Source organism: Rattus norvegicus, chromosome 3 (genome assembly GCF_021556685.1).
Source record: "Rattus norvegicus strain SHRSP/BbbUtx chromosome 3, alternate assembly SHRSP_T2T, whole genome shotgun sequence".
NCBI classification, from domain to species: Eukaryota; Metazoa; Chordata; class Mammalia; order Rodentia; family Muridae; genus Rattus; species Rattus norvegicus.
In genome coordinates this window covers 139,295,883-139,367,253 of record NC_141536.1, presented here as the reverse complement: position 1 = coordinate 139,367,253, position 71,371 = coordinate 139,295,883, and the positions used below count along the sequence as shown (strand labels likewise).

The following is a 71,371-nucleotide window of genomic DNA, read 5'->3' as shown; positions in this document are numbered from 1 at the left end:
GAAAAGTGGGCTTGTAGGTTTGAGAAGGGAGTAGGCCCGTTTATAGGAGGAAAGTGAATGGATGCCATGGGAAGTAGTGCAGTGGCTTTGTGACTGTGGACAAGGGATAATGACAGGAAATGATCTGGACCTGGACCCTGGCAGGGCAGCCCTCACTGGTACTGTTGTGCCTCCCTGCCAGGCTGTCAGCCTGGGCACACCACTCTAGGACCCTGCCATTTCTCACTGCTCCTGATGGACTCTGGCCAGAGGTTTAGTGGTTTTACTAAAAAGGAAAAGGTCCCAGGGTGTTAGGCTCAGCGCTGGGTCACACTGGTCTTGGCTACAGCCCAACTCCTGCTCTAGTGTTGTAGGTAATAGGTTATGTGGCCCAGCTTCCCAGAGCTGTCCTGAGGTGCCAGCTATTGGTCCTAGTGCCTCACCTGTACCAGGGCTTTGCTGACATGGGACTCCTTGAACAAAAATATGTCATTTGTGCAGTTGTTGAACTTTTCCACACTGTGCCTGGCGGCCTTAAGCACTCCTGGGTTATTGGTCTTTATTGTTTTGGGGAATCCCGGCTCCACACCGGAGTTCAAATCTTTGGAACAAAAATCTGAAAGAAATGAAGCAGACAAAAACATTGAGGTCGGGAATACTGAGTCAAAGGGTCTTGCCTCATCTCCTGGTGGTACCCAGTTCTCTAAGTCCTAACCCCTCCTCTACTATCGCCTGTGTGCCTGTCACTTGTTTACTTCACTCCCTGACTACTGTGCACCCCCATGATGCCTGAAGTTAACAGACGCCAAGGCTGAACAATAGTATAGTTGCTGTCCCCTAGTCCCTGTCTACATGACCTTTTTCAGAACTCAGAGTTATTCTCAACATGGGCTGCCAGGCAGCAAAACTCCAGACAGGAAATGTGTTAGAATTTGCTCAGACTGGTCCTTGAGGCTGGCTGTCATCCCCCTGGTGTCCCTCCTGCAGTCTCACACCTTGTCAGAGCAGCCCGAGTCTAGCCTAAGTCAGGTACACCTTAAACACGGCCCACAACTCCACCACTGCGATGTACTGGCTCCTGAGGTATCGGTATACAGCTCTTCTCTCGTGTTGAGTGAATGTTATCTGGTGAGTTTTGGGTCCAGAGTCTGGTATGCTATGGGTATGAGAGCGTGGTCAGCTGGCTTCCACCCAGACCTGGTTTCCTGTACCAAGGAATCCATATTTGTAAAAAATGAAGGGCATATATCTTACAGCCAGATATACTGTGGAATCCCAGCGTCTCTTCTTGGGATTCCCTGCTCCCAGAGGCATTGGTGTGACTGATCCCGAAGACCCACCTCACTAGAGATCTTGATCCAGTCAGTCCCTTGCTTAGCTTATTCATAGGATCGGTCTTCAGTGTCCCCCAGACCAGACTGGTGAGGTAAGGAGGGCAGGGCTTGGTCAGGTGTATGTGTTTAATCACTCGGCTTCAGGGTCCGGACTTTATCGTTAGGGAAATAGAAGAATCAGCGAACCAGTTGGCGCCCTACAGCAGAAAGTGGCTTGTAGTTCTTAATGTCTTGAATTTGCGTTTCTCTTTATTTTTAACTTCTTTTTCAATGGTCAGAGGCTGAGTCTCATATGAAAATAAAGGGCCGATGAGATGACTTGGGGTAAAGGTGCCTGCTGCTGAGCCTGATCTCAGCTAAATTTGATCCTAGTGAGAGGAGAGAACCAACTCTCAAGTTGTTCTTGAACTTCCACAGTTGTCCACATGTGGCCGCACATATAAATAAGTGTAATAAAAATTAAAATGCAATGAAAATAAAAAGCTCAAGGCTGGGAGGCATAGCAGGGCTTTAAATTGGTAAATGGATGTTTTTTAGACTTTGTTGGGATATGGGTATTCGGTAGCTGTCTAGACTGGACACTAAGGTGCAGGTGCTGGCTGGTGTGGCTGTGGTGTTGTTTCAACTATAGATACCAAGTTATCTTTGGGGACAAGATGCTCCCTCTATCCCAGTGACTGAGTAGATGGTGGTCGAGGCCCAGTGGAAGTAGATTGAGAAATATTTTTTTACCTTGAGCTGGGGGTTAGGAATTAATACTATAGGTAGATGACATCTCAGAACTGGAAGACAGGGAGGTTTGGGTTCCACCAGAAGACTTTTCTGTGAGAGCTTGGGGAAGGTTTTAGGGAAAGAGTCAGTTTTTTTTTAAAAACATGATCTTTAAACAGGCTTTCTGTCCATGTGGCCACTAGAATCGTGATACCCAAGGTGTGGTGGTCAGGCCTGTTGGACACTGTTCGGTAAGGGAACTTGTCACACCAGATGTGAGAGATAGGGGTATCTCAGGTGAAAGGGAGGTCCTTCCTGGATATCAGTGATCTCTCAGAGAACCTCAAATGATAAACAATAGAGAAGGCTGTTCTCATGCTTATTTGAACCTGATTGGGGAGAGCCAGGGCAGCACGGCAAGCATCACCTGTAGTCTATTATCTGCTGCCTGCTACAGGACTTTTGTGTGCCAAGGGGAGAGTGGTATAGTAGAGGAGCCATGATCATTGGGACACAGGACTTTGAGGCGTGCTATCTTCTCTTAAAGGGAGGCCAGCAGTGTGTGACCAAGCAGGGTCTCTCCTCGCAAAGGGCTTCCAAGCTAGAGAGCAAGATCCAGTTAGAGCTTATAGTTGTTTCTAGGCTTTCTAGGCATGGGCCCCTAAAGCCTTTTATCCTAGGTAGCATACTGTTAGTGTTCTTGTCCAGTAGGACTTTGGGACCTGGTCTGGTCTGTAGATCTCTCATAGCTGAGTCCTCTACAGTCTCCTCTGGACTGTTCTAGTTTGCTCTCAAGCCCTTTATGTTCTCACAGAAGCCGAGGAAGTCTGAGGACTGGTGTGGTGGTAGGGCAAATGCCAGGCTCTACCCAGCTGCAGGGGAACCACCCATATCCTGTACCTCTTAGGGCCCCTCACCTATACCATCAAAATCCATTGAGACTATGCCTTTCCCATGAGTTGTATGGGTCATCTTATGCTTTGAGATCTGAGTTGTGAGGGCGGGGTGGGCTTCTTCGAGGCAGCATCGTCTCCTCATGTGCTGGATGCTGATACTTTTTTTCTGGGATTAACTACTCTGTCTTTACCAACTGGGACACCCAGTGTTAGAATCTCAGCTGTTCTTCTCCTTGGCTGTGCTGGCTCGGGCAAGCTACTTAACCTTTTTGAGCCTCTGTGTCCCATCTGTAATTGGAGATGATGATGACCCTGACCTCGCAGGGTAAGAATAAACAAGGCAGTTTGCATGAAGCAATAGTCAGCATCATCTAGGACTATCAGGCACTGCAGCAAGGATCTCTGAGGACAAACATGTTCATGGGAGGTCTTAGCACAGAGGCTAGGCTCATCCAGACCCAGACTCAACCTGCACCAGCTTCTAGAACTTTCTGTGGAACCCATTATAGCCAGGCCTAGTTATGCCTTTAGCCCTTGCGATGGGGAGCAGGTGGTTACATGGCTGTGGGTTTCTTGCCTAAGCAAACAAACGTCCTCTGCAAGTCCTACTGGGAAGGGGCAGGAGATGAGGCAAAGGGTGATCACCAGCAGGGAACCTTTGTGGAAGAAGTGACACATTGAGAAAGAAGGCTTCCCGTTCTCACCAACAGCAAAGAGGCAGAGACAATGGATGTGGCAATTTCCTAAATTCTGAAGATTGGGGCTACTGCTCCTGGCAGTTTAACTCCTAGGCACAGAGAGATGGCATTTGCTCAGATCAGACACATTCAGTATCCCTGTTGCCTTGCCTTGGACTCACAGAGGGTTTCAGAATTCCACAGGAAGTAGGCAAGGAGGGAAGGAGGGAGGGAGGGAGGGAGGGAGGGAGGGAGGGAGGGAGAGAGGGGGGGAGGAGAGAGAGAGAGGCAGAGAGATAGACGGACAGAGAGACAGAGAGACAGAGATACAGAGAGAGAGACAGAGACATTAAAGATCCAGGTTCCCAACTGTTTGAGAGGGGCTTGAGAGTACCCCATGTTGCAGCCAAGGCCCTTACTGGAAATATCAGGAAGGGTGGTACCCAGTGGGTAGAGATGGGGTTCATTAGCACAGCAGAGCAAAGGCCTGGCCACTGACTTGTATGCAAGGGTGGACACTGTAGGGAGTACCCCAGGCCTCTAAGCACTTTGTGAGTATCATCACCGAGCCACTTTCTCTAAGACTCTCAGGTCTGGTATCTCAAAGGGCAGGGTGAAGGAAGTTCAATAACATATGGTAGGTATGGGGCTTATAGTAACCCCAGGTTCCAGTGTGAGGGTGGTGTTCATTTGGGTCTGGGCAAAGAGGCCTGCCTGAAGGGTGGCCCAGAGAAGCTGCTGAGGGCAGGAGGAATGGAGAGGACTCCTTTCAGCTCACATGCTAGGGGGAAGGTAACATGATAGAGTCAGGGGACTGGCAGTCCTCCAGTATCCTCCGCAACAGCTGCCTTGTGGTGTTAACTATAACGTGGTGGATGTGGCCACTGTGTTAAATTCAGCCTCAGAGGAGGCAAACACAGCATCTTCAAAACACTGAGTATAAAGTCTGAACCCCCAGGACTGGTGAGACAGCCAGGACCAATGTCTTCCCCAGATCTCTCACATAGAGGGATAAGAGGGCTTTGGAGCATGAACACCCAGCTTCTGCCCCAAGTTTCTCTCTGGACAACTGGGGCAAAGGAACTGAAGGGAGGCTAGGAAGGGCCTCCTGGTAAGCACTATGGCTGCTGGGAACAGGGAATGGGGAGGCAAGGTCTGTAGCCTGACCTGTGCTTTGTGCTTTCTCCTCTCTTAACAGTTAACTACCTGTTTGCCAACCACCCCCTGAGCTGCTATGGCTCCTCCTTATCTCAGAGCAGAAGCTCCCCCCTCTCCATTGTTGTTCTTTCTCCACAGTGCCCAATTCACAGCATATACTTGGGTCTTGGATTGGAGGCTCTGTCCTACTGTGTCTCTTCCACTTACTTCTTGGCACCTGACTTGCCGTGAAGCGGGATTCCATGTCCTTGGCGTCTCTTCGGTATTCCTTTCCACTGCCGCCCAGTGACCAGACCCAGCCTGCTTTAAGGAGGAAGAATGACAAAAGCCTTATGTGTAAGCGCTGTCCTGATCTGCTGGGAGGTGGTCAGCTATCAGCTTTTTTTGTCAGTTAGAGGCAGGGCCCTCAAACTTTATCTATGTGCTGAATCTGCTTGCTGGGGCAGACATCTCCCAGCTCTCTGTAGGGAAACACGCATTCGCGGCTGCTGGTTCGCAAGTTAGCTAACCTGGCCGTATCTCAGCTTCTCAACACAGACGACCTCCACCCCTCACTGGCCACTAACACGTTGGCTTGATAATACGTGTCTTACTGGGGTCTCTGCAGTAAAGGCAGTTAGAAAAGTAAAGCTGTCAGATACAGACTAATTGAGTGAGGCCCTTGAACAGAAGAGAACAGAAGTTGCTCTCTCTATCCCTGCGGCCGCTGCTGTGCTTGATCCCTGATGTCTATTCTCCTTGGAAGTAGCTGCTGCCAGGATCCAGAGCCCCTTATGAGGGTCTTACGCAGGGTTCCAAGAGTGTCCTGGGAAAGAATGAAGACTAGCAGGCCAGGGTCCCCATACTTCAAGTACTACAAGATGGTCAGTAAGTACTCTGGGATGGGGCCAGATGACCCTTCTCTTACCTGAGGTGTATGCCCCATGGGCGTCAGATGTTAGGCAGCAGAGGGCAAGCAGCATGGCCAGCCACATGGCTGTGTGCATGAGGGTAGCATGTAGTGGGGCGAGGCTGAGCAGAGGTGCTTGTCAAGCAAAGCTCCAGGACCAGGGCAGGGTGGGATAGCTTTGATGGGGCGTGGTTTCTTGCTGAATCATTTTAACCAGAAGCGCTTCATCTTCAGGACTTGGGGCCACAAGAGCAACCACTTCCTTTAAAGAAGTTTCCAAGCTGTGATCATTTGCAGGGGGAGAAGGGGGGAGAGAAGTGAGACCAATGAGCCAAGCACCCTCCCCCTTGCCCCGGGGAAGGAGGAGGCAGTTTTCTGTCACTCACCACACACAGGAGATGCTGATGTGAAGAAACCAGGGGATTTTCAAAAGCAGTCACTTGACTGTCCTCTCTCCCCTCCTCTACATTTGTAGCCTCTCTCCCCTCCTGCATTCTAGCATTCAGAATAGCCCACTTCAAGAGACAAGAAACTGTGCTGCCCATGTATGAGGGGTTATCTTACCTGCACGAAAGCTACTCGTACTTTCCAAAGTCCCTGGGAAGGGATATTGGCATGTGGCTTCTGCAGACAGGAGCTCAGCACCACGTGGGCTGAGTTACTGATCATGGCCCACTCTGGGCTCAAAGCTATTAAAAAGAGAGGAAATTATGTGAATAGAGGTCTGATTCTGGCCGTGCTTCTTTCTGCCCAGCTCATGGTGTGGAGCGGGTACCTACACCCAGCTACCTGAATCTGAATCTAGGCTTTGCCTCACAACACCTGCTGTCATTAGACTAGGAACTCAATTACCTCTGGGGAGTTGGGAAGCACTGGAGTTTCTTTAGTATAAAGGCTCAGGGTAGGAGCAGAGCAAGCTCTAATTGGCTTCTAATCTCACAGGACTAGGCTAGGAAGGTAGTGTGAAAGGATGCCTGGGTCTTGCTTGTTCCTGAGGAGACACATGGGGCTCCCAGATATAATCAGACATACAGATATAATCAGATCCTGGGTGCTCAGGGGAAGATCTGATCCAGGTGAGTTCTGCTGGGTCCTACTAAATTTCAAATAGGGCAGATAGGGTCTGTGGGGCATGGACAAGCTATGTAATCTGAGGTCCCAGTAGGTTTTTGGGTGCTTTGAGAGTTATTGTTTGAGTAGCATGGTATTTAGTGCTGTGAGTGGCAGGTAGTATTCAGTAAGTGGTGGCTGTTACAACAACCCCCATGGTCCTTCTATATTGGGTCTTGGGATCCTTATTTTTGACTGCTAGGGTGTGGGACATGATGTCTTCAGTATATATGGGATAGACTAGTACCTGCTTCAAACATCCACTGAGGGCTGGAGAGATGGCTCGGCAGTTAAGAGCACTGACTGCTCTTCTAGAGGTCCTGAGTTCAACTCCCAGCAACCACATGGTGGCTCACAAGCATCTGTAATGGGATCTGATGCCCTCTTATGGCATATCTGAGGACAGTGACAGTGTATCCACATACATGAAATAAATCATATACCATATAAGGTCTGAAAGCTTCTGTGGAGACCTAAAAGAGAACCTCATCTTCTATAGTTCCCAAAATTGTTGAAAATAAAATGCAGAATCTCATTTTCCAGTTATCTGTGGAGAAGTAGAAGTCCATCCTTGCAGAAAGCATTTGAAGTGAGAACACTGATTCCAAAAGAATGGGATCCTGCAAGTTGGAATGGAAGGTATGGGAAGATTCCAGTGAGCAGGGATACTGAGCCCCTGAATGCTTTTAATTAATTGATAATTAATTAATTTTTACACTCCAGATTTTATTACCCTCCTGGTCCACACTCCCCCCCACCTCCCAAGGGTTCCACATCCCATACCTCCTCCCCACCCTTCCTGCACCCTCCCCCCCATCTCCACATGGATGTTCCCACCCCACCCATTCCAACGGACCTCTAAACTTCCTGGGGCCTCCCATTTCTTGAAGGTTAGGTGCATGTTCTCTAACAGAACCCAGACCCAAGTCCTCTGCTTTATGTGTGTTGGAGGCCTCATCTCAGCTGATGTATGCTGCCTGGTTGGTGATCCAGTATCTGAGAAATCTCAAGAGTCCAGGTTAATTGAGACTGCTGGTCCTCCTATAGGGTTGCCCTCCTCCTTAGCTTCCTCCAGCTCTCCCCTGATTCAACCAGAGGGGTCAGCAGCTTCTGTTTGTTGGTTGGGTGCACATATCTGCATCTGACTCAGCTGCCTGTTGGGTCTTTTGGAAAGCAGTCATAGTAGGTCCCTTTTTGTGAGTGCCCCATAGCTTCAGTAATGGTGTCAGGTCTTGGGGGCTCCCCTTGAGCTGGATCCCACTTTGGGCCTGTTGCTGGACCTTCTTTTCCTCAGGCTCTTCTGCATTTCCATCCCTGCATTTCTTTCAGACAGGAAGAATTATGGGTCAGAGCTTTGGCTGTGAGATAACAACCTCAGCCCTCACTTGATGGCCTATCTTTCTGCTGGAGATGGATTCAATAAGTTCCCTCTCCCCACTGTAGGGCCTTTCATCTCCTGAGAGTCTCTCACTTCCCAGGTCTCTGGTACATTCTAGAGGGTCCTCCCAACCTCCCTCCTCCTGAGGCCACCTGTTTCTATTCTTTCTGCTGACCCTCAGGGCTTAGGTCCTTTTCCCTCTGACCCAATACCAGATCATGATCCCCTCTCCCCCAACCCCTTCTCCTTTCCCTTCCCTGTGCCTCCCTTCCTTCCCCCTTGTGGTTGCTTTCTTCTCCCTCTCAAGTGGAACTGAGGCGTCCTCACTTGGGCCCTTCAGCTTGTTGACCTTTTTGAGTTCCGAGAACTGTATCTTGGGTATTCTGTACTTTTTTTGTGGCTAATATCCACTTGTTAGTGAAACATACTGTGCATATCCTTTTGCGTCTGAGTTACCTCACTCAGGATGACATTTTCTAGTTCCATCCATTTGCCTGCAAAACTCAGGATGTCCTCGTTCTTAATAGCTGAGTAGTATTCCATTGTGTAAATGAACCACATTTTTTGTATCAATTCTGTAGTGGGACATCTGAGTTGTTTCTAGCTTCTGGCTATCACAAATAAGGCTGCTATGAACATAGTGGAAATGTGCCCCTGTGGCATGGTGGGGCATCTTTGCGGTATATTCCCAAGAGTGGTATTTCTGGGTCTTTAGGTAGGTCTATTTCCAGTTTTCTGAGGAACCTCCAAATTGATTTTCAGAGTGATTGTACAAGTTTGCAATCCCACCAGCAGTGGAGGAGTGTTTCTCTTTCTCCACATGCTTGCCAACATGTGCTGTCATCCGAGGTTTTGATCTTAGCCCTTCTGACTGATGTAAGGTGGAAGGTTGTTTTGATTTACATTTCCCTGATCACTAGAACTTAGAACATTTCTTTAGGTGCTTCTCAGCCATTTGAGATTCCTCTATTGTGAATTCTCCATTTATTTCTATACCCCATTTTTGATTGGGTTATTTGGTTTTTTGGTGGTAAGCTTTTTGAGTTCTTTATATATTTTGATATTAGCCCTCTATTAGATGTGGGGCTAGTGAGTATTTTTTCCCAATTTGTAGGTTGCCGATTTGTCTTATTGACTATGTCCTTTGCATTATAGAAGCTTTCCAGTTTCATGGGGTCCCATTTATTAATTCCTGATCTTAGAGCGTGAGCCATTGGAGTTCTGTTTAGGAAATTTCTGCCTGTGCCAAGGGTTCAAGGCTCTTTCCCATTTTCTCTTCTATTAGATTCAGTGTATCTGGTTTTATGTTGACGTTCTTGATCCACTTGACTTGAGCTTTGTGCATGGTGACAAATATGGGTCTATTTTTATTTTTCTACATACAGACATCCAGTTAGACCAGCACCATTTATTGAAGATGCTTACTTTTTTCCATTGTATATTTTTGGCTTCTTTGTCAAAGATCAAGTGTGCGTAATTGTGTGGTTTTATTTCTGGGTCTTCAATTCTATTCCATCTATTCCATTGATCAACCTGTATGTCTCTGTACCAATACCATGTAGTTTTTATCACTATTGCTCTGTAGTAGAGCTTGAGGTCAGGGATGGTGATTCCCCCAGTCTAGTTTTATTGTTAAGAATTTTCACTATTCTGGGTTTGTTTTTGCTTTTCCAGATGAATTTGAGAATTACTCTTCCCATGTCTTTGAAGCATTGTGTTGGGATTTTGATGGGGGTTGCATTGCTTCTGTAGATTGCCTTTGGTAGGATGGCCATTTTTACTCTGTTAATTCTGCCAATCTATGAGCATGGGAGATCTCTCTATTTTCTTAGCTCTTCAATTTCTTTCTTGAGAGACTTGAAATTCTTATCATAAAGATCTTTCACTTGTTTAGTTTGAGTTATCTTAAGATATTTTATATTATCTGTGGCTATTGTGAATGGAATTGTTTCCCTAATTTCGTTCTCAGCCTGTTTATCATTTGTATAAAGGAAGGCTACTGATTTATTTGAGTTAATTTTATATCCAGCCACTTTGCTGAAGTTGTTTATCAACTGGAGAAGTTCTCTGGTAGAATTTTTGGGGTCACTTATGTATACTATCATATCATCTGCAAATAGTGATACCTTTAATTCTTCTTTGCCAATTTGTATCCCCTTGATCTCTTTTTGTTGTCTTATTGTTCTATCTAGCACTTGGAGTACTATATTGAATAGATATGGGGAGAGTGGGCATCCTTGTCTTGTCCCAGAGTTTAGTGGGATTGCTTCAAGTATCTCTCCATTGATCAACCTGTCTATCTTTGTACCAATATCATGCATTTTTTTTTGGTTCTTTTTTTTCGGAGCTGGGGACCGAACCCAGGGCCTTGCGCTTCCTAGGTAAGTGCTCTACCACTGAGCTAAATCCCCAGCCCCACAGTTTTTTTTTAATCACTATTGCTCTCTAGTACAGCTTGAGGTCAGGGATGGTGATTCCCCGAGTCTAGTTTTATTGTTAAGAATTTAATTTGATATTGGCTGTTGGTTTGCAGTAAATTGCTTTTATTATGTTTTTTTTTTATTTTTTTTATTTTTTTTTATTTTTTTATTTTTTTATTTTATTTTTTTTTTTTTTTATTAACTTGAGTATTTCTTATATACATTTCGAGTGTTATTCCCTTTCCCGGTTTCCGGACAAACATCACCCTCCCCCCTCCCCTTCCTTATGGGTGTTCCCCTCCCAACCCTCCCCCCATTGCCGCCCTCCCCCCATAGACTAGTTCACTGGGGGTTCAGTCTTAGCAGGACCCAGGGCTTCCCCTTCCACTGGTGCTCTTACTAGGATATTCATTGCTACCTATGGGGTCAGAGTCCAGGGTCAGTCCATGTATAGTCTTTAGGTAGTGGCTTAGTCCCTGGAAGCTCTGGTTGCTTGGCATTGTTGTACTTTTGGGGTCTCGAGCCCCTTCAAGCTCTTCCAGTTCTTTCTCTGATTCCTTCAATAGGGGACCTATTCTCAGTTCAGTGGTTTGCTGCTGGCATTCGCCTCTATATTTGCTGTATTCTGGCTGTGTCTCTCAGGAGCGATCTACATCCGGCTCCTGTCGGTCTGCACTTCTTTGCTTCATCCATCTTGTCTAATTGGGTGGCTGTATATGTATGGGCCACATGTGGGGCAGGCTCTGAATGGGTGTTCCTTCAGTCTCTGTTTTAATCTTTGCCTCTCCCTTCCCTGCCAAGGGTATTCTTTTTCCTCATTTAAAGAAGGAGTGAAGCATTCACATTTTGATCATCCGTCTTGAGTTTCGTTTGTTCTAGGGATCTAGGGTAATTCAAGCATTTGGGCTAATAGCCACTTATCAATGAGTGCATACCATGTATGTCTTTCTGTGATTGGGTTAGCTCACTCAGGATGATATTTTCCAGTTCCAACCATTTGCCTACGAATTTCATAAACTCGTTGTTTTTGATAGCTGAGTAATATTCCATTGTGTAGATGTACCACATTTTCTGTATCCATTCCTCTGTTGAAGGGCATCTCGGTTCTTTCCATTTTCTGGCTATTATAGATAAGGCTGCGATGAACATAGTGGAGCACGTGTCTCTTTTATATGTTGGGGCATCTTTTGGGTATATGCCCAAGAGAGGTATAGCTGGATCATCAGGCAGTTCAATGTCCAATTTTCTGAGGAACCTCCAGACTGATTTCCAGAATGGTTGTACCAGTCTGCAACCCCACCAACAATGGAGGAGTGTTCCTCTTTCTCCACATCCTCGCCAGCATCTGCTGTCCCCTGAGTTTTTGATCTTAGCCAATCGCACTGGTGTGAGGTGAAATCTCAGGGTTGTTTTGATTTGCATTTCCCTTATGACTAAAGATGTTGAACATTTCTTTAGGTGTTTCTCAGCCATTCGGCATTCCTCAGCTGTGAATTCTTTGTTTAGCTCTGAACCCCATTTTTTAATAGGGTTATTTGTTTCCCTGCGGTCTAACTTCTTGAGTTCTTTGTATATTTTGGAAATAAGGCCTCTATCTGTTGTAGGATTGGTAAAGATCTTTTCCCAATCTGTTGGTTGCCGTTTTGTCCTAACCACAGTGTCCTTTGCCTTACAGAAGCTTTGCAGTTTTATGAGATCCCATTTGTCGATTCTTGATCTTAGAGCATAAGCCATTGGTGTTTTGTTCAGGAAATTTTTTCCAGTGCCCATGTGTTCCAGATGCTTCCCTAGTTTTTCTTCTATTAGTTTGAGTGTGTCTGGTTTGATGTGGAGGTCCTTGATCCACTTGGACTTAAGCTTTGTACAGGGTGATAAGGATGGATCGATCTGCATTCTTCTACATGTTGCCCTCCAGTTGAACCAGCACCATTTGCTGAAAATACTATCTTTTTTCCATTGGATGGTTTTGGCTCCTTTGTCAAAAATCAAGTGACCATAGGTGTGTGGGTTCATTTCTGGGTCTTCAATTCTATTCCATTGGTCTATCTGTCTGTCTCTGTACCAATACCATGCAGTTTTTATCACTATTGCTCTGTAATACTGCTTGAGTTCAGGGATAGTGATTCCCCCTGAAGTCCTTTTATTGTTGAGGATAGCTTTAGCTATCCTGGGTTTTTTGTTATTCCAGATGAATTTGCAAATTGTTCTGTCTAACTCTTTGAAGAATTGGATTGGTATTTTGATGGGGATTGCATTGAATCTGTAGATTGCTTTTGGTAAAATGGCCATATTTACCATATTAATCCTGCCAATCCATGAGCATGGGAGATCTTTCCATCTTCTGAGGTCTTCTTCAATTTCTTTCCTCAGTGTCTTGAAGTTCTTATTGTACAGATCTTTTACTTGCTTGGTTAAAGTCACACCGAGGTACTTTATATTATTTGGGTCTATTATGAAGGGTGTCGTTTCCCTAATTTCTTTCTCGGCTTGTTTCTCTTTTGTATAGAGGAAGGCAACTGATTTATTTGAGTTAATTTTATACCCAGCCACTTTGCTGAAGTTGTTTATCAGCTTTAGTAGTTCTCTGGTGGAACTTTTGGGATCACTTAAATATACTATCATGTCATCTGCAAATAGTGATATTTTGACCTCTTCTTTTCCGATCTGTATCCCTTTGATCTCCTTTTGTTGTCTGATTGCTCTGGCTAGAACTTCAAGAACTATATTGAATAAGTAGGGAGAGAGTGGGCAGCCTTGTCTAGTCCCTGATTTTAGTGGGATTGCTTCAAGTATTTCTCCATTTAGTTTAATGTTAGCAACTGGTTTGCTGTATATGGCTTTTACTATGTTTAGGTATGGGCCTTGAATTCCTATTCTTTCCAGGACTTTTATCATGAAGGGGTGTTGAATTTTGTCAAATGCTTTCTCAGCATCTAATGAAATGATCATGTGGTTCTGTTTTTTCAGTTTGTTTATATAATGGATCACGTTGATGGTTTTCCGTATATTAAACCATCCCTGCATGCCTGGGATGAAGCCTACTTGATCATGGTGGATGATTGTTTTGATGTGCTCTTGAATTCGGTTTGCCAGAATTTTATTGAGTATTTTTGCGTCGATATTCATAAGGGAAATTGGTCTGAAGTTCTCTTTCTTTGTTGTGTCTTTGTGTGGTTTAGGTATAAGAGTAATTGTGGCTTCGTAGAAGGAATTCGGTAGGGCTCCATCTGTTTCAATTTTGTGGAATAGTTTGGATAATATTGGTATGAGGTCTTCTATGAAGGTTTGATAGAATTCTGCACTAAACCCGTCTGGACCTGGGCTCTTTTTGGTTGGGAGACCTTTAATGACTGCTTCTATTTCCTTAGGAGTTATGGGGTTGTTTAACTGGTTTATCTGTTCCTGATTTAACTTCGATACCTGGTATCTGTCTAGGAAATTGTCCATTTCCTGAAGATTTTCAAGTTTTGTTGAATATAGGTTTTTATAGTAAGATCTGATGATTTTTTGAATTTCCTCCGAATCTGTAGTTATGTCTCCCTTTTCATTTCTGATTTTGTTAATTTGGACACACTCTCTGTGTCCTCTCGTTAGTCTGGCTAAGGGTTTATCTATCTTGTTGATTTTCTCAAAGAACCAACTTTTGGTTCTGTTGATTCTTTCTATGGTCCTTTTTGTTTCTACTTGGTTGATTTCAGCTCTGAGTTTGATTATTTCCTGCCTTCTACTCCTCCTGGGTGTATTTGCTTCTTTTTGTTCTAGAGCTTTTAGGTGTGCTGTCAAGCTGCTGACATATGCTCTTTCCTGTTTCTTTCTGCAGGCACTCAGCGCTATGAGTTTTCCTCTTAGCACAGCTTTCATTGTGTCCCATAAGTTTGAGTATGTTGTATCTTCATTTTCATTAAATTCTAAAAAGTTTTTAATTTCTTTCTTTATTTCTTCCTTGACCAGGTTATCATTGAGTAGAGCATTGTTCAATTTCCACGTATATGTGGGCATTCTTCCCTTATTGTTATTGAAGACCAGTTTTAGGCCGTGGTGGTCCGATAGCACGCATGGGATTATTTCTATCTTTCTGTACCTGTTGAGGCCCGTTTTTTGACCAATTATATGGTCAATTTTGGAGAAAGTACCATGAGGAGCTGAGAAGAAGGTATATCCTTTTGCTGTAGGATAGAATGTTCTATAAATATCCGTTAAGTCCATTTGGCTCATGACTTCTCTTAGTCTGTCTACATCACTGTTTAATTTCTGTTTCCATGATCTGTCCATTGATGAGAGTGGGGTGTTGAAATCTCCCACTATTATTGTGTGAGGTGCAATGTGTGTTTTGAGCTTTAGTAAGGTTTCTTTTACATATGTAGGTGCCCTTGTATTTGGGGCATAGATATTTAGGATTGAGAGTTCATCTTGGTTGATTTTTCCTTTGATGAATATGAAGTGTCCTTCCTTATCTTTTTTGATGACTTTTAGTTGGAAATTGATTTTATTTGATATTAGAATGGCTACTCCAGCTTGCTTCTTCTGACCATTTGCTTGGAAAGTTGTTTTCCAGCCTTTCACTCTGAGGTAGTGTCTGTCTTTGTCTCTGAGGTGTGTTTCCTGTAGGCAGCAGAATGCAGGGTCCTCGTTGCGTATCCAGTTTGTTAATCTATGTCTTTTTATTGGGGAGTTGAGGCCATTGATATTGAGAGATATTAAGGAATAGTGCTTATTGCTTCCCGTTATATTCATATTTGATGTGAGGTTATGTTTGTGTGCTTTCATTCTCTTTGTTTTGTTGCCAAGACGATTAGTTTCTTGCTTCTTCTAGGGTATAGCTTGCCTCCTTATGTTGGGCTTTACCATTTATTATCCTTTGTAGTGCTGGATTTGTAGAAAGATATTGTGTAAATTTGGTTTTGTCATGGAATATCTTGGTTTCTCCATCAATGTTAATTGAGAGTTTTGCTGGATACAGTAATCTGGGCTGGCATTTGTGTTCTCTTAGGGTCTGTATAACATCAGTCCAGGATCTTCTGGCCTTCATAGTTTCTGGGGAGAAGTCTGGTGTGATTCTGATAGGTCTCCCTTTATATGTTACTTGATCTTTTTCCCTTACTGCTTTTAATATTCTTTCTTTATTTTGTGCGTTTGGTGTTTTGACAATTATGTGACGGGAGGTGTTTCTTTTCTGGTCCAATCTATTTGGAGTTCTGTAGGCTTCCTGTATGTCTATGGGTATCTCTTTTTTTAGGGTAGGGAAGTTTTCTTCTATGATTTTGTTGAAGATATTTACTGGTCCTTTGAGCTGGGAGTCTTCACTCTCTTCTATACCTATTATCCTTAGGTTTGATCTTCTCATTGAGTCCTGGATTTCCTGTATGTTTTGGACCAGTAGCTTTTTCCGCTTTACATTATCTTTGACAGTTGAGTCAATGATTTCTATGGAATCTTCTGCTCCTGAGATTCTCTCTTCCATCTCTTGTATTCTGTTGGTGAAGCTTGTATCTACAGCTCCTTGTCTCTTCTTTTGGTTTTCTATATCCAGGGTTGTTTCCATGTGTTCTTTCTTGATTGCTTCTATTTCCATTTTTAATTCCTTCAACTGTTTGATTGTGTTTTCCTGGAATTCTTTCAGGGATTTTTGCGATTCCTCTCTGTAGGCTTTTACTTGTTTATTAATGTTTTCCTGTGCTTCCCTAAGTGTGTTCAGGTCTTTCCTGAAGTCCTCCAGCATCATGATCAAATATGATTTTGAAACTAGATCTTGCTTTTCTGGTGTGTTTGGATATTCCATGTTTGTTTTGGTGGGAGAATTGGGCTCCGATGATGGCATGTAGTCTTGGTTTCTGTTGCTTGGGTTCCTGCGCTTGCCTCTCGCCATCAGATTATCTCTAGTGTTACTTTGTTCTGCTATTTCTGACAGTGGCTAGACTGTCCTATAAGCCTGTGTGTCAGGAGTGCTGTAGACCTGTTTTCCTCTCTTTCAGTCAGTTATGGGGACAGAGTGTTCTGCTTTCGGGCGTGTAGTTTTTCCTCTCTACAGGTCTTCAGCTGTTCCTGTGGGCCTGTGTCTTGAGTTCACCAGGCAGCTTTCTTGCAGCAGAAAATTTGGTCTTACCTGTGGTCCCGAGGCTCAGGTTTGCTCGTGGGGTGCTGTCCAGGGGCTCTCTGCAGCGGCAGCAACCAGGAAGACCTGTGCCGCCCCTTCCGGGAGCTTCAGTGCACCAGGGTTCCAGATGGTCTTTGGCTTTTTCCTCTGGCGTCCGAGATGTGTGTGCAGGGAGCAGTCTCTTCTGGTTTCCCAGGCCTGTCTGCCTCTCTGAAGGTTTAGCTCTCTCTCCCACGGGATTTGGGTGCAGAGAACTGTTTATCCGGTCTGTTTCCTTCAGGGTCCGGCGGTGTCTCCGGCAGGGGTCGCTCCTGGGCCCTCCCCCACGGGAGCCCAGAGGCCTTATACAGTTTCCTCTTGGGCCAGGGATGTGGGCAGGGGTGAGCAGTGTTGGTGGTCTCTTCCGCTCTGCAGCCTCAGGAGTGCCCACCTGACCAGGCGGTTGGGTCTCTCTCTCACCGGGTCTGGGAGCAGAGACTGCTTTTATTATGTTTAGTTATGGGCCTTGAATTCCTGATCTCTCCAATACTTTTAGCACGAAGCGGTGTTGTATTTTGTCAAATGCTTTTTCTGCATCTAAGGTTTTTTCTTTGAGTTTGTTTATATGGTGGATTACGTCAATGGAGTTTTGTATATTGAACCAATCTTCAATCTTGCATCCCTGGGATGAAGCCTTGATTGTGATGAATGATGGTTTTGATGTGTTCTTGGATTCAGTTTGTGAGAATTTTATTGAGTTTTTTTGCATTGATATAAGCGAGATTGGTTTGAAGTTCTCTCTCTCTCTCTCTCTCTCTCTCTCTCTGTCTCGGTAGGGTCCTTGTGTGGTTTAGGTATCAGAGTAATTGTGGCTTCATAGAATGAATTATGTAGTGTTCCTTCTGTTTCTACTTGATGGAATAGTTTGAGGAATATTGGTATCAGGTCTTCTTTGAAGATCTGGTAGAATTCTGAATTAAATCTATCTGGCCCTGGGCTTTTTATGGTTGCAAGGTTTTTAATGACTTCTATTTCCTTATGGGATAAGGGCCTGTTTAGAAAGTTTACCTGCTCTTGATTTAACTTTGATATGTGGTATCTGTTTAGAAAACCATCCATTTCATTTAGATTTTCCAGTTTTGTTGAGTATAGGCTTTTGTAGTAGGATCTGATGATTTTTTTGAATTTTTCTGTGTTTCTGTTGTTATATCTCCCTTTTAATTTGTTTTTTTTTTTTAATTTGGATACTACCTCTGGGCCCTTTAGTTAGTTTGGTTAGGGGTTTATCTCAAAGAACCAGCTTTTGGTTTTTCTAATTCTTTGTATTGTTCTCTTTGTTTCTGTTTGGTTGAGTTCAGCCCTGATTTGACTATTTCCTGCCTTCTACTCCTCTTGGGTGAATTTGCTTCTTTTTGTTGTAGAGCTGTCAGGTGTGCTGTTAAGTTTCTAGTGTAAGATCTCTCTAGTTTCTTTAGCAGTGCACTTAGTGCTATGAATTTTCCTCTTAGCACTGCTTTCATTGTGTCCCATAAATTTGGGTATGATATATCAACATTTTCATTAAATTTCAGGAAGTATTTAATTTTTCTTTATTTCATCCTTGACCAAATTATCATTGAGTTGAGAGTTGTTCAGTTTCCACATGTATGTAGGTTTTATGTTGCTTTTGCTATTATTGAAGCTTTAGGCTATGGTGATCTGATAGGGTGCATGGGATTATTTCAATCTTCTTGTATTGGTTGAGGGTTGTTTTGTGATCAATTATATGGTTGATTTTGGAGAAGGTACCATGAGGTGCTGGAAAGAAGGTGTATTCTTTTGTTTTCGGGTGAAATGTCTGTAGGTATCTGTTAAATCCATTTGGTTCATGACCTCTATTTCACTGTGTCTCTGTTTATTTTCTGTTTCAATGACTTGTCCATTGGTGAGAATGGGGTGTTGAAGTCTTCCACTATTATTGTGTGAGGTTCAATGTGTGTTTCTTTTATTAATGTGGGTGACCTTCCATTTGGGGCATAGATATTCAGAATTGAGACTTTCTCTTGGTGGATTTTCCCTTTGATGAATATGAAGTATCCTTCCTCATCATGCTTGATAACTTTTGGTTGAAAGTCTACTTTAATGAATATTAGGATGGCAACTCCAGCTTGTTTCTTGGGACCATTTGCTTGGTAGACCTTCTCCTATCCTTTTACTCTGAGATAGCGTCTGTCTTTGTTAATGAGGTGTGTTTCTTGTATGCAGCAAAATGCTGGATCTTGTTTGTGTATTCAGTTTGTTAGTTTCTGTCTTTTTATAGGTGAGTTGAGTCCATTAATATTGAGAGATATTAAAGACAGATAGTTGGTTCCTGTTATATTTGCTTTTGTAGCTAACTTGTTGTTTTCTCCTTTTGGCTTTGATGTGAGTTGCTTAATATCTTGTCTTTTCTTTGGTGTGGGTAACTATTTTGTATTAGAGTTTTCCTTCTAGGATCCTCTGTAGGACTGGATGGTAGATAGATACTGTTTGAATTTGGTGTCGTCCTGAATATTTTGGTTTCTTCCTCTATGTTGATTGAGAGTTTTGCTGGGTGTAGAAGTCTGGGTTGGCATTTGTGTTCTTTTAGAGTCTGCATATCCTCTGACCAGGCTCTTTTGGCTTTCATAGTCTCTGTTGAGAAGTCTTGTGTAATTCTGATAGGTCTGCCTTTGTGTGATACTTGACTCTTTTCCTTTGAGTCTTTTAATATTCTTTCTTTGTTCTGTGTGTTTAGTGTTTTGACTATTATGTGACAAGAGGATTTTCTTTCCAGGTCACATTTATTTGGTGTTCTGTAGGCTTCTTATACCATTATGACCATATCTTTCTTTAGGTTGGGGAAGTTTTCTTTTATGATTTTGTTGAAGACGTCTTCAGGTCCCTTGAGCTAGGAATCTTCATTCTCCTCTATTCCAATTATTCTTAGATTTGGTCTTTTCATTGTGTCCTGAATTTCCTGGATGTTTGAGTTAGGAGTGTTTTATGTTTTGACCGTTGTGTTAATCTCTTCTACCGTATCTTCTACATCTGAGATTCTCTCTTCTATCTCTTATATTCTCTTGGTGATACTTACATCTGCAATTCCTGACCTCTTTCCTAGGTTTTCTATTTCCTGGTTTGCCTCCATTTGTGTTTTCTTTATTGTTTTACTTCCACTTTTAGGTCTTGGACCACGTTATGCAATTCCTTCACCTGTTTGATTGTGCTTTCCTGTATTTCTTTAAGGGATTTATTTGTTTCCTTTTTAAGGGCTTCTACCTATTTACCTGTGTTTTCCTGTATTTCTTTCAGCGAGTTATTTATATCTTCCTTAGAGGACTCTATTAACTTCATAATATAGGAGTTTAGGTCAGCTTCCTGATTTTCAAATGTGTTGGTATATTCAAGGCTTGCTGTGGTGGGAGCACTGGGTTCTGATGATGCCTACCACCTGTTTTGGCTTCTGTTACTTATGGTTTTGAGTTTGCCTCTCTTTATTTGGTTATCCCTAGTGTTTTCTGGACTGAGTGATTCTGTCTAGAGTCTGCCTCTTTTGATACTGGGTTGCTATAAGACTCCTCATAGGCTTGCAGCTCTGCTACAGACCACACCATGGGAGAAGCAGGGCTCTGGTACTCAGGAAGGCACAGGTTTGGCACAATGACAGACAGACACCACACACTCACGGTAGTTTGAATATGCTGGAGTTTTACTGAAATCTGCTTTGTGGTTATATACAGTGCTTGAACAGGAATTAATTTTTTGGCCCTTTGCCAGGATACACTCAAACAATAACCAAGAAAAAGTTTAACAGTTTACATGAAGTTCAGAACAGAAAGCAAGACAGGAAATAAATTTTCCTGAGAATCAGACTGGTGCCAGATGGTAGTCATATACCTTATTTACCTCAATCTCTAAATATCATCTCTCGGATAACAACAGGACAGCTGGCTAAGGAATCTTTAGTCTTTTACTCTCTCTTAGCCAAAATTCATGTAATTGTCTTTTTAAAGATAGGATAGTTCCTTTTGATAATAGGCAAGTATGGGGATGTGATCTGGTCAAGTGGTCTATAAAATTTAAAGAATAATAAAGTATTCTCTTTCCATCAATACTAACCCATCCATTACCTTCTTCATCATATGTCCCTGTGTAGGGCAATGACTATGCAGCAAATATATAAATCCTGATCGTACCTATTCAAATCAGCTAGGCAGAAAGTCGAGAAGGAAGTGGCCAAGTGTTTCTAGGAGACCAAGTTCCGAGGAACACATATCTCTGACATGTGTCATGATTGTTTCATGTCAGACGGGCTCCACTGGAGCTGGTGCAGCACAGCCCTCACTGTAGCAGACCTCCTGTGGTGGCCTTCCAACAGGAGGGTCTTCAGAGGGGCAGAGAAACTGCTGATTTGTTGCTCTGGGTACAGTAGATCTCTGGGAGGCCTTCAGACTGTTGGGTCTTCAGAGGAGGAGCAGTCACACTGTTGTCCTGTGAGAAGCTGTTCTCTGGACAGGGTTAGGGGTCAATGTGGTTTCTGTTTCCTTGTGTGCAACCACACTCCAGGGAGCCTTTCAGTCTTTTGCGTCAGTTGCCCTGCATGCATCAGAGCCCCTGGGAGGTCTTCAGACTGTGGTGTCAATTGCCCAGTTGCCCTGTGTACAGAGGAACTCCTGGGCTGCCCTCAAGCTGTGGTGTCCTGGGTACAGTGGATCTCCTGGGACATCTCCAGTTGTGGTGTCAGATGCCCTGGGTGCAGCAGATCTCCTGGGAAGCCTCAGGATGTGGGATCAAATGTTTCGAATATAGTGGTTCTTCTGGTATGCTTCAGGATATGATGTCAAATGTCCTGAGTGCAGTGGGTCCTCTGGTATGTCTCAGGATATAGCCTCTCCCTGGGAGCAGACTTGCTAGTAGTCTGTCCCAGCAGAAAAGACTAGGCAGAAGGGGATTGGTATTTGGTGGGTGGGGGTTGGGGAGGTGGTGGGTGTCCAAGTCCACTTACCCCCAGCAGCTTCTGTGGGACATGAGGGGGGCGGTTTCTTACCAAATGCTGACTGCAGCAGATCCTCTGTATGTCTGAGGATATAGCCTCTTCTGGGGAGCAGACTAGCAGTCTGTCCCAGCAGAAAGGACCAGGCGGAAGGGCAAGCCCCTGAATTCTGATGGGGTCTCTTTGTCAGTGAAAGAGGTGGTGTCCTCAGTGGGCTAATCCTGGGTACTGAGCCTGAATTAAGGTCAGCTGTTGTGAAGTCCCTGAGGTACCTAAGAACTATGCCTGTCCTTAGGTCAGCATGGAGACATCCTCCTGGGTACTAAGGATGCATTATGGCCAGGGTGGGTCATCTCCTATTTATTAAATTTATACATGCAGAGGTTTCAGAGTGCAAGTAGCCCTGTAGGTACTGATCTTGTCCTCAGGTCAGATTGTGACACAGGGCCCACAGTGGTAAAAGTGTGAGGCACCCCATGGGACTGGGCTTTAAGTAGACCAGCCTATAATTGCTCCTTCGGATACTGGGCCCTTCCATTGGATGCAGTGTGCATACAGCCACCTAAGTTTTGACCCTAAACTGAAAAGCATGCAGCTGGCCTCACAAGTAGCAGTCTGTACTCTGGTAGGCAGTTCGCAGCTGGGCCCTGGATGCTGGGCTAACATGGAGTTCAGTGTGCTAGTGGCTCCCAGGATTAGGTACTTGAATTCAGCAAGGAGGCAGATCCCATAGATACTGGGCTAGTCTTGAGGGCATACTTGGGTAATCCTGCCCTAGGAACAATGTAGGTTCAACAGCATTGACACTGGTCCGCACTATTTCCAGCATGAGAGCAGCCCTCAAGGTGCTTGTCCTTCCATGAATTAAATATAGAAGCCTTCTGGGTACTGATCCTACATTAGGGAACATCCTGTTATCTGGCCTTCCTGGATACTGACACTTCAGTGACCATTATGATAAAACCCCTTTGGTAAAGGCCTTACCCTTGGGGGGTTGTATTCAAGCAGTTCCTTGGAGTCAGGGCCTGTTCTAGGGTCCTCTTACAAGAAGCCCCCAGGGAACTGGACCTATTCTGTGAGCACTGTTGGGGATGTTCCTGAGTACTGAAAATGTCCTCGGGATATCATTGTAGTCAGCTGCTTTCTTTGGTAATACTCCTGTACTTGGCACAGCATGAGGGATGCCACATGGGTATGGACCTAACCCTATCCAGCAACCTGAGAGTTGTCTCTGTGGTGGGTTAGGAGCCCAGACCCCTGTGCAGTACACTCAGATCTGTGGTAGGCTGGGCACCCAGGTTATTGTCCATTTCACTGTGAACCTTCTGTGAGGTGTCACTGGACTTCGCAGGTCATATTGCTTAGTGTCAGCTACTACATGTTTCCCTTTTAGTTTTGATTTCTCACAGGCTCTGAAGTGGAGAGGAGTGGTGGTGGTGGTGGTGGTGGTGGTGGTGATGGTGGTGGTGGTGGTGGTGGTGTCTTTGGGTTTGACAGAGGCATTCTGTTTCCATTGAGGGGGACTTTTTTTTTTTTCATCTTTATTAACTTGGGTATTTCTTATTTACATTTTGATTGTCATTCCCTTTCCCAGTTTCCGGGCCAACATCCCCCTAATCCCTCCCCATCCTCTTCTCTATGGGTGTTCCCCTCCCCATCCTCCCCCCATTACCACCCTCCCTCCCAACAATCACGATCACTGGGTGTTCAGCCTTGGCAAGACCAAAGGGCTTCCCCTTCCACTGGTGCCCTTACTAGGCTATTCATTGCTACCTATGAGGTCAGAGTCCAGGGTCAGTCCATGTATAGTCTTTGGGTAGTGGCTTAGTCCCTGGAAGCTCTGGTTGCTTGGCATTGTTGTTCATATGGGGTCTCGAGCCCCTTCAAGCTCTTCCAGTCCTTTCTCTGATTCATCTAGGGGGACTTTTACTCAGAAGTCGGGGTGCTGGAAGCTCATGGTCATATAAACCTTTCAGTGGTCCTAGATTCTTGTGTGAATTTGAAGAATGAAATTCCTGGGTCACAGAGGGTGAAAAGAGTTGCATTACTGGGTGCTTAGGAGAAAGAAGGCAGAGCTACTGGATGACAAGAGCAGGTTCCAGGAAGTGGTGCCATCAAGGGGTACCATCAAGCACCTGCTTGTCTGGCAGCTTTTTATAGCACCAACTGCAGGAACTGGGGCGAGGCTTGGGAGGTCGCACAGTTAGTGTTGGCTACACAAAGAGGAGAAAAGATGACAGGAAACCAGGACTTCCTTCTGGCATTTCTGGCTTCTGGTCAAGGACAGAATGCAGATAGGATCACAGACCTTCTGGGAACTGCTGCTCTTTAGTGTCCTTGCCTGGCTAGTTTTACTTCAAGTTCTTATCATTTCCCAGACCAGCCTTCTGAAGAGGTAACCCATCTGCTCTTAGCATTGTGGGTGATGGCTGACCTTACGTTTCCTGCTTGGGTGGAGTTGTTGGTTACGGCAGATGGGGTGTCTCACAGTGGGCCTTTCTGAGGGACCTTGACAGTACATGACCAAGGAGCATCAACCGAAGAGAAGCACCTGTTGTTACCTGTGCCAACCTGAGATGCTCCTTGGCTCGGTTTAGGGGTTGCCAACTGTTTGAAAGCCTATGCCCACAATTAGTGGATACATGCAAAGTGGAAGCAGGCAGTCCGAAGAGTAATTGAGTGTCCTCCTCCCTAAAAAGAGATGACTTGCAGGATAATACAATGTTTTCTATTTTCTGCTAGATACCATCCTCCAGTATAAATGGCGACCAGGCTCAAGTGCAGAAAAAAAAAATCAGGTATATTTTAAGGTTATGGGTCAAATGAGCCATAGATTTGTGTGATCAACAGAAGATGGCAGGACTTCTGATTTCTCCTTTGTCGTTCCATAATCGGGGAACCCCACGATAGTTCCCCTTTATGGAGGCCAAGGTCCACTGTCTTTCTCTCACTCTTCACATTACCATTTAAGACTGGATCTTTTACTAAGAGATCACTGGTATGGCAATGACTGGTGATTTCTGGGCGTCTTTCAGTCTCTGTCTCCACCCCTCAGTGCTAGTTAAGGCTGTGCAGCACCACATGGCTTTTTGTACAGGCGCTGGGCATCTGAACACAGAGCCTCGAGAGTCCTTGGAAGGCAATTTAGTGCCTGCTGCTGCCCTGTAGTAGTGGAGCTGGTGAAAGAAACATGCAATTTAAGCTTCGGATTTCTAAATATCAAATAAAATAAGCAAGGCATAGCAAACCATGAGATTGCCAGCCTGAATGACTGCCAGAGATAAATGAAGGTGGCAAGAAATGTTTTCCAGGGTCCTTCCATATAAGGTGAGAGGATTAGAAAAGATAGAGTTAATAGGTTGACCATATTAGTGCTTACCCACAACTTGACTGCCAGCTCTGCTATTTACAACGTGTGTGATCCAGACCAGTCAACTGCCTTCCAATGACCACTTTTTCCTCCAGGGCTTGTCAAGATTATGTGAGAAACTTCATGTGAAATCTCACTGCATCATTTGTTATAAATGGTAATCACTCTCCACAGAACCCCCAGAATACAGGTCATCCACTTCTTAGGCAATACCATGTATATCAATGTATTTTGCAAATGTTACTGAAATGGGATACACTACTTTGGCTACAGGAAACTGCAATGTGCACTTTTTTTCTAAAGTGCACATTTTTAAAAGATATATTTTTATTTTATGGTCTATGTGTGTTCCTGACTGTATATGTATTTGTATACCTGTATATGAAGGTGCTCTTAGAGGTCAGAAGAGGATGTCACTTCCCCTGGAATTGTCAGTGTGAATTGTCTAATGTGGGTGCTGGAAACTAAGCCCATGTCCTTTGCAAGAGTGTATGTACCCTTAACCACTGAGCCAACTCTCCAGCCCATACTTATTATTTGTGTATGTGTACATGTGTACACACATTCTTCTCTATGTGTGCTAATGTATACAATGAGACTAGTGGACACATATGGAAATTGGAGAACACTTTGTGAGAGTCTGTTCTTTTCTTCTACCATATGACTTCAGGAGGTCATGAGGCTTGATAACATCATTTTACCAGCTAAGTATTCTCAAAGGTCCAAAATTGTGTTGTTTGCTTCATATTGAGAAGGATTTGTGGGACTAGGTTTTATTTTAACCATGCCAGGTATAAGAAATCTTATTTTCAACTAAACCATCTGTTGTATAGAGCACATAGAAGACATCATACATAGACACATGCATGCACATATAATAAAAAGTAAACTAATTCTGGAAGAGTAGTTCACACGGAGGGTGAACAATTAGACTCCAATGCCAGCTTTCATGATGACTGGCAAGTTCCCTTTAGCACTCTCAGTTTCCTCATATATATGAGGGGGATAATGGCACTGAGTATGATACTGTGGTTTATAATTACAAAACTTGTTTGACCTCTTTCTAAAATTTTGACAATCGTAGTCCATGAAATAGATTGCTAACGTTCAGATTAACAGAAGTAAATAAGACTTATCACTTAATCAAGAAAGGAAAGAAAATGGAGAAGCATTTTGGGTGCTTAACACCAGCATGGAAATCTCCTCTTCAATCAGGCTTTAGGCACGCCCCCTTCAACATAAGCCCATTTGCTTGTTTGCCTTTCTGTCTTCTTTTCTTTTTCCCTGTTAAAGTGACCTTCTCAGTAAGTAGCCAAGGCTGGCTTCAAACTTACAGTCTTCGATCTTCTTTCAGTATCTGAGTTTACAGGCATATACCACCCTGCCTGGCTGAATTGGACTTTTGTCCTGGGCTACAGGATACTTACATTCAATTGCAGGCTGGTGTTTAGACCAGGCTGACCATAGCAGGAGACACTGCTAGGTTTCATCATCTGTGCAAAGGATTCCTTCCCCATCACACAGAAAATTGGCTGTACTAATCCCATTCTAATAAAATAGCTTAATTTATCTAGTATCAGAAATGAATTGCTATTTTAGAGTTTACAGAGAGCTGCCATTTTCTTTGAGCCTCAAAACAATTAAAAGCTGCTTAAATCCGTGTCTCCTTGGTTAAAACCCTAACTAAAATGCCTTTGTTTTTGTTCAGGCTGATATGCTTATATTCAGCATCACATGACTTAAATTTGTGGTTGCAAATGTGCACAAAGAAAGCTGACGCTGCTGGAGAGAAGAGATAAGAAGGCATGGTGCCTGTTCTTTGTAGTCAACTTGACTGTATCTAGAATTAACTAAATCCTAGGGGCTGGGGACACCTGTGAGGAATTTTTTTCTTAATCAAATCATTTGAAGTGGGAAGATCGACTTTTGATCCAGATCTTTTGAGGTAGGAAGATCCACTTTTAATCTGGGTCACACCTTCTGCTGGCAGCCTATTTAAAGGACTCGGTAGAAGGGAGCTTTCTCTCTCTTTGCCTGTTTGCTTTTGTTGGCAAGTTTATTCCTTCATGATATTAGAGCTAGCTTCTGCAGGACACTGGCATATATGGAAGAAGATCCGAGACATCCAGCATTGTAGACTGAACAACTACTAGATTCTTGGATGGTTTGTTAGTAGATAGCCACTGTTGGAATAGCAGCCTGTAAGACATTCTAATAAATCCCACATATATTTGTTTTTAAAATTCTGTACCACCAGAGAACTCAGTAATACAGAAGGTAAGAGGAAGATACTACAGTTTAGATCTCACTATTCAAATAAACTCTCCAAGGTCAAAGTCATCAGAAGCCATCTGAGTTGTCTCTGCCTGGACAGGTGTCACATGTCCATCCCTCATTCCTTGGAAAGAAACCTTCCCATAGGATGAGAGTTCTCAGAGAACCCCACTCACATCCAATTGCAGATTCAAGTCCTGTACCAAAGGAGATTTGATTCCCACTTTCACACTGTCTTCCTACAGAAAATCAAGATCAAGTAAGTCTTTGTCTTTCTGTTCCATGGAACATTTCTGTCCTCCTCCTCCTCTCAGTTGAAATCATTGGTTCAACAAGTTGGACTTCATTTGGGTATATGCCCAGGGGTGGTATAGCTGGGTCCTCAGGTAGTGCAGTGTCCAGTTTTCTGAGGAACCTCAAGATTGATTTCCAGAGTGGCTGTACCAGTTTGCAATCCCACCAACAATGGAGGAGTGTTCCTCTTTCTCCACATCCTTGCCAGCATCTGTTGTCACCTGAGTTTTTGATCTTAGCCATTCTGACTGGTGTGAGGTGGAATCCAAAAGCTTGAATTACCCAAGATACAATCCACAGACCACATGAACCTCAAGAAGCAGGATGACCAAAATGCAGATGCTTCAGTCCTTCTTAAAAGGGGAAAGAGAATTATTCATAGGAGGGGATACGGAGACAAAGTTTGGAGTAGAGATGGGAGGAATGGCCATTCAGAGCCTGCCCCACATGGGGATCCAGCCCACATATATACAGCCACCAAAACTAGACAATATTGATGAAGCCAAGAAGTACATGCTGACAGGAGCCTGATTTAGCTGTCTCCTGAGAGGCTCAGCCTGAGCGTGACAAATACAGAGTTGAATGCTAGCAGCAAACCATTGAACTGAGAATGGGGTCCCCATTGGAGGAATTAGAGACAGGATTGAAGGAGCTGAAGGGACTTGCAACCCCATAAGAACAACAATAACAATCAACCAGAGCTCCTAGGGACTAAACCACTACCCAAAGACTACACATGGACAGATCCATGGCTCCAGCTTCTTCGTAGCAGAGGACGGCCTTGTTGGGCACCAATGGGAGGAACAGCCCTTGGTCCTGCCAAGGCTGGATCCTCAGTGTAGGTGAGTGTCAGGGTGGGGAGGTGGGAAGGGGTGTGGTTGGGGAGGGGGAACACCCTCATAGACGAAGGGGAGGAGGATGGGATAGAGGGCTTATAGATGGGAAAAGGGGGAAAGGGAATAACATTTGAAATGAAAATAAAAAATTAAAAAAAAACAGTCATGAAAGCTGTGACCCAACCTAAGTAAAAACAAAACAAACAAACAAACAAACAAACAAACAAAAAACCAGCAACAACAGTCAGACTTCAGTGGTCTCCACAGCATAATCTGGTCTCCTCTCTGTGGGGAGGCAGCCTTTGCTCAATTCTCCCCAGGAGTAGTGTCATACAGCACACATCTAGTGGCCTTTGCTCTTCATAGATTAGACAGAGCTTGGGATGTTTGATCATAGAGACGTGGTCTTCTGTTTCTCTGTAAGAGCTATTTGGCCTGCTGTGACTTTCATTTGAATGTTGCAATGTGGCCATTTTCAGGACAGCCCTGACATCTAGTGGCTGATGCTGAGGTAGAAGAGGGTTCTTGCTCCACAAAGGGTTTGTCCCCCTGCCATCTTTTAGGAACTTTATTTTCCTTCCAGGCGCCCCCCCCCCCCTTTGCTCAGGTGTCTGCAGAGTAGCTCAGGACCACTCAATAGTAGCTCCAACCCGCTTGGCGATCTACACCATGGGAGCTGCTGACACAGCGGCTGCACACTCCAATCTTCTGTAGGGGAACGGCTGGATAGGCATGGAGGGCACCCGAATACCCTCAGAGCAGTTGGCCACCTCAGGCTAAGCAGCGTGAACTCAGGATCTGGTGTGTGGTCCATTCACCCTGGAATTCCTCCTTGGTCACAGCCTTCTCAGCAGCAGCCTGCTCCTCCTCAATCTCCTCTGGGTCTCTGTAGAAGTAAAGATCAGGTATAACCTCCCTTGGGTGCTCACAGGAGATAGTTTCTCACATGCACAGTACTTTCCTGGGCCAGCATCCACCACATCAAACCCACTGAGTGAGCTCCCTTGTTGTTGCATGGGATGGCAATGTCCACATAGCACAGGGGAGAATCTGTGTTACACAGAGCAATGGTGGGCAGGTTGACCTAAGAGGCCTCTGTGAGGGGCTGGTGGTCAGCCCGGGGATCGGTCACCACTAGAAGCCGTGACTCCCTGAAGGCTGCTTGGATCTGGTTAGTGAGGTCCCAGGTGTGAAGCGGCCAGCAATGGGAGTGGCTCCTGTGGCAGCATCGAACTTCAGCACAGCTCACTGGCCAGTGTTCCTGGAGGAGATGACGCTGACGTCAGCAGGGTTCTCAATGGCAGCAATAGCTGGAGCTGTGAGCAGCAGCTTCTCCCAGGTCCTCTTCAGGTTTATGACGGAGGCGCAGTCACTTTTCCTTTTGTAGATGTCCCGCTCCATCTGAAAGTCAAGACTGATGCCACCTAAGTGGGTTCCTGCAGCAAGGAATTTGAGGACATCCTCCTCCATCTGCAGGATGTCAAGGGCTCTGGATATTGTGTAAGTTTCACTTTAAATTACAACGGGAATCAAGAACAGTGCCACAAAGAGTTAAACAGTTTATTTGAATCCAAATGGAACTGATGTGCCAGGGAATGCGGGTTCAGATTGTCCCAAGTGACCAAGATTCCTTCATGGGTATATAACTTTCATGGTCATGGGGGAAAAAGTCCAGTCAACGAAGTTATCAGCTATTTTGGGGTAAATGGGTTATAGCAGAGTAGGGAGAATATGCTTACATTCCACTTGCTTTCTTACAGCAAGCAGAGCCTAGGATTTGTGGGAGCCAGTGACTTCCCTATACACTGCAACTTTTTGACCTTATAGTCACAAAGGTACTGGGGCACATACAGAGGAGGATCATCAGTGGCCATTGAAGTGTGTGAAGATGACCAACGATACTTTTTGCTTTCAACTGTAACATTTCACTTTTCAAGAAGTATCATACTTCAGTCAATCACTGCTAAGAATCTTCAAAACAGACATGACATTTCCACAGAAATTAGGTGGAAGATCCATTTTAAAAATTCATTCTTAACTTGGAACCCCCTGCAGCCCAGTGGGCCCTATTCACCCAATGGTACTGGAGCCACATCTTTCTTCCTACCCTCCAGAAACCCTTCTATACCCAGAGACAACTTGACTCCCAGGAGGTCTGTCACAACCAGGAGGTCTGTCATAATCACAATTGCATAGATAGCCTGACTCAAGGAGGCCCCTCATAACGAGGCACACAGGAGGACTTTAAGAGAAGATTTTTTTTTGTGCTTCAAGCCTCCATGAACAAAAATGGTAGAGTCCCAGAGTATGTCTCCATTGCTAGGGGTGAGCGCCAGGGATGAAAGTTAGTTTCACAGCTAAAATGTCACAGAAAGAATTGTTTTTACCTTTAGAGATTATTTTAAACAAAATGAGTTTTAAAATGTTTACAGATTTTATTTGCCTTGTACTTTTAAATAGATTATTTCTTCTGCTGCCGAAAGAATACCAGGATGTAGCAGTGGAAATAGAGAACTTCAACAGTAAACTTGGATTGGGAAGTCCTAACCTGTATCTGTAAGTATGCATAACCTGGAGGTAGAGGAATAAAAATGAAAAGTGTGACGTAAGCCCAGGAGTCCATATACTAGAAGAACGAATTTCCAAACATGGAATCCATTGTCATGGGATCCACAGAAGTAGCATGCTGGTTATTCCACCCTGTTTCCTTAAGGCATCTCTGTAATTTTATGTCCCCTTTAATAACAATCAATTCCATATGATTATGGAATTCCATTGTTGTCTGGTCCCTGGGACACCAATCACATGCTGACACCATGGAAGGTCTGGTAGCCATGCACAACACTTTTGCTGCCTGTACTTCCTTGATAACAGAGGGTCCCATAGCATGTTGATTTCTAATATAGATCCTGTACTCAGGGTCCCATGTCATATTTGTCTGCAGGCTGTAGTTCTAAAAGCCCAGGCACTGGTAGACCAAGTACATTCTACATGCAGTGCTCTACATGAAGGATTGGGGAATGCAACCCATTCATTCAGCCTGTGCCTTCTTTACCTAGCAAACCTCTCACCCATCCCATCCATCCATCCCTCTAGGTGTTTGCTTTTCTAATTTCTTCCTAATATATCCTTGTCTAATGTCCTAGATCTGTCATCTCTGCGATCTCACTCCCTGGCTCTTTCCAAAACTGCCTGGTCACAAGTCTCCTCAGAGCATTTTATGATGCATGGACTCTCCAAAATATGATACCTCTTCACATCTACACTTACAATCTAATTTGATGATTACTGATAGAATCACTTTTCTCACAGATGCCATTTTGAGAGCTTTAGTACCTGGACATTAGATCGAAGTGTGTAATTTCAGGACACCTGACCCTACTGTGTAGGCAGGAAGAAAAACAATTTCTCTCCCTCTTTCTCCCTCTCTCTCCCTCTCCCCCTCTCCCCCTGCCCCCCTGTCCCTCTCTCCCTCCCCTTCCCTTCTTTTCTTTCCTCCCTCCTCTTCCTTTCCCTTCCCTTCCTTTATCATCCATCTGTCTGTCTGTCTGTCTATCTATCTATCTATTATTTATATTTACTTTACCTTGTATCACAGCACCCCTCTCTTCCCAAACTCACCTCAGAAGTCAGTGATGACTCTCTGCTCCAATTTTTGGAGATCCTTCATGAAGACCTAGGTGTAATGTTACTTATAACTTAGAAAGTCGTCAATGTATATTGTTTGGTTAATGGTTCAGTTTCTGGGTGCCTTCAAGGTTTGAGGTTAGTTGAATGTGTTGGACTTTGTGTAGAGTTTCTTTCCACCTCCCAGGTCCCCCAATCCTTCCTCCAATTCTTCCAAAGATTCTCTGATCTCTGCCCAATGTTTGGCTGTGGATGTCTTCATTTGTTTAGGTCTGCTAATGGGTGGAGCCTCTCAGAGGACAGCTATGCTATGCTCCTGTCTGCAAGCATAAAATAGTGTTAACTAATAGTGTTATGGTTTGATTATTGCCCTTGGAATGGATCTCAAGTTGGTTCAGTCATTGGTTGATCCTTCCCTCTCTTCCTGCAACCTTTTTGTCCTTGCATTTCTTGAAAGCTTTCAAATTTAGGGTTGAAGATTTTGTGGGTATATTGTCCTTTCCCTCTACTGGGAGTCCTGGCTGGCCACAGCAGGTGGCCACCTGAGGCTCCATGTCCCCCACTGCTAAAAGTCTCAGCTAGAATCCCCTTCATAGACTTCCTTGACTCTTCCCCATCACAGATCTCTGGCACATCCTAGGGATGACCCCCACCCCCATCCCCATAAGCACACTTCTGGTCACTTTCTACTACTCTCTCTTCATGGTTTTTCTATACCAGATGTCTGTGTTTTAGTCCCTATTCCACCCCCCCCCCCCAGTTCCCTCTCTCCATCCATCTCAGATGACTTTTTAATTTTTCTTAGGTGAGATTCAAGCATTCTCCTTTGTACCTCCCTTGTTCTTCAACTTCTTTGATTATGTGGACAGTAGCATGTGCATCCTGTACTTTAGGTCTAATATCTACCATAAGAATACCAAAGCTTGGCCCACAGAGAGCTAGTCTGCCAGGAGCACTCTCCCTCTTAAGCCCACACAACCCATAGGTGGGTCACCACTTTCTCTTCATTGACTGTCCAAGGAGAGACATGCCAGGATCTCACAGGGCACTGTAGCCACAGGATGGCCTAGGATAGGACTGTTTTGGGCTCCATCTAAGTCCAGAGCTGGGGCTGTCCCACAGCTCTCAAACCTAAAACTGGCTCTGAGAGAGATGGTCTCCCAGGAGCCCTCTCACTCCTAAGATCAAAGGTTCACAGTCCCACAGGAGGGACAAGCTCTAGTCAGAAACACCAAGACCAACTAACATCAGATGACAAAGATGGGTGAGAGGCAAGTTCAAGAACCTAAGCAACAGAAACAAAGACTACTTGGTATCATTAGAACCTAGTTCTCCCACCACAGCAAATACTGGATATCCTAACACACTACAAAAGCAAGACTTAGATTTAAAATCACATCTCATGATGATTATAGAGGACTTTTAGAAGGATGCAAATAACTCCCTTAAAGAAATACAGGAGATCTCATATATTGCTGATGCCAAGAAGTGCATGCTGACAGGAGCCTGATATAGCTGTCTCCTGAGAGGCTCTGCCAGAGCATGATGAATACAGAGGCAGATGCTCAGAGCCAACCATGAACTGAGAATGGGGTCCCCATTGGAGGAGTTAGGGAAAGGACTGAAAGAGCTAAAGGCATTTGAAACCCCATAAGAACAACAATACCAACCAACCAGAGCTCTCAGGGACTAAATCACCATCCAAAGAGTACACATAGATAGACCCATGGCTCCAGCTGCATATGAAGCAGAGGATGGCCTTGTTGGGCATGAATGGGTGGAAAAGCCCTTGGTTCTGCCAAGACTCGATCCCCCAGTGTAAAAGAATGTGAGGGTGTTGAGGCAGGAAGGTGTGGATAGATGGGGAACACCTTCATAGAAGAAGGTGGAGGGGGAATGGGATGGGGGTTTATGAACGTGCAACCAGGAAAGGAGTTAACATTTGAAATATAAATAAAAATATCCAATAAAAATACTCAATAAAATTCTTGCAAACCAAATCCAAGAACACATCAAAATGATCACTCACCATGATCAAGAAGGCTTCATTCCAGGGATGCAAGAATGGTTAAATATATGGAAATCCATCAACATAATCTACTATATAAACAAACTCAAGGGAAAAAAAAACGTGATCATTTCATTAGATGCTGAGAAAGCATTTGACAAAATTCAACACCCCTTCATGATAAAAGTCTTGGAAAGATCAGGAATTCAAGGTCCATACCTAAACATAGTAAAAAGCAATATACAGCAAACCAGTAGCCAACATCAAACTAAATGGAGAGAAACTTGAAGCAATCCCACTAAAATCAGGGACTAGACAAGGCTGCCCACTCTCTTCCCACTTATTCAATATAGTACTTGAAATCCTAGCCAGAGCAATTAGACAACAGAAAGAGGTTGAAGGGATATAAATAGTCAACATATCACTATTTGCAAATGATACGATAGTATACTTAAGTGACCCCAAAGTTCCACCAGAGAACTTCCTACTGAAGTTGGTGAACAACTTCAGCAAAGTGGCTGTGTATAAAATCAACTCAAACAAATCAGTAGCTTTCCTCTACTCAAAGGATAAACAGGGTGAGAAAGAAATTAGGGAAATGACACCTTCACAATAGCCACAAATAATATAAAATACTTTGGTGTGACTCTAACCAAGCAAGAGAAAGATCTGTATGACAAGAACTTCAAGTCTCTGAAGAAAGAAACTGAAGAAGATCTCAGAAGATAGAAAGACCTCTCATGCTCATGGATTGGCAGGATTAATATAGTAAAAATGGCCATCTTGCTGAAAGCACTCTACAGATTCAATGCAATCCCCATCAAAATTCCAACTCAATTCTTCATAGAGTTAGAAAGAGATTTGTAAGTTCATTTGGAAAAGCAAAAAAAAACCCAGGATAGTGAAAACTATTCTCAACAATAAAAGAACTTCTTGGGAAATCTCCATCCCTGTCTTCAGCCTGTATTACACAGCAATCACAATAAAACTCCATGGTATTGGTACAGAGACAGGCAGGTAGATCAGTGGAATAGAATTGAAGACCCAGAAACGAACCCACACACCTATGGTCGCTTGATCTTTGACAAAGGAGCTAAAACCATCCAGTGGAAAAAAGACAGCATTTTCAACAAATGGTGCTCATTCAACTGGAGGTCAGCATGTAGAAGAATGCAAATTGACTCATTCTTATCTCCTTGTACAAATTTCAAGTCCAAGTGGTTCAAAGACCTCCACATAAAACCACATACACTGAAACTAATAGAAGAGAAATGGGGAAGAGACTCATTCTTACCTCCTTGTACAAATTTCAGGTCCAAGTGGTTCAAAGACCTGCACATAAAACCACATACACTGAAACTAACAGAAGAGAAGTGGGAAAGAGCCTCAAGTACATAAGCACAGGGGAAAATTTCCTGAACAGAACACCAATGGTATATGCTCTAAGATCAAGAAGTGACAAATGGGACTTCATAAATTTACAACGTTACTGTAAGGAAAAGGACACTATCAATAGGACAAAATGCCAACCAATAGGTTGGGAAAAGGTCTTTACCAATCCTACATCAGATAGAGGACTAATATCTAATATATACAAATAACTCAAAAGTTAGACTCCAGAGAATCAAATAATCCTATTAAACATGGGGTACAGAGCTAAATAAAGAGTTCTCAAATGAGTAATACTGAAAGGTTGAGAAGCACCTAAAGAAATGTTCAACATCCTTAGTCATCAGGGAAATGCAAGTCAAAACAACCCTGAAATACACCTCACACCAGTCAGAATGGCTAAGATAAAAATCTCAGATGACAGTAGATGCTGGCGAGGATGTGGAGAAAGAGGAACACTCCTCCATTGTTGGTGGGATTGCAAGCTGGTAACCACTATGGAAATCAGTTTGGAGGTTCCTCAGAAAACTGGACATAGTAATGACTGAGGACCGAGTTATACCACTCCTGGGCATATACCCAAAAGATGCTCCAATATATAACAAGGACACATATTACACTATGTTCATAGCAGCCTTATTTGTAATAGTCAGAAGCTGGAAAGAACCCAGATGTTCTTCAACAGAGGAATGGATACAGAAAATGTTGTACATTTACATAATGGAGTACTACTCAGCTATTACAAGCGGTGACTACATGAAATTCTTAGGCAAATGGATGGGGCTAGAAAATATCCTGAGTGTGGTAATCCAGTTACAAAACACACAAATGGTATGCACTCACTGATAAGTGGATATTAGCCCCAAAGCTTGGAATACCTAAGAAAAAAAATCACAGATTATATGAAGCCCAAGAAGAAGGAAGATCAAAATGTGCATGCTTCATTCCTTCTTAGAAGTGAGAACAAACAGTCAAGGGAGAAATACAGGGGCAAAGAGTGGAGCAGAGACGGAAGGAAAGGTCACCCAGATACTGCCCCACCTGGGGATCCCTCCCATATGCAGCCACCAAACCCTGTCACTGTTGCTGATAACAAGAAGTGCTTGCTGACAGGAGCCTAGTATGGCTGTCTCCTGAGAGGCTCTGCCAGAGCCCTACTGATACAGATGAGGATGGTTGCAGCTAATCCTTGGACTGAACAAGGAAACTTTAATGGAGGATTTAGAGAAAAGACTGAAGGAGCTGAAGGGGTTTGCAATCCCATAGGAAGAACAACAATATCACAAAACCCCACCAGAGCTCCCAGGGATTAAACCACCAACCAATGAGTACACATGGAGGGACCCATGAGCCCAGCCACATATGTATCAGAGGATGATATTGTCCAATATCAATAGGAGGACAAGCCCTTGGTCCTGTGAATGCTCATTTCCCCAGTGCAGGGGAATGCCAGGGCATTGCGTTGTGAGTGGGTGGGTGGGAGTGGAAGCATCCTCATAGAATTAGGAAGAGAGGTTATGAGAGAGAGGGGAAAAGGGGATAACATTTGAAATGTAAATACATAAAATATTCAAGAAAAATAAAATAAAAAACCCCCAAAACTTTGAAGAGTTTACCTCAGGAAACACCCACAGGTGTATGATGACATGGTGATTGTTGCCTTTTCTTTGAAATCCACACTTAGTATTTCATCAAGTTTGATGATGTTAAGAATAAATTTGTTACTTGAATTTTCTTTCTCCCTTAAAGCAAAGTCCCTATCACTAAAAAGCAGAGGAACATTCAAAAGGCCAAGATAGTATCGGGAAGGCCTTCAGATTGTGCTCCTGAACATCTGTTGGTCCCAGTGTTTACCCTAATTCACACCCTTGCACTGCCTCTGCAGATACCCCTGAGCATCCCTTTGCATAGAGGAAGAGCTGAGTTCAGTGGACTTCCTCACTAGAAAAGTACCTCAATACCTAGAGCGGTCGTTTTGAGTCTGAGCTCTTCTTGCTGTCAGTGGTCACACACAGTTTGAAGTTAGTGAATATGTGCTTGTCAATCATTCCTCAGAGCTGATGCTCCTCTCTGCACATCATGTTTTTGAGATGAGACCTGAGTCCAATGTAGGTGGCCAGTTTTGTCTGGGAATGTCCTCTTTAGCATACCCTGGGTAGAAGCCAACTGTCCCTCAGGCAGCCCCTTCCTACATCACCTGACAGCCCAAAGGACCCCCTTTTCAGAGACAGTGGGACGTTGGGAGTTTTGCTGGGGTGTCTTTACAACCTTACTGTCTATTGTGGTCACAGTTTCACTGCTAGTTGAACTTCTTCATGTTTAATTCTTTGCCATTACAGGTTTTAATTTGGATGCTTTAAGGCATCTCTGACTTTCTGTATTTAGGGAACTCAGTAAGTATGGGTTGATTGAGATCTGGGTTCCCTTTAGAATTCTGCAGAAATCCTTGTTGTATTTTCATTAGGGCTCAGTCATGGTTGCTAAGCCATGACTTCAGCTGCATATGGCCTTGTTGGGCACCAATGGGAGAAGAAGTCCTCAGTCCTGCCAAGGCTGCCCCCCCACGTCCCCCAGTTTAGGGGAATGTCAGGGCAGAGAGGCAGGAAGGGGGGTGGATGGGGAGGGAGAACACCCTCATAGAAGAAGGGCGGATGGGATAGGGGGTTTATGGACAGGAAATCGGGAAAGGGAATAGCATTCGAGATGTAAATAAAAAATATCCAATTAAAAAAAGTAAAAAAAGGGACATTTAAGCTCTAGGGACAGGAGTTCTGACATACAGTTTGGCATACAGTAAAAATCTCCTTTTTGATTATTGAATTCTCTGTATCTCTGAAAGGTAGCTGTGTATTCACTAAAATTTAGAGGTTCTAGATGTCAGTTGAGGCATATGCTATGTGCCTCTACACCTTGTACAAAGAGTATTCAGGGGTTCCCTAACTGCCCTTGACCCTGGACCCTTGAAAGGGGGTGATTTTGGTGGAGAAAGCTCAGGCAATCCCTATGATGGCTATGGACCTGGGGATGGAAATGGTGGATATGGTAGCAAAGCGTTTAAACATAGAACAGAAACAGACTGCAGTTCTTAATTTTTTTTATTTTTATTTTTTTAAATTTATTTAATACTTAATAATAATTCTTTGGTTTCCGGGCAAACATCCCCCTCCCCCCTCCCCTTCCTTATGGGTGTTCCCCTCCCAACCCTCCCCCCATTGCCGCCCTCCCCCCACAGTCTAGTTCACTGGGGGTTCACAGACTGCAGTTCTTAGCAAGAGAAAGAATGTTGTCGGGAAAGCTGCAGGACGCTTTGAGACAGTGGTCCGAAATGAACTAGAGGAACTGTAAAAATCTCCACAGAAGGTCTGAGGATCCATAGTCAGAAAAGTTAGTGCAGCTTAGATAGGGAACCCTTCTTCAAGACTGTCATAGCTATGGTTTGCAAAAATACAGCTGTTGATTAATGCACTATGATGCCAGTTAGATACACATTCCTTAGGTCTTCATCTGTTGTAGTTTTGTCTTTCTCTCCTCATTACATCAGGTATAACTTGCTCTATGTATTATGGTAATGATACCAGGACTAAACATTAAAGAATTTGTTAATTTAAAAGTTTTAGAAGTTTACAGCATTAAAAAGGTTAATAATCACTGGCTCTTAAGTTTGCCTGAGCACCTGCAAATCTCTACGAAGCCCAAGGAGCAGATAGAGCTCTCTTAGCTAAGATGAACTAACATCTGACACTGGCTTCAGATTAAACTTCACCATAGGGGAAACTGTTCTTTTCTGCTGATTTTTACCAGACAAAAGTCAAAAGTTTCTAGTCTCTTTATGGAGTTTGGTTATGGGTTAAAAATTTTTATATGGTACTCAAAGAGCTTCATTTCAAAATGTAAATTTTTAAGTTTCAAGCCTTAAAGCGATCAATAGTCAGTAACCTTGAAGACCATCAAGTCCTTTAAAATGTTCAGAAATATATTAAAGTCATGCTAAATACTGAGGCAGATAATTTCAAAATTAATCTTTGTTTAGTCTCCTGTTTTGTGTTTGAAAGGTACATATGAAATAGCTCTCTAGGAAGAGACAAAGGTTTTAACTCAGATCTGCTAGGTAGGTACACGAACCCACCAAACCAATCAGAGATCTGCTGAATATGGCATTTAATATGTTTAAATTTACCACAACAGACAGAAACTCCTGAATCTTAACAGTGACTTCCCCCAAGGTCTCCGTGAAGATATGGGAACAATGACAAAGGGCACCACCAGGATTGTGGTCTGATAACCAATGGGCATAAATGTCGCAATGTTTTGCCTGCTGCCAGAGCTTGGTGTAAACTGTGGACAAACAGAGGACAACTGGAAAATTGATTGACGTGTGTTGAGAAAACAAAGTGAGGTCAATCTCTCCTAAGTTACTCCTCTATAGGAAAAAGCTACTTATGTTCTAGGCCTAATGGCCAAAGACTGCCTCTGCCCTTGGTGCCATAGAGACACAGGAGCCTGTGATAACTCTCTTGGTTATAAGATATGGACTAGTCACTGTCATTTTAATTGGTACACAGGTCAATTAAATTATAATTTATCCTTCAGCTCTTTGGTCACATGGACTGCTCAATTACTTAACAGCTTAACAGCTAAAAGGAAAAACAAATTTAAAAAATGCAAAACAAAAACAACGGGGGAAAAAAAAAAGAAACAGGGAACTAGCTCCTTACCGTAGTAATCTACTCCTTACTACCACTGTGATATTAATAAGGGTAAACAGCTTTGCCTTTCCCACATGCTTTTACTAAATGACTGCTCTCAAATAATCAATTAGATATATCACATACTAAATTATTGGTTGGAAAAATATAAAATTTGAACTCACTTAAGGTCTGAGAAAAATGTTTATGGAAAGCGGTTGAGGTTGATAAATGCAAGTAATGAAAAGTAGAGGATGTAAAGCAACTTGGATGGTGATTTAAAAATAAAAAAATGCTCCAGATGAAAGATGTTTAAAGTTGGTAATTGCAAGTTATGATCATTAGCGGTTCTAAAAGGATGTTTTAAGGCATATGAAGTTATAGAGATATAAGAAATGGTTTAAGGAATAAAGTCTAGATAGACTTCTGGATTGACAGGAAAATGCCCTGTGGCTTTTAAGCCTAAATCTTTTAATAGCTCTCAAAGGCACACGTCTACTCCTATTTTATAACAATCACCTGTTAACTACTTTTTTCTAAAATACGGATTTCCATACAATGGTAAAAACTGATGTCCATCCTTTTGTAAACCAAAGTTAACATAAGCTTCAGGAAATCAAGAGACTTAAAAGGTGGATTTGCCTAACACAGATTAAGTGGACTCCAGATAAGCATCCCTGCTTTTTCTTAAAAATGGGATTTTCCCCTTGGTCTTGGGATTCCTTACCTTCCTCAACTACTAGACAATTCAATTTCTGTTGCGAGTCTGCACTCATCTCAGCACATTCTCACCTGGCTGACAGACTCCACCCAGGGATCACCTGTGGGACCGCTGAACTCGGGACTTGCTAAAAGCTGATGTTAACCAGTCCAGCCACTGCAACTGCTCCTCTTTCATCTGCATCAGCTTCTGATAAATCCCCCATTGCCCAGTCTTTGCCTAGCATCTCAGCCTTCCTGGGTCCCTGTGTATGTTCTAATGTCAGCAGGAAACAGATACAGACGAGCAATCTGACATCCATTGTCCCACTTTACAGGCTGAAATGCTAGGTCACAAAGGAACTCCCCTGGGCACACACTGTGAAAACGACCCCTCTTCATGGTCCTGTTCGTCTTGATGGCTCTGAAAATAGATGCAACACAATGCTGGATTCATCATTCTCATCAGAAGTTTGACCCCTGGAATCAGCAATGGGTCTGTCATCAGACAACGCTCCCAGGACTGGTAAAAATCAGACTAGTAAACGACTCTAGGGATGAGTTTTCTATTTCGTATTTCACCAGAGGGGTCAAGGGCACCACAAGAAAATCCACAGAATAAAAATCCTGAGGTCATAGAGCCTCAGAGAGACTTGACTGCCAATCAATCAGGGAACCTGTACGAGGCTGACCTAGGCACTTGGCACATATGTTATGGTTGTACTGCTTGGTCTTCTTGAGGGACCCCTAACAGTGGGAGCACAGGCTGCATTTGACTCTTTTACCTGCATTTGGGCTCCTTTCCTCTAACTGTGTTGCCTTGCCTAGACTTAATATGAGGGAGGGTGCAACTTGATATGCCATATTTGGTTGATATCCCTGGGGGATGGGGCTGCGGTTTTCTGAAGAGATCAGGAGTGGGCTGTGGGATTGTGCAAAAGGACTTGGAGAAAAAGAGGGAGAGGAAACTATAGTTAGGGTGTAATCTATGACAGAAGAATTAATAAGAATGCAATACTAGGTAGGGAAGGGACTACTCAAGGATTTAAACAAGAGTCTGCAGGGACATTCCACAGTTTAACCAACACTGAAGTCCTTTAGGTTGAATCAGGTTGAGTTCATATTAGTGCAGATCCTAAACCAATAGTGTTAATGGGTAAGGTGGAGAGGCAGGGAGTAAGGGAAGAGGATGGGAGAAAAATGTGGGGTTTAAAGGCAGGCAGATTTTCAAACACTGACTCTACAATGCAAAGAACCAGGACTTGACAGTCAATCTGAATCTAGGTGTGACAAACAGTCTCCATGAGCCTCCGGAGGAATCAGGTATGAAAACAGATGGATTTTAAAGTGTTGGATGCCAGTCTGAGACATGATCCATTTTTATTTCACAGCAATGTTGGCCCCATTGAGTTGTAGAAGTTCTATCACTGTCTTACATAAGGTTTTATTTCTGTGACCAGACACCACGATCAGACCAACTCTTATGAAAGAAAAGATTTAATTGTGGCTGGCTTACAGTTCAGTACTTAGTCCATTGTCACCATGCAGCATTGGACATACAGACAGTCATAGTGCTGGACTGCTAGCTGAGAGATCTATATCTGGATCTGTGGGCAGCAAGAAAGAGACAATAAGCCACTACTCCTAGCTTGAGGTTTGGGGATATCAAAGTCCACTCTCAGTAAATACCTCCTCAATGAACACCATGGTTACCTCAACAAGTCACATCTGCTAAGAGTGCCATTGCTTATGGGCCTTTGGGGGTCAACTGAGTCAGACACACTGAAACTTATACAGAATCGAAGATGGGGATATGGGGAAGCACTCTGTGGAAACTAATTCTGGACATTACAAAGCAGCAATACCCTTCAGTAAGCATGTTCTAAAAACCTGGATACCCTGCTTCATATGTGTTCCAACTGTATATGGTAAGAGGCAGAGAGCAAAGCTATGGACTACCTCAGGATAGAAGTAAGTGAAGGAGACCACAGTCACTGTTTCTATCTCCCATATAGATCTTTCAATTGCTTGGTTAGAATCAAACGGAGGTATTTTGTGTTATTTGGGACTATTGTGAAGGGTGTCATTTCCCTAATTTCTTTCTCAGCATGGTTATCCTTTGAATATTGGAAGGCTACTGATTTGTTTGAGTTAATTTTATACCCAGCCACATTGCTAAAGTTGTTTGTCAGGCTTAGTAGTTCTCTGGTGGAACTTTTGTGGTCACTTAAGTATACTAATCTGCAAATAGTGATATGTTGACTACTTACATCCCTTCGACCTCTTTCTGTTATCTAATTGCTCTGGCTAGGATTTCAAGTACTATATTGAATAGGTGGGAAGAGAGTGGGCAGCCTTGTCTAGTCCCTGATTTTAGTGGAATTGCTTCACGTTTCTCTCCATTAAGTTTAATGTTAGCTACTGGTTTGGTGTATATGGATTTTACTGTGCTTAGGTATGTGCCTTGAATTCCTGATCTTTCCAGGATTTAATCATGAAGGGATGTTGAATTTTGTCAAATGCTTTTTCAGTGTCCAATGAAATGATCATATGGTTTTTACCTTTGAGTTTGTTTATATAGTGGATTATGTTGATGGTTTTCCATATATTGAAGTATCCCTGCATACCTTAGATGAAGTCTACTTGATCATGATGGATGATCGTTTTGATGTGTTCTCGGTTTTGGGTTGGATGAATTTTATTGAGAATTTTTGCGTCAATATTCATAAGGGAAATTGGTCTGAAGTTCTCTTTCTTTGTTGGGTCTTTTTGTGGTTTAGGTTTAAGTGTAATTGTGGCTTCTTAGAAGAAATTTGGTAGTGCTCTGTCCGTTTCAATGTTGTGGAATAATTTGGACAGTATTGGTTTGTGGTCTTTTATGAAGGTCTGATAGAATTCTGCACTATCTGTTCCTGGGTTCTTTTCGGTTGGGAGACTTTTAATGACTGCTTCTATTTCTTTAGGAGTTATGGGGTTGTTTCAATGGTTTATTTGTCCCTGATTTAACTTGGTGTTTGAGACTAAAACTGCAATGGGGAACCCCAACCTTCCCAGCAAATCCCTCATACCCCGAGTCTAAATAAAGCTCTCTCTTCATTAAGGTGCCTATAGTCTCATCATTGGTCTCAGTGAAATGAACAGCACAAGGTAGAAGCCTTTGATGCTAAGAAGTATGATAAGCCAGTGTGGGTTATGCCTGCTCTGAGTGGTCACTAATGCTGTGATGTCACAGAGAGCCATTGTGAGAAATGACCAACAGCTGATCATATAACTCACTGTCTGGGCTGTTTTGTGTCTTTCTGTGTGGAGCGTTCGTTGGTGTTGGACTGTGGGACTTGGAGACTGGTGATCGGACTGAAATTGGTGTTTGGATTGGATTTGGACTTCGGTGATTGGATTTCGACATTGATCATCAGCTATACTTGTTTATGTGAGTTTATTCATCTGCAGGTTTTATTTACAGTTTCCCCTTCTTGGTTTTGTTTAATTTATTTCATTTTGTTTCCTGGATTAATATCCATTTCTTTTACTTCCTTTGTTCCTTCCTTCTTTCTCTCATTTTCCCATTTTTCTTCTTTCTTTATTGCTTTCTCTCTCCTTCAGTTTCGGTTGGTCTTCTTGTTCTATGGAGACTGTGTTTCGTTGTTTGACTTGGCCAACTAGGAACTTTTTCTGTAGATCATGGTAGCCTCAAATTCAGAGATTTGTCAGTCTTGCCTCCTGAGTGCTGTGATGAATTTTGGGACGAAACCTGAGTAGCACCCTGCTTGGCCAACATCCATATTTATTTTCCTGACATTCTTTTACTTTGTTACTTTGTGTTACTCTATAGCTCATGCTACCTGTTATCCTCCATTCTCCTCATTGTTCACTTTTCCTTTAGCCCTGCCACAAAACACCAAGATACTGCCTATGAGGAAAAATGTGTTATTTGTCTCTGTTGGGATGTGTTATTCCCCATATAACACAGTGACTTCAAAGTGCATCCATTTCCAGAAAAAGAATTGACAAATTGTGATTCTTAATCCTAGGTGTTGTGGTACTTTTGCCCCCATCTCGTGTATATACTGGGGCAGCTTGAATCCCAAGCCTTTCTGGGTAAGGCTATCTTGATCAAATGTGACCTTTAACTCTGTGCTTTCCCTTCATAATGGATGCCTTAGGTAAGTTCGTCAATGTGTTCTCCTTTGAAATGGGGATCCTTGTTCTCCTGTAGAATTTGTTGTCTTCCATTGCCCTTGCTTTCTTTCTGCTCTGAGCTTTCTTCTTTCCATCCACTGTGTTTGTCTTTGGTTTGTTCTGATTTCCCTGTGCTTTCATGGCAGAGCCAAACTTTTCTTTGGGGATATCTCTGACTTTTAATTTTAGAATCTCTAGCATTAAGCTTTCCTAAGTAGCTAATTTTAATTTCCTAGGTAGTTCTAATTTGTTTTTTTCTGCCATCTTTACTCTCTGTAGCTCCTGGTGACTCTGACCAAGAGAAGGGAAGTTTGATAATGTCAAATGTACTCAGGGCCAGTGACCATGAAAGAAACATCCTGGCACAGGATTACTTTATCATGGGCATTCTAGATAAAGGTGCATTTGCACAAGTCAAGGTGGCTCTCCACCTTACTACTCGGACACTGGTAGCCATCAAAATATTGGAAAAGGGCAAAAATAAAAAATCCCAAGTTGTGTCCGAGATTGATCTCATGAGATCGCTATACCACAGGCATATAATACAGCTTCTCCAGGTGATCGAATGCAGTCACAAAACATTTCTTGTGATGGAATTGGCAGGCAAAGGATCCCTGCAGAAATACATCAACAAGTATGGGCATCTGGATGAGGGAGAGGCAAAGAGTATATTTCTTGAGCTATGCTTGGCCATCGACTATATTCATAGCCAGAATATTGCCCACCGTGACATCAAGGCTGAAAATGTCTTATTGGATTGGGAGGGGCATGTGAAACTTGCTGACTTTGGTTTAAGCAAAAGACTGGAATCTGGGGAAAAGAGCAACGGCTTTTGTGGCACAGCACAATATTCTGCTCCTGAAGTGTTCCTTCACACACCATATGATGCCATCGTCAGTGACATGTGGAGCTTAGGGGTCCTCCTCCATTATTTAGTTATCGGATTCCTTCCATTTAGAGAAAAAGGGTTCTACAAGATAAAGTATGAAATCCTATCCTGGAGTGGTTGTATCCCATATTACTTATCACCGGACCTTCACAACGCTTTGAAGAGATTAATGACAAAAGACCCCACAATGAGACCATCCATTAAAGAAATATTGGCCCACCCATGGCTGTGCCATAATCAAGACTCATTGAGCTGCTCATACGAAATACCTAGACAGCCTGAGCCCAACATTGCTTTCTCAATGTATTTAATGGGCTGTAACATTCAAGAGCTCAGAGATGCTTTGAGGAAACGTATATATAACCAGGTAATGGCCACTTACCTGCTAATAAAAAAAAAGCCTGGCTCTCAGCTCCAGTTGTATCATGATGGAGGGCAGGGTGGTTCTCTGGACCCTGCTCAGCCTGCAAGGAGGTTAACAAGTGCCCCGAACCGTCCTACTTTCTCTTTGCACACTCTCTCTGATGGAGATGGGAGGAAAGGGTGTAAGAGGAGGCATAGTATGCCTCCCTCCATTTCTTCACTTAAGAGTAGCTTCCAGAAAAACACCTTCCCACTGCAGAAGCTTGTGCCTCACTTTGGAAAGGGGGCATTTAGAGAGAAGGAGAACAGCATCAATAACACAACTTCACCATCAAGGAGAGGAAAGGCAACAACAACAAGAACAACATCATCATCAACAACAACAAAGACCTCATTAGGAACCAGTTGGTCACTGTTCACACCCTCACAAACCCCAACCTTTGAAAACACAGCAGATGTGGCTAATGAGAGCTCGAAGTCTACAGACAAAAGTAGCAGCACATTCTCTTGTGGGTCTACGATCAGGAGTCCCTTCCCCAGTAAGAAGATCAAGGAAGAGAATCCAGGCACGGAACACTTACAAGACATCACCTCAGACTCCAGGGAAGCAGACCATCAGGAGCAACTCCAAAGGCAGCACCAGGGTGTGCCCAGAGTCCCTCTGAGAAGGTTGGGCTGGAAGGGCCTGAAGAAGAGGATTTTCAAAGCCTTAAGAAGCTTGTGTTGCTGCCTCCCAGTGACAAATAGCAAAATCATGGCAGTCAACGAAGAGTGACAGTGACAAATAGCAAAATCATGGCAGTCAACGAAGAGTGCTTCAGTGATTCAGGCTAAGACAAGTAGATGGGGAGTGATATGGAAAGATGCACTCTCTTGCTGCTTCTCCCCTTAAAATAGTCTCAGCATGCACATTGAGGAGTTTGGCGACGTTATATCTATCGTGCCAGAGAGAAAATCCCATCCTGTCCTCCGTTATATGAGTAGTCCTCCAAAACTTGAGCTACCTGTACACAGCAAAAGATAGTGGCCCATCCTTTCTAGGCAAGGATGCTGGAGAAGGTTGGTAAAGGGATCCAAGGTGCACTCCGGAGGAACCATCCTGAGGGCCCATGTCAGCACAGGGCCAGCACAGTCAAGCATAAATCCTGTAGATTTACCTTTTTCATTTTCATTCATTCTTTCTTTTTTAACAACAGTAAGAGGCACGCGTTTATCAAATACCCAGTTATAGGAGGAGGATGCCTGAAGCAGAACTGCAGTTCACACAGGCTGCCTCTGCTTTATGCCTGTGTGAACGTCACTGGCAGGGACACCTTTCAAGCTCAGGAACTGGGCTCCATCGGCAGCATGAGAGAGGTAGAAGGTGGCTGTCCCACTGTCCTGCTCCTGTATGTGATGCATGACAAGGAGGGCAGCAGAGGCCTCCAGCAATGTGACAGTGCAGCCACCAAAGCCAACGCCTGTCATGCAACAGCCATAAATCCCAGGCACCGAGACCGCAGCCTCAACCAATTGGTCCAGCTCGGGACAGCTCAACCCATAGACATCCCTGAGTGAATAGTGATTCTCCACCATGATACACCCAAAGGCCGTGTAGTCTCCTCGGCTCAGAGCAGCTGCTGCCTGGGCTGTTCTCCAGATCTTGCCTACCATGTGCCAGGCCTGCCAGCTCTCCTTGCACATCAGCTCCCTTCCTGCCTCAAGCTCCTCCATCCACATGTATGGAAGCCTCTCCTTGCCCAGGGCCTGGACCACTTCTTCACATTTACACCAATGAATCTGGTACTTTCTGGAGCCCAGGGGTTTGGAGGACATTGAAGTTTGTGTTGAGCACAACCAATTTGGGGTCTGACAGTAGTGCCAGACTTGTTTCTGGGACCTGCAGTCAATGAGTAGCACATAGCCTTTCTGCCACAGCAGTTCATTGATGAGTTGGTCCATGAAGCCACAGGATGCCCCTGCAAAACTGTGCTCAGCCCGTTGTCACACCTGAACCCTGGCAGCTATTGCCCCTGAGTCTGGGCAGAGCTGCTGGGGGAAGGTGTACCTGGTCACTTCTAGGGAAGCTGAGCTGGAAAGTCCAACCCCTTGGAGCACTGAGCTGACCGCCACTGCACTGAAGCCAGAGAGGGGGTAAAAGCTGGGTAATATTGAATCATTCCCTTGACATAATTGTCCCACTGTGGGTTTCCTGGCTCCAAGGACCACTCTGCTGAGGGCTGTGGGGATAGCAGTCACTGGGACTCATCTGCATCTTTGGAAACTGTGAGGAGAGAAAGAAGCCCATCTGCACACGGGCTGCCCACTAGCGAGGTCACAAGCTCCACAGCCATGGGCAGCACCAGGACCTGGTTGTATTCCCTGTGCTCCCGATGTAGTTGTCATGGCCAGGTGCCAACACTGTCAGCTCATGTTTGGCTCCTAACTCATCCATGAAGGCCCGCCAAGTCCTTGGCCAGCAGCTCTACAACCCAGGGCAAACTCCAAACAGCCATGATGCTCATCTGCAGCTCAAACACCGTCCCCCGTGGGATGCTGGAGTTCTACTGAGAAGTTTTGTGTCTGCTTCAAGTGACCTTTGAAGCCTTCTGGTCCCTGGAGGACGATAGCGGAGAGTGGAGAGGAGCCTGCTGAGGATGCAGGAAGGAGAGAGCCAGGTAGGAATTTTAGGTGGCTGTGTGTTAGGTAGGGGGGAGCTCTGTCCATATCACAAGCTTAAATTAGAGTAATAGTGTTGTTTTTCCCTGAAGTCTGAAGGATGAATCAGGGAAGAAAGTCTGAGTGGTGTTCCTTCTGCCCATCCCATAGAGGAGCTCCACACCTGGCAGTTGTCCACCATTAGCTGTCCAGCGCTTTGTTCTTCACAGCATTCAGAAACCTTAGAAAAACGAAACATCCATGGAGCGCTGGTGATTACAAAGGTAACTCGGAAGAAACGCCACAGTGAGGACGGCAGCTCAGTCGCCTGTCTCGAGGTGTACTTTTGAGCTGAGGAGACAGTGGTCCTGGATGCAGAGGAAGGAACTCAGAGGACCATGTCCCATGTGTCCAAGAGATATGTGTGACCAGGTTAGTGGCAGCCACAGAACTGAGAAGCAGCAAAAGTGCATCTGGAGTCGCGAAGTGAATTCAGAGGGTCAGAGACTCCTTAGCCTCACAGCTCTGTTTGCAGTCCTCCATAGTATCCTGGATAGTGCTCAGACATTCTGAGAGATATCCAGAAGAACTTACAAAGCTACCAGCTCTAGTCTCTGGTTGTGCAGATTACATTCAAACTTAAGTCATTTGATGGGTATTCTTTATATCTGGTGGGACACACACACACACACACACACACACACACACACACACACACACACTGACTCACACAGAAAGAGACACATGCACAGTGGATAATAATGAAGATTACTTGAAGTGGACGGAATCCACAACAAAAAAGGTAATTTCATATTTTGAGTAATTCTTTCTTCTGGAAACATTCCTCCATATTAGTTTTGTTTATTCTCCACTCCATTCTGACAAATCAACACCCTATTCTTCTGCTTTCTAGAAGTCATGGGAAGCCAGGATGTGCCTTCTTCCCCATTTTGGCCCAGAGCATGTAGTCCTGTGCAAGGTGAGGCTTAACTATTACCTGTCATTTGAGGAGAGCCAAGGTGAGGCCTGAAGTGCTTGCCACTAGAGTCCAGAGAAGTTGCTGGTAAGAAGGATTGCATGGGCAGGGAAATGATGGTAAAACAGATGAGATCCCCTGATATGATAGTGTGGGTTTCCTCTCGGTGGCCCATTGTTATTTGCCATGTTCCCACCAAGTAGAAAAACCCAGAACCCCTCAAAGCTGTTAAAGAGGAACTGGATTCCTCTATCCCCTAACTTGACTCTTTTGGAAAATCGTGTATATTCTTCAATTTTACCACAGAGCTTGCTCTTGGAATGCTTATGTCCTTGCTACATCTACCATTCCTGCTGCTGCTGCTGCCGCTGCCGCTGCTGCCACCACCGCTGGTGGTTCTGCTTCATTGATTTGTCCATTGCAGGCTGGGAAGGGCCATGAGCTTCTGGATCCAATCAGTGAGCATTCCAAAGCCTTCTGTTCAGGAAACTGCAGAAAACACCAGGAACATCACTCAGCACAGTACAGGACTTGCAGCCAGCCTTACCTGCAGGGACGTGGGAAAGGGTCCCCCCTCCAAACACAGAAAACCTGGGTGGACGAGAGGCACACAGGAGGTTCTTCTTGGCTCAGGCCATCGGGAAGGGGTGGTCATTTACAGTTTCACAACTGGCCTTTTGTAATTCTTCTCAAAAGTCCTTGTTTTCAGATCTCCTTCACGGAAGAAGCTCCTGCCCACTGATACAGATGTAGGGCAAAGCCGGACCTACAAGTGGGTGGGCTGAGAAGAACAAGAAAGATGTGTTCTGATTCCAGGAGCACCTAATCCTCACCAAGGTTGTGAGAGAACACTATCAGAGGCAGCTTGATGATCTTCCTCAAGGGGAACAGTTCCTTTCTGTTCTTCTAAGAGCCAAGTAACCATGGTAAGGTGCTTCTCACGTCCCCTCCTTCCATCACCTCCATTGCTGTGTGCATGAGCCAAGAAGAGATAGCTAATAGAAGTCCCTTCCCTTGGGGATATTTAAGCAAGAGTGAGTTCAGTTGTGACTTCTGTCTTTCATGTTCTCTGTGTCTCCCATTCTCCTAAAAAGAGCATCTGGTTTTTATTTATGGAACTGCACAGAAATATCACATGAAGAATGATGGAATACTCTGTGGAAATATTTAACAGAGGTTTAAAATTTTATCAATTCACTGTCTTCAAGTGGCCAAGACCAAAAGCACTAACCCACATATTATTTCTCAACCAATAACCAAATATTGAATTCATGATGTATGAGAGATATTCATTTTTGATAATTTCTGCTTTCACAAACAACACACATGGGTTTTTCCATGTCTTAGAGAAACATACAATTTAAGGTTTCTGCCTTGTATTGGCGTAGGTGTAAAAACTGACTGCATGGAATGTAAGGAAGCTTGACTGTTAGTTGTTCTGGTAAAATGGGGTGACTTTTACACTGTCCTTGTAAAATGGGTTAAACACACAGCCAGAACTCAGAGTAAAGTTGTGTTCTCATTCTTTCAGTGATCTCTCGGTGAGTTATTACCTCTGGCTATGAGATCCTTAAAACTTCCAGCGTTGTAGAATGTTACCTAAATTTTATTCCATATAGATTTTCACAGTCTCCTTGAGCGTTCAGCACAGATAGTTTAATTCCATCAGTGATCCTCAGTCCCTGATTAGGAAATTGTCAAAAACTAAAATGTACACAGGAAGGTAGACTGTCTCTGAGGAATGACAACCAAGTTTGACCACTGAGCTCTCAACATGGAAACATGCATTTATGCACCAAACCTATATACTCATGAACACATACAAACCAATACAATCTCTCCTTATCACACTCCTTCCCCTAACTATTCTGTGTTTTTCCCTTAGGAGACATTCTTAGAGTCTAGTGCTCATAGTGAGTCCTGGTGCTTTCATAGACTTTGTTTGGAATTTACAGCACGTAGACTTTCATCTCTCTCGCTCTCTCTATTGAAATTCTTGCTGTCTTTCAGGTCACAGAAAGCCTGTTGCCCCACAACCAAATTCAGTGGTCAGCCCTTGGCACTGACCGGCCTGTCCTAGCGTTAGCACAGTGCATCACTGAGTCTTCTGTGATGCTGTGTTCAGCTGCTCCTGGTGATCACCCTAGACTTTACCTCATGTCCCAGTGGCTACTTCTGAGTCCTGCTTGCTGGGACTCCTGCCTGAGGTGATGATTTTGATGGAATTTCTGTGCAATTCTTTTCTTTTTTTAAAATTTTTTATTAGATATATTTCTTTACTTACATTTTAAGTGTTATTCCCTTTCCTGGTTTCCTGTCCAAAAGTCCCCAAACCCTCCACTCCCCCTCTCCCATATGGGTATTCCACCCACACATCCCTCTTACTTTCCCCAAATATTCCTCTGTACTGGGGGTCCAACTTTGGCAGGACCAATGGCTCCCCTTGCACTGGTGCCCCAACAAGCATATTCTCTGCTACATATGCAATCGGAGCCCTGGGTCAGTTCATGGGAAGGCTTTCGGTAGTGGTTTAGTCCCTGGAAGCCCTTGTTGGTTGGCATTGTTTTTATGGGGTTGCAAGCTCCTTCATCTCCTTCAATCCTTCTTCTAATTTCCCCCAGGTGGTCCTGTTCTCAGTTCAGTGGTTTGCTACTAGCATTGACCTCTGTATTGGACATGCTCTGGATGTGTCTCTCAGGAGAGATCTATATCTGGTTCCTTTTAGCATGCATTTTTTAGCTTCATCAATCTTATTTTGGTGGATGTGTGTGTGTGTGTGTGTGTGTGTGTGTGTGTGTGTGTGTGTGTTTGTCTGCCACATGTGTGGCAGGCTCTGAATGGCCGTTTTTTGAGTCTCTGCTCTAAAATTTGCTTCCATAACCCCTCCTATCGACATTTTCCCCCTCTTAAGAAGGAGTGGGAGCAACCCCATTGTAGTCATCCTTGTTCTTGAGCTTCCTGTGGTGTGTGGATTGCATCTTGGGTAATTCGAGCTTTTTGGCTAATATCCACTTGTAAATGAGTGCATACCAAGTGTGTTTTTCTGTGATTGAGTTACCTCACCCAGGATGAGTTTTCTAGTTGATTCCATTTGCCTCTGAATTTCATGAAGTCATTGTTTTTGATAGCTGAGTAGTACTCCATTGAGTAGATGTACCATATTGTTTGAATCCATTCCTCTGTTGAAGGGCATCTGGATTCTTTCCAGCTTCTGGCTATTATAAATAACTCTGCTATGAACATAGTGAGCATGTGTCTTTGTTGTATGTTGTAGCATCTTTTGGGTATGTGCCCAAGAAAGGTATAGCTGGGTCCTCAGGTTCAGTTTTCTGAGGAACCTCCAGACTGATTTCCAGAATGGTTATACCAGTTTGCACTCCCACCAACAATGGAGGAGTGTTCGTCTTTCTCCACATCTACAGCAGCATCTGTTGTTATCTGAGATTTTTATCTTAGCCATTCAGACTGGTGTGAGGTGGAATCTAAGGGTTGTTTTGATTAGCATTTCCCTGATGACTAAGGATGTTGAACATTTCTTTAGTTGCTTCTCAGCCATTCAATTTTCCTCAGGTGAGAATGTTTTGTTTAGCTCTGCACCCCATTTTTAATAGGCTTATTTGGCTCTCTGGAGTCTAACTTCTTGAGTTCTATGTATATTTTGGATATTAGCTCTCTATCACATGTAGGATTGATAATGATCTTTTCCCAATCTATTGGTTGTCATTTTGTCCTACTGACAGTGTCTTTTGCTTTACAGAAGCTTTGCAGTTTCATGAGGTCCCATTTGTCAATTCTTGATCTTAGAGCATAAGCCCTTGGTGTTTTGTTCTGGAAACTTTCCCCAGTGCCCATGTGTTCGAGACTCTTCCTCACTTTTTCTTCTATTAATTTAAGTGTATCTGGTTTAATGTGGAGGTCCTTGATCCACTTGGACTTAAGCTTTGTCCATGGTGATAAGAATTGGCCAATTTGAATTCTTCTACATGCTGACCTCCCGTTGAACCACCACCATGTATTGAAAATGCTATCTTTCTTCCACTGGATGGTTTTAGCTCCTTTGTCAAAGACTAAGTGACCAAAGCTGTGTGGGTTCATTTCTGGGTCTTCAATTCTGTTCCACTGATCTGTCTGCCTGTCTCTGTACCAATACCACACAGTTTTTATTACTATTGCTCTCTAATACTGCTTGAAGTCAGGTATGGTGATTCCCCCAGAAGTTCTTTTATTGTTGAGTACAGTTTTAGCTATCCTGAGATTTTTGTTATTTCAAGTGAAATTGGAAGTTGCTTTTTCTATCTGTATAAAGAATTGAGTAGGAATTTTGATGGGGATTGCATTGAATCTGTAGATTGCTTTTGGCAAAATAGCCATCTTTACTAATCCTGCCAATCCATGAGCATGGAAGATCTTTCCATCTTCTGAGATCTTCCTTAATTTCTTTCTTCAGAGAATTGAAGTTCTTGTCATACAGATCTTTCACCTTCTTGGTTAAAGTCACACCAAGATATTTGCTATTATTTGGGATTATTATGAAGGGTGTTATTTCCCTAATTTCTTTCTGAGCCTATTTATCCTTTGAGTAGAGGAAGGCTACTGATTGGTTTGAGCTAATTTTCTACCCTGACACTTTGCTGAAGTTGTTTATCAGGTTACAAAGTTCTCTTGTGGAACTTCCGGGTCACTTTAGTACACCATCTTATCATCTTATCATCATTGATTTCTTTCCTTCCAATTTGCATCACTTTGACCTCCTTTTGCTGTCTGATTGCTCTGGCTAGGACTTCAAGTACTATATTTAATAAGAAGGGAGAGAGTGGCCAGCCTCATCTCGTCCCTGATTTTAGTGGGATTGTTTCAAGTTTAGATTTAGATTGATGTTACCTAATGGTTTGCTGTATATGGCTTTTACTATGTTTAGATATGCGCCTTGAATTCCTGATCTTTCCGGGACTTTTATCATGAAGAGGATTTGATTTTGTCAAATGCTTTCTCAGCATTTAATGAAATGATCATGTGGTTCCTATCTTTGAGTTTGTTTATATAGTGGATTGCACTGTTGGATCTTCGTATATTAAACCATTCCTGCATCCCTGGGATGTAGCTTACTTGATTATAATGGATGATCATTTTGATGTGTTTTTGATTCGATTTGCAAGAATTTTATTGAGTATTTTTGTGTCAATATTCATAAGGGAAATTGGTCTGAAGCTCTCTTTCTTTGTTGGTTCTTTGTGTGGTTTTGGTATAAGAGTAATTTTGGCTTCAAAGAAGGAATTTGGTAGTGCTCCATCTGTTTCAATTTTGTGGAATAAATAGTTTGGACAGTATTGGTATGAGGTCTTTTATGAAGGTCTGAATGAATTCTGCACTGGACCCATCTGGACCTGGGCTCTTTTTGATTGGGAGACTTTTTTTTTTTCTTTTCTTTTTTTCGGAGCTGGGGACCGAACCCAGGGCCTTGCGCTTGCTAGGCAAGCGCTCTACCACTGAGCTAAATCCCCAACCCCTGATTGGGAGACTTTTAATAATGGCTTCTATTTCCTTAGGAGTTATGGGGTTGTTTCAGTGGTTTATTTGTTCCTGATTTAACTTTGGTACCTGGTATCTGTCTAGAAAATTGTCCATTTCCTCCAGATTTTCCAATTTGGTTGAACATAGGCCTTTGTAGTAGGATCTGATGATTTTTTAAATTATTTCAGGTTCTTTTGTTATGTCTCCCTTTTCATTTAGGATTTTTAAATTTGGATACACTCCCTATGCCCTCTGGTTAGTCTGGTTAAGGGTTTATCTATTTCGTTTTTTTTTTTTTTTCTCAAAGAACCAGCTCTTGGTTTTGTTGATTCTTTGTATAGTCCTTTTTGTTTGTAGTTGCTGATTTCAGCCCTGAGTTTGATTATTTCCTGCCTTTTACTTCTCTTTGGTTTATTTCTTTTTGTTCTAGAGCTTTTAGGTGTGCTGTCCAGCTGCTGACATATGCTCTCTCCTGTTTCTTTTTGCAGGCACTCAGAGCTATGATTTTCCTTTTATTACTGCTTTCATTGTGTTCCTTAAGTTTGGGAATGTTGTATCTTCATTTTTCATTAAATTCTAAGAAGCCTTTAATTTTTTTATTTCTTCCTTGACCACGTTGTCAGTGAGTAGAGCATTGTTCAACTTCCATGTATATGTGGGCTTTCTGTCATTATTGTTATTATTGAAGACCAGTTTAATGTGTAGTGATCTGATAGGACGCATGGGATTATTTCTATCTTCCTGTGTCTGTTGAGGCCAGTTTTGCGACCAATTATATGGTCAGTTTTGGAGAAGGTTCCATGAGGTGCTGAGAAGAAGGTATATCCTTTTGATTTAGGATGGAATGTTCTATAAATATCTGTTACATCCATTTGGTTCATAACTTTTGTTAGTTTCTCTATGTCTCTGTTTAATTTCTGTTTACATGATCTCTCCATCGATGAGAGGGGCCTGATGAAATCTCCTACTATTTTCATGTGAGGTGTAGTGTGTGCTTTGAGGTCAGTAAGGTTTCTTTTATGAATATTGGTGCCCTGGCATTTGGAGCATAGATATTTAGGATTGAGAGTTCATCTTGGTGGATTTTTCCTTTGATGGATATGAAATGTCCTTCCTTATTGTTTTTACTGACTTTTGGTTGAAAGTCGTTTTTATTTGATATTAGAATGGCAATTCCAGCTTGTTTCTTTGGGCCATTTGCTTGGACAGTTTTTTCCAGCCATTTACTCTGAGGTAGTGTCTGTCTTTGTCTCTAAGGTGTGTTTCCTGCATGTAGCCAAATACTGGGTCCTCTTTAAGTATCCAGTCTTTTAGTCTGTCTTTTTATTGAGGAATTGAGTCCATTGATGTTGAGAGATATTAAGGAATAGTGATTGTCGCTTCCTGTTATTTTCATTGTTAGAGGTGGAATTATGTTTTTTTTTCCGTCTTTTGCTTTCATTGCAAGCAAATTATGTTCTTGTTTTCTGTACAGTGTAGTTTCTGTCCTTGTGTTGGAGTTTTCCATGTATTATCCTTTGTAGGGCTGGATTTGTGTAAAGATATTGTATAAATTTGGTTTTGTCATGGAATATCTTGGTTTCTCCATCTATGTAAATTGAGAGTTTTGCTGTATACAGTACCTTGGGCTGGCCTTTGTATTCTCTTAGGATCTGTATGACATCTTTCCAGGATCTTCTGGATTCTCTGGTGAGAAGTCTGGTGTAATTCTTACAGGTCTGCCTTTATATGTCATTTGAGCTTTTTCCCTTACTGCTTTTAATATTTGTTCTTTGTTTTGTGCATTCGGTGTTTAACTATTATGTGACAGGAGGAATTTCTCTTCTGTTCCAATCTATTTGGAGTTCTGTAAGCTTGTTGTATGTTTATGGGCATCTCTTTCTTTAGGTTAGGATAGTTTTCTCCTATTATTTTGGTGAATATATTTACTGACCCTTTAAGTTGGGACTCTTCACTTTCTTCTATACTTATTATCCTTAGGTTTGATCTTTTCATTGTGTCTTAGATTTCCTGTATGTTTTGGGCTAGGAGCTTTTTTGTACATTTTACATTATCTTTGACATTGTGTCAATGTTTTATATGGTATCTTCTGCCCCTGAGATTCTCTCTTCTATCTCTTGTATTCTGTTATTGATGCTTGTTTCTATGGCTCCTTTTCTCTTCCTAAGGTTTTCTCTATCCAGGGTGGTCTCCCTTTGTGCTTCCTTTATTGTTTCTAGTTCTATTTTCAATTTGTTCACCTGTTTGGTTGTGTTTTCCTGTAATTCTTTCAGGAATTTTTGTGTTTCCTCTCTAAGGGCTTCTACTTGTTTACTTGTGTTTTCCTGCATTTCTTTAAGGGAGTTCTTAATGTTTTTCTTAAAGTCCTCCATCATAATCAAAAAATGTGTTTTTAAATCTAAATCTTGCTTTTCTGGTGTGTTTGGATATCCTGTATTTTCTTTGGTGGGAGAACTGGGCTCTGACGATGCCAAGCAGTCTTGGTTTCTGTTGCTTAGGTTCCTGCGCTTGCCTCTAACCATTGGGTTGTCTCTGGTGTTTGCTTTTCTTGCTGTTTCTGAGAGTGACTTGACCCTGTTGTAGGCCTCTGTGTCCGCACTCCTGTAGAACTGTTTCCCTGTTTTATTTCAACCTTTCCTGAGAACAGATGCTGTGATTTCAGGTATGTCGTAGCTCCTGGTAACTGTCTTTGAGCTCTAAGTGTGGGCAAGAATCAAAGGGTCCTGCCCCTGATTGCTCGTGTAGGTCCTTGCACCCAGTGGTCACAGTTGGCACTATGTGATCCCTTCTTGGGTCTGGACTGTGGGCAGACGGTGGTCTCCTCTGACTTCTCAGGAGTATCCACACTTCTGAGGGTCCATCTCTCTCCCCCACGGGATTTGAGTCCAGGGAACTGTTTGGTGGGTTCAGTTCAGTCCTGGGCACAGACCAGAACCACGGGTACCAGTAGCCATCCGTTGTTATATCCCTGTGTCCAGAGGTACTGTGCATTTTCCCCTTGGACCAGGGATGTGTGCAGAGGTGTGCAGAGGTAGCAATCTGTCCTGTGGTCTCAGGATGCTCTGCACTCCTTTGTGCTCAGCTCATTTTGATTCTTTTCTTTTTCATGAATGTTTGCATTCTTTCCTTGTGGTGCTAATTTTATTCAAATCATTAAGCCACGATCTTTTTTTTTTTTTTTTTTAAGAAATCTTTATTTATTTCATGAATATGAGTATAATGTAGTTGTCTTCAGACATCAGAAGAGGGCGATGATGCCCATTACAGATAGTTGTGAGCTACCATGTTGTTCCTGGGAATTGAATTCAGGACCTCTGAAAGAATAGTCAGTGCTCTAACCACTGAGACATCTCTATCTCTCCTGCCCCACCATCTTTAATGTTACAGATATTGATTATAATTTAAATAATTATGTAGAATTTTTATTGTTTTGTTTATGGAATTAGTGAACCCAGAAGTTGCTTGACATATTCTGAACTGGTTGCAAAAGTATCAAAGCAATCGAAAGTTTTTATATATACATTTATTTGGATGGCTTCTCAAAGGCTGAACTGGGATAGACAAGTGCTTCCAAGGCTGATGATTTGAATTCAGTCTCTGGAACTCTTCTATTGGTAGGAAGGAAGGAGTCCTACAATGAAAAGAGTAGAGTCCCAGAATATGTTTTCACTTCTAGGAGAGAAAGATTAGGATTGTCTATGATATTTTTGTCTTGGTTCTGGTGATGGGTCAAGGATGAAAGTTAGCTTTTATATGTAGCAGGAGTCATTCTCACAACTAAAATGTACCAGACAGTATGGTTTTACCTTTAGAGATTATTTTAATCAAAATTAATTGAAAATATTTACATATTTTATTTGCTTTGTTCTTTTATATAGATTATTTATTCTTCTACAAAAAGAATACTCACGATGTTAGCAGTGGAATTAGAAAACTTCAGTAGTAAACATGGATTGGTAAGTCCTAAACTGAGTCTGTAAGTATGTATAACAGGGATGTAGAGAAATTAAAATGAAAATGTTTTTGTAAACCCAGGAGTCCACATAGTAGAAGAATGAATTTCCAACCATGAACCCCAATGTCTTGAGTTCCACAGAAATAACATGCTGGTTGTTATACCCTGTTCTTGAAGACATCTCTGTAATTTTATGTCTGCTTTAATAACAAGCAATTTTATATGATCATGGCATCAGTATTCCTTTATATATGTGCAGGTGTATTTTGGCCATGCCCCCACTCTCATCATTTCTAATGCTGCTTCTAACACCTGGTAAACTTCCAATTCTTCTCAATATGTAGCCCTCCCATTTTCTGATCTTTCTTTGCTTTGTGTGTTTGATGAACTATGTTCATATAGGGTTGCTGTGTGATTGTGAGTGGAGGTTATTCACGAGAACATAAAAATGTCACTCGGGAAGAGCAGCATTCCTCCTCTTGGCAATCATTGGATGTTAAAGACTTTTTAGTATAGAAGTTGACAAATGACCTCTTATTCTCATGTAGGTGGATTGATAAGTGTAATGGCCACGTTCTATCATAAAGTCAGTGCTTCACAGCAATTAGTCCCATCACGTGGCTCCCATATACTTTCTTCTTTCTCTCCATGGGGTCTCCTTAGCCTTGAAGGATAGCTATCCATGTTCTGCTTAAGGGTGGGCACACAATGGTTGCATACACCTAGCACTTTAATCAGGTATGAATCTGTGAATAGGTTTACTGTTTGTCACCTATTTACACAGCAATCACCCATGTAATGGGGAAAGGGAAGGTGGGAGAAATCACTCCATCCATCTCCAGGGTTCTAGTCTGAGAGACATTTCAGAAGCCTTTTGTCATTGTTGGGACCATATAAACCAATATTAGATCCCTCCCAAGTGACTCAGCATGAGCAGTAGCAGGATCACAAGCATCCATCAATAAGAGAGCTCCACTCTAGCCCTAGCCCTATTGGTTGATGGAGAACCATCAAGTTGACTGAGTATGACCATTCACACAAGATCTCCAATCTGCTGCCGAGTGTCTTTGAGTCACAGTGTGATTTACTGTGAAAGTATTTGGGCAACTTTGGGAGCTGATGGAGGCCAGAACTTTTGCATCTTAAAAACATGCATGCACAAATGAAGGATGCTTTTATTTTTAACAGTCTGAGGGTTATACTCCCTTGTCTGATTCCTAGGCCTTACCACTTTCTGTGTGTGTTCTGGCATGCTGGGAGGTCATGTCTTCTATAAACATGTGAGGTCACCACTCTTGGCATTCTGGAGTCTGGAGCATTGACAATCTGGTAGCTGGATATGGAGGAAGAACCTGGGGAGAGGGGAGAGAAAAAGTCAGCAACTTTTGCAATATGAACTAATAAAAATCTTAATAATTTTCATTATTATTAATAATATTATTATTATAAAGGCAAAAAGACACCTAGAGCCTTAGGGCTCATACCTGAGGGTGTCCCCTGGCATTGACATGCAACTGCGTCATTGCTACATTAACATTCACAAATCATTGAATCTCAAAGGCATTCTGATAACTGAGAAATAATGAGGTACAAAAACTTTTACACACTGTGTTATTCTACCCTGGTGTTCTTGAAAAGAAAGCTACAAGGACATCAAATGAATGGTGAGCAGTGAGAGGGGCAAGTAAGGAGGGTGGGCCAATTAAAAAGGAGTGGTTAATTAAGGAGTAACAGTAAGGTGTGTCACAAGAATTACTTTAGACAATGGTACTATTCTTTCTCCTGATCACAGCAGTGTTCACACAATTCTATTTGTTTTGATGTGCAAAACTGAATTTGAAAAATTCCAATTTTACCATGTGTTACTGAAAATAATCTTGAGGTGAGCATCCTCTTAGTGTCACTAGGTCACAAAAATACAAGCCCTGTTCTTGCAAAAAAAAAAAACAATAAATTTTAGTAGGGAACTCAGGACTCTGATAGAATAGCCATAAAAGTCAAAGGTCAAGAAAATGAATTCTTTGTACCCCAGTTCTATGGATTCTGTATCTTTCCCTATTTGATGTCAGTTTTGAATATTCTCTTTTGTTATATATAGTATCAGATGATAATAAGGGCCACCATGGCTACTGGGAGAAGGAAATGTCATACAACTAGGATGTAGTAATCAACTACCATCCATGCTGCCTAGTAACAACAAGATCTGTGGAGGACAAATGAGAGATCTTCAGTGTTTGTTGTAGAAGGAACTAGAGTATCAGGAACCTGGTTAGAGGATATGATGAATCTTTTAATGTATACTAGGAGGAATGAAAATGGCCTGCAATGTTCTATGAAGGTTAGAATATCAGAAGGCACTTGGTATGTACCTCACGACTATAATATTTTGAAACTTCAAACAAGCCAAACTTAGATTTGTACAAAGTGAAAGGGATGAGAGGGTTCAGTTGGGGATACACAGAGAATGAGAAGGAAGGAAAAAATCTTTAAATGTTCACAGAAGACACAATTGGAGAAGGAATTCCATGTTTTAGAAGAAAGGAAACAATATTGTTTTGGGTGTGTAAAGCTTTTGTTGTTCTCTGTTTTGTTTTCTGAGTCAGACTCTCACTACATAGCTTTCTCCATTCTGGTACTTTTACTATGTTGACAAGGCTGGCCTGGAATTCACAGAGATTTGCCTCCCAAAGGAGGGATTGACATCAAGTGCCAATACTTTAATAGATGCCGTTTGGTCTCTGAATTGGCAGTTACAGATTTTATGAGGTAATATTTCTCTGTAACTGTTGTTTGTATGATTTATGCTTTGTTGTTTGCAGTATTTGTTTACATTGTTGACTTGCTAAAGGTAGCTAACACAGAAACTGTGTTCTCTATATATCATGTCTATGAGATCACTGAGAAGAGCATGAGCAGAGCCTTAGGGTCTTTTGATGTTCCACTGTGTTCTAAGGAGCTAAGGGCAGTTCTCCACAGATGAAATATTATGTGGAGAGTGGATTGGATACCTGAGCCACCACATCAGTACCCCAAGCATACAATGTGCATGCTCCTTTAGTGCAGTCACAACACAGAAATCACCTCATGTGTTTATGATGCCACCAAGAACTTACCATTAGCAGAGAGGCTGCAAACACACTGCCATCAGGTGCTATGCCAATTATCAAGAGGTCCAATATAAGAAATAGAGCAAGATTTGAGTATCCAGCACAAGTTAATTGCCATGGGTCTAAAAGAAGTAGGTTTTAGGCTGACCTTACAATGCTTTGAATGAACCAGTCGCCAGGTTTCCACTGGAATAAGGCTCAATAGAAGAAACCCAATAATTAGCAGGCCACTGGCATACTGCTCCACTGTTGTCTGGCTCCAGGGACACCTATCACATGCTGACATCAGGGAAGGACTGACAAGCTATGCGACTACACTTTTGCTTCCTGAACATACTTGGCAATAGCATGTTGATGTCTAATACAGATCCTGTACTCAGGAACCTATATCATACTGGTCTGCAGGCTGTAGTTCTAAAAGCCCTGGCACTGGCAGAACAAGGACACTCTATGCCATGCTTTACATGAAGGATTGGGGAATGCAACCTGCTCATTCAATCTATGCCTTCTTTATCTAGCAAACCTCTCTCACCCATCCCATCCATCTGTCCCTCTAATTGTCTGCTTTTTAACTCTCTTCCTAATATATCCTTGTCTGATGTCCTAGAAATGTCTTCTCTGGGATCTCACTACCTGGATCTTTCCCAAACTGTCTGGTCACAAGTCTACTCAGAGCATTTGCTGATGCATGGCCTCTCCAAAGTATGATACCTGATCATATCTACACTTATAATCTAATTTGATGATTACTGATAGAGTCACGTCTAGTCACAGTTACCATTTTGAGAGTGTTAGTACCTGGACATTAGATGGAAGTGTGCAGTTTCAGGACACCTGACCCCCCACTGTACAGGCAAGAATAAAATCTTTTCTATCTATCTATCTATCTATCTATCTATCTATCTATCTATCTATCTATCTATCTATCTATCTTCACCTTTACATTTGTATCACAGCACCCCTTTCTTCCCAATCTCATCTCACAAGTCAGTGACAACTCCCTGCTCCATTTTTTGGAGCGCCTTCATGAAGACCAAGGTGTAATCTATTACTTATGACTTGGAAGGGCTACATCCGGTCCATGTATATTGTTTGGTTAATGGTTCAGGCTCTGGGAGCCCTCAAGGTTTGAGGTTAGTTGAGTGTCTTGGACCAAAATATGAGTTAGATTGGATATTTTGTACTCTGCACCAATGAAGAGACCATTAATTCTTTTTCTGTCTCTGTAACGCCTCTATTATTTTGACAGGTATGAGATATGGTCCAGGAATGGAGTCCTGTAAGAAGACTTCTTAGTACTTATGAGAATACTCAAAGACAAAGACTTTGTGACCAAAGTTTCTTCAAGATACCAAATTGTCCATGGATTTTGTTTTCATGTTCCTTCCTGGTATTTTGGATAGGAATGAGTTTACTTCAGACTGCTCATTATTGCTTGTTGTTGTAACTTAATTGTTTAAATGACTCTTTTTATGCCTTTATGGAAAAATGTAATTTGGCAACTTGTAGCTATTTCTTTTGGTTGTATACACCTTGCACTCAGGAGAATTATATATTGAACTTGAGAGTGATTCCAATATCTGAGGCTTTGAAAGAAAATGGCTTTAGTATAAGCCTTTAATACACGTTATGTTGGGCTCCATTCTCCTAGGTCCACTGCCTGTAGAGCAGTGGCAGACAGGTGTGAATAAACTGGGGAAACAAAGCCCAGAGGCAGGAGGAACTTAAGGTTACATTGTATTTTAAATTGAGCTCCTTGAAAACACACAGGTATTATATTTTCAATATTAATGGTACTAGGGCTGCACTATCAATTCATAATTTTATATTGGGTGATGGCAAATGTAAACATTTTTATCTTTGGATCACAGTGCTGTATTTGTCCCTGCCCTTAATCTGCATGTTGGGATGACAGTGACTCTGGAGGAGTTGCAGCACTTGTTATGGGACGCTTACTTTCAGGGTTAATTTTAACAAAAATCAGTTCTATTATTGTCTTAGTTAGGCTTTGACTTCTGTGAAGAGACACCATGTCCATGGTAACTCATATAAGGACAATATTCAATTGGGGCTGTCTTACAGGTTCAGAGGTTCAGTCCAGTATCATCAGGGCAGGAGCATGACAGCATCCAGATAGGGATGGTGCAGGCTGAGCTGAGAGTTCTCTATGTTCATCTGAAGGCTGGTGGCAGAGTACTAGGTTCCTGGCAGCCAGGATGAGGGTCTTAATTCCCAAACCCAGAGTGACAAACCTACTCCAACAAGGCCACGCCTCCCAACAGTGCCAGTCCCAGGGCCAAGCACATAGAAACTATCACAATATAGTTTTGCAATTATAATTACAGTATTTCATCATGTAGCCATCTTTATCTTTGGTTAGACTGGAGATTGTTCTATTAACCAGGATTCCCTCAAGTCACAGAGCTCCATCTTCCTCTGCATTATGGTTCAGTTCTTCATTTATTGATTAAAGTCACTGCTACATAGGGCACCCATATAAAATAGCACTGTGGTCACCATTAGTTTCATGTATGATTGTCCCTGTCAGTTTGTAACTTTTTTGCATCACCTTATTGAGGAAGTGGTGTCCCGTCCCAGGTCTAGTGTTAGAGTAAAACCTGTAGATTCTCAGTGCCCACGTACACAGCAGGTGAGGTGATGGAGTTAGGGGACTTGAGCACCACCCTACAGGGACTTGGCTCCTGCCAGGGCAGAGATGTATTGCCCTCAGTAAGGAAGGTCTGCAAACTTCCAGAGACAGTGTCCTTCTACAACAAGGGGGCAGAGCCAAGGGCTGTGTATTCTAGGAACCAACAGCCATTTTTATTTATCTTATGTTGCTTAGTTCATGGACTCGTGAGCATCTGGATCTGGCCTTCCTTCTAGGTGAGGATGCAGTAGCCTCTTCATTCAAAAAGACCTGAAAACATGGGTTTACAGTAAAAAGTACAAAGTGTTCTGTTGTCCATTCCTTGTAATAGGCCACCAATTTCTATTGGCCTGAGCCAGGGAGCAACACTTGAGTGCCTCTCTTCCACTCAGGGTGTATCGTTCAAAGAGTTAGCTGTATCCCTGGCCTTGTTTATGAGGCTGGTCTCAGGCTTTGGCAATTCTGCGTGCTGTTGTTGATGATTTTCAGTATCTCTAGCATGGACTTTTGGAAAGTTCATATCTGTGCAACAAAAATATCTGTTCATTCATAGTACAATAAAAAGAACAATATAGCAGTAACAGCCACAGCACCAGGAGCAGCATCAGGAGCAAGGACATTGGAATCACAAGGTGAATGATCCTTTGTGGTACCTATGCAAATATACAAAGTAATTGTACTAGATGGGTGTTTTAGAAGTCAGAAAACTCTGTTTCCAGCTAGATATACTTGAATGGAACTGTATCTTTCCATTTGGTGGAAGTATGACAAATCACTGTGATCTACCATCAGCAAAACAGCCTAGTCATAAGAGGGGACCTCGTTGGTTTCACAACAATAATCCCCAGCCCCTCTGTCCTCTCACGTGACTGACTGCATCCTCAGCAAGATGCTCTCCACTCTGTGGTATCATCTCCAGGGACCACAGCTCCTCCTACAACACTTGACACAGACACATGAAAGGGTTTCTTAATAGAAATGTGCAGGACTCCAGAACTGGCTGTGCGGACTCTGAGCTGGGTTTGAGTCTCTGTCTAAATCCTCCTGAGTGTTCCACTCTTTCTTTCACTCTCTTTTCCTCCATCCTTCACAAGTCTGGGGCTACAAGACTTTCTACATCTCGTTCAAACATTTCAGGACTCCTGTTAGGAGTAAGGACAGGATGGGTTTTCTATCTGGGCTATATCAATGAATTTGCTGATACATTTTCAACACCCTGTATACGAGTACCTTAGCAAATATTTGTTAAGTATACAGTATTCAAAAAAGAATCCAGGGCTGGGGATTTAGCTCAGTGGTAGAGCGCTTACCTAGGAAGCATAAGGCCCTGGGTTCGGTCCCCAGCTCCGAAAAAAAGAACCAAAAAAAAAAAAAAGAATCCAGTATTCAAAGTATACATGATTAAATAGAAAAGGGTCTCATTACCAACCTAAGTACATGTGTTACTGGTTTCTCTGTGACCTCCCTCATTTGCTGCCAGGATTTTAATTTTGCTCAATAGTTGTTAGGGTTTTCATTGGTTGTTTTGTTTTGTTTTATGCATGGAAAGGTAATAACTCAAGCTGTGTAGGCATTTTAAATTTGTATCATATGGTACCTTTTTCCCTGCTTTCTCATGGCGAGACCAACGTAGATCTTGACACACTGCTAAATGAGATGCTCCTGACCATCTGTTTCCCAGGAGGATGGGCAACTGTCCTCTGAGTGATCTAATCTGGGATCATATCACTGACTTTCTTGCTGGAAAAGAGACACAAGGAGCATGGGCTTGGGTCTAGATTCCGAGTGCTATCCACACATTCCTGAAATATTCATGATTTGTGAATACATGCTTAATGATTATAAGCCATGGAGATGATACTGATCTCAGTCCCTCTCCAAGTTCTGTTTTTGAAGTGAAGCATACCACTGTGCAATTTTCCTGGGAATTTCTGCTTCAGGAAAAGTCCTCTTCAGTAAAGAAAGTGTGGGGGGTACATCTCGTTTTCTTCAGTCTTTTCTCTCCAGACATATCAGGTAGCTGGTCCAAGAGAAGGTGTGTAGAGAGGGTCACTCTTCCTTCTTTTAATGCAGAGGACGTTTGGGAGATTTTCAGGGGATATTAGACAATGCTGTCCTCTAATTACCTTTCCACTGACAGGTGGACTTCTTTTTGATAATCAGGTATGTTGTCATTGCATAGTTGTATGTTTGTAGGTTTAAAGCATCTTTGAACTACTTATTTTGCATCCCAACAAACATATTTCAAACACGATATTGAGATATAGTTCCCTTAGGATTTTGACCGAGAAATCTTTGATGTGTGTCAAGGAAAAAACAGGCAAGTGTGTCCAATACACCCATGAATATAGACACTTCATGCCACTGACCGCTATTAGTATTTGATATTGTATAAATGTATGCTTTGGGGGAAACAATCCAGGACTCATATTTCAGGAAGATGTCTGACATTGGCATTCTAAATTCCGTCTTTCTGACAGGGGTTATGTAAGGGGAACTCCTCTTTAAGAAGGCAAAATGAAGAAGTGTAGAGGTATTGGTTCTGCTCCTTAGAGGCAGAAGAGAGTTGAGAATTTGTGTCTATTTTATTGTATAACCTATGTAGAGTCCTATTCTCTACTGTAGTAAAATTTGATCTGCCAGGCTGACTTCATATTCATGATTAAATATGTTCCCTTTATATGATCATATTTAAAGTGCTTTGAAGCATCTTTTATATCCTAGATCTGGTATCCCATTGAAAATATTTCTGATGTGATTCTCAGAGAGGACTTTCAGTGAGGCTGATGGATTTTTGTTGTGTTGTTGTTGTTTTTGTTTTTGTTTCATCATAGCATATTTCTCAGTTCTTATGGCTTATATGACTATGGGACACTTTGTGGATTCAAATATCCATAGCTGATTAGTTAAAATCTTCTCCAATTTGTAGACATGATAAGGAAAATTAAAACTTTGAACAAAAATTGCTATTCAACTTTTGGGTTCTTTGTCATTTTGTGCAGAAGTTGTACAGTAAAGAAAATACAGGATGAGCGTAAGCTTCAATATGTCAGTGGAAAGATCTTTATATTGTGTGTTACTGGACTTCTTGATTAAAAGTTATTCAGTATAACAAACACCCTGGCACAGCCGTCAGATGTCATCATGAGTGTCTGTTTCCATGAGCGTGGGCTGTTGTTTTCTAAGGCTTCTATACCTGGTCTCTCATTCTGAGGTCCTTTGCTGCAAAATTTAATTGATCCCTCATAGGAGGATAAGCTTTGTCTAGGCTCTGAGAGTTCCTAAGGTTCACCTCTTAGATTTGTAGAGATGGCAGCAAAACAGAGATCATCTTATAAACTACTGAAACAAAAGGGAGAGTGTCCTCCATCTGAACCTCTTGTTTGGCATGGAAATCGGTCAAAGAGCAGATGAGAGAGTGGGAGAAAGAGCAAGGAAAGATGCACTTCAAGTCCAAGCTTTAGTAGGAAAAGAGAGAAAAATCTTTAATCCAACATGCAATAAACTCCCTACCATTGGAACCTTACAAGAATTTGGGGTCATCAGAAAATACTCAGCATGTAAACTGCTGGAAAAAAGAAGGCTGATAAACAAGGAATAAAAGAGCCTGGTGCCACCCAACTCATGGTGCTATAGGATAAGATAGGAATCAAATATCATTGTGAGTGCTGGGGAAGAAGGAAAACTGAGTAATATAACTTTCCACCATTCCTTAAGGCAAAAAGTAACCTGAGACAGTATGAGGGAAACAACTCATTAATGGTTTGGGAGGTCAAATCCATTAGAAGCACATGGCTAACTCCATGTTATGTCCCCATCAGTACCAGGGGATGGAAGACCAAAAGAGAGGGACAGAAGTTACAGTAGGAAATCAGAAGAAAAGAAACTGTTTGGCTCTCATTTCCCAGGATAATTAAATTTATTTTTTGAATCCTAAAAGAAATGCTTTATCTGGTGGACAGATCCAGGCTAGTGCAGACCATTAACAAACTTGCTGCACCTTTAAAAATAGTTAAGGCTTTTGCTGATCTGAATGATTTAGAGGAAGAAGGAAAGTGTCTAGAAATTGAGAGGGCACCTAATCCAAGCTAAGACTATGGAAAAGCAGAGGGTTCCTCTAAGATAAAGATAGCTTGATTCATGTCAAGCGGGCTTTCTATCCCTCAATAACAAGAAAAATACTGCTGAAACGCCAAATTTTGTGTTAAAGGGCTTCTGTATTGCTTTAAATCTAGAAGACTAGTTGGCAGATAGCATCTGTGATAGAAAAATTCAGGTGAAGATGATCAGGTCCGAGGCAAATATTCCCAAGGACTAAGGAGTGTATATTTCCTTCTTGGAAAAGTTCATGATAGGTGTGGAGATCGTGCTCAGCTATCAACTCTGAAATAGTGAAGTTTGTTGAGCTAAAGCTATATGAGACAGCTGCAGTGCTAATCCAAGCACTCCACATACATATTAACCTAGCAGGTAGAACAGGCAAGAACACAGTCATCTGTCCCTTTGCTCCTGAGTAGGTCTAACATATTAAGTCAGACCTTCTGAGTTGGTGATGGATAGAAACATGTAGAAGGCTCTATCAAAGAGCTCCAGGATATAAAAATATAACAGCTCAGGAAATGACTGAGCATTACAGTGAGCTAGTTCAGTTACCAGCTTCTGTCCATCTTTTACACCTACCTTAATCTGTGGAAGAACTGATACTGATATAAGTGGATAGAAATTTTCCATGGTGTGTTAGACCATGTGTATGTTCAACTTTAGTATTTTCTAGGTTGTGAATTTCTGGAATCCCCTGTCCCTTTCTTATAACAGATGAAAGAGACACTCTGAATGTTTCCATAAGGCCACTTTTGTAATCCCTCTGTTAGGGGATGTGGTTCATGACATGTTCTTGTCCTGCCCATCCTCTGGAAAATATTTTATTATAGGGATGACACAAGCTAATATTTAAGTGTTTTGCAGAGTTGGCAAACTATTGAAGAGCCACCCATGTACATGTGTAATTCTGTCTATCTTACAGTCCTAGTGGGGCTGGGCCAACTGAAAGAAAAAAGTAGTGTTGCTTCCAACCCCGACCAGCAGGAAAGGAGCGACACCACAATGTTCTTCTCAAAGCAGTTTATTCAGGAAACTTTTTGTCTGCAAGCAGCAACAATGTCTCCATCCAGCCCCTGAGTCCACTCCCTTATAACCTCCCTCAACCGCCTCAACCGTCCAGTCTGTGTAACCTCCATTCATAGGTCCACGTCACATGGCCTGATCTATAGTCATGGTGCGGCTACGCAGCTCTCACGATGGGGCATGGCTTACTTTCAGGTGCTAGTCGTAAGACTCGGCAGCAGTCCCAGGTGCCATCTTGGGATTGCCGCTACACCCGCTCCCCACATCTCCCCCTTCTTTATATTTTTGGCAGAGAGAATGCCTGTCTTAGGTTGCTCCCTGCAGCAATACCCCTTACCCGTCATCGGGAGACAAACAGCTTAGATTTGATCCCTGTCTTAGGTTGGTGACATGCCCAGGGAGTCTTACCCGTCATTGACTACTTCTCTAGCATACCAAGCCACACTTAAGGAGACTGTCCTGTCTCCACTGCTGCAAAAACCTGAATCATTAAGGCTTGAGTTCTGCGTTGATGAAACCGCATACGGCAAATGCACCAAAAGGCCAGGATGCCTTTTGAATCAGGCACAGGGTGAGTCCAGTGAGTCCTGCCCATTCTTTTAGCTGAGAGGCAGCTGTGGTGATCCAATCAGCCAGTCCTAGAGCTAAAGATACGTCCACACAGGTGGAGTTGAGATGGATGATATATTGTCTAAGCTCCCGAACCAGTACAATAAACACAAAAGGAGGCCACATAAGACAGGTGTAGCCTTAAAGGAAACATTAAGCCCATAAGCAAGTTGAGAAACAGGTTTCAAACCCTACAGATCCATTCCAATGAAAGTTTACATTACCCCAATCCCCTCCCTCTAACATGCTCAGAGGAGAGATATCTGTGTAAATACCATTCACTCCACATAACAACCACACATTGAAAGGATTACTAGCTACTGCCTGAGCAGGATTCTGATAGGTCCAATTATACCCTGAAAATGAGCCATTATGGGCTTTGCTAATATAAGGAGAAAAGGTAAAATACTTCTTTACAGCCCATGTTGCCTTTCTAGCCTGACACCCAGTCCATGGCAGAAGTGACTCACGGGTACCCTTGCAAAAGGGAGCCCATCTAGGTTGGGAAGGCATGGTATCATTGCCTTTAGAAATACTGGCAGGCGACACCCCTAGAATCCATGTGGCATTA

General features: G+C 42.8%; 2 protein-coding genes, 1 long non-coding RNA gene and 2 pseudogenes across 7 annotated transcripts in view; 1 reads left to right on the top strand and 4 right to left on the bottom strand.

Annotated features, from left to right (window-relative positions):
* The window catches only part of Cst7 (cystatin F), an 8,628-nt gene extending 2,839 nt beyond the window's left edge, over positions 1-5,789 (bottom strand). The window contains 3 exon segments of one of the 4 annotated variants that reach the window (NM_001431528.1): positions 423-595; positions 4,963-5,058; positions 5,663-5,789. In NM_001431528.1, the coding sequence (NP_001418457.1) occupies positions 423-595; positions 4,963-5,058; positions 5,663-5,741 (348 nt within the window). In that variant the 5' untranslated portion in view covers positions 5,742-5,789. 4 annotated transcript variants of the gene reach the window in all.
* Positions 5,790-29,054: 23,265 nt separating this feature from the next.
* Positions 29,055-44,213, bottom strand: Rpsa-ps6 (ribosomal protein SA, pseudogene 6; annotated as a pseudogene).
* Galk1l1 (galactokinase 1 like 1) lies at positions 44,099-63,984 on the top strand. Its single transcript, XM_087655254.1, has 8 exons — positions 44,099-44,230; positions 45,259-48,888; positions 49,099-49,300; positions 49,782-50,302; positions 50,554-50,770; positions 51,855-52,051; positions 59,234-59,311; positions 63,667-63,984. Exon 2 carries the CDS (start codon positions 45,297-45,299, stop codon positions 47,004-47,006), a length of 1,710 nt encoding a protein of 569 aa, XP_087511380.1. The 5' UTR covers positions 44,099-44,230; positions 45,259-45,296; the 3' UTR covers positions 47,007-48,888; positions 49,099-49,300; positions 49,782-50,302; positions 50,554-50,770; positions 51,855-52,051; positions 59,234-59,311; positions 63,667-63,984.
* On the bottom strand, positions 47,492-48,726 carry Galk1-ps4 (galactokinase 1, pseudogene 4; annotated as a pseudogene).
* A 6,872-nt stretch (positions 63,985-70,856) lies between the features above and the next one.
* Positions 70,857-71,371, bottom strand: part of LOC134486180 (uncharacterized) — a 4,972-nt gene continuing 4,457 nt past the window's right edge. For both annotated transcript variants that reach the window (XR_015683919.1, XR_015683920.1), the window contains one exon: positions 70,857-71,371. This exon is cut by the window's right edge and continues 337 nt beyond it. This is a non-coding gene — a long non-coding RNA (uncharacterized LOC134486180).

What these genes read in the sequence shown, in the direction of transcription:
- Galk1l1 (XM_087655254.1), top strand. Translation starts at nt 45,297, where the DNA reads ATGTCAAATGTACTCAGGGCCAGTGACCATGAAAGAAACATCCTGGCA.